The sequence below is a fragment of the Nuphar pumila genome, chromosome 5, assembly GCF_984573655.1.
Source record: "Nuphar pumila chromosome 5, dmNupPumi1.hap1.1, whole genome shotgun sequence".
Taxonomy (NCBI): domain Eukaryota; kingdom Viridiplantae; phylum Streptophyta; class Magnoliopsida; order Nymphaeales; family Nymphaeaceae; genus Nuphar; species Nuphar pumila.
In genome coordinates this window covers 10,190,577-10,262,665 of record NC_143253.1, presented here as the reverse complement: position 1 = coordinate 10,262,665, position 72,089 = coordinate 10,190,577, and the positions used below count along the sequence as shown (strand labels likewise).

The 72,089-nt window shown below is 37.2% G+C and overlaps 2 protein-coding genes and 1 pseudogene across 2 annotated transcripts; 2 read left to right on the top strand and 1 right to left on the bottom strand.

Moving 5' to 3' along the window:
• Window positions 1–5,140: 5,140 nt before the first annotated feature.
• LOC149836736 (hexokinase-3-like) lies at window positions 5,141–13,134 on the bottom strand. The gene is made up of 9 exons (XM_090007100.1): window positions 12,863–13,134; window positions 12,096–12,246; window positions 11,685–11,864; window positions 10,893–10,967; window positions 8,837–8,992; window positions 8,600–8,698; window positions 8,383–8,510; window positions 5,704–5,785; window positions 5,141–5,601 (listed from the first exon to the last, which is right to left on the bottom strand). Exons 1-9 carry the CDS (start codon window positions 13,132–13,134, stop codon window positions 5,230–5,232), a joined length of 1,515 nt encoding a protein of 504 aa, XP_089863226.1. The 3' UTR covers window positions 5,141–5,229.
• A 23,094-nt stretch (window positions 13,135–36,228) lies between these two features.
• Window positions 36,229–58,548, top strand: LOC149836735 (protein IQ-DOMAIN 3-like). The gene is made up of 6 exons (XM_090005553.1): window positions 36,229–36,364; window positions 36,513–36,744; window positions 36,857–37,183; window positions 37,461–37,661; window positions 57,329–57,430; window positions 57,527–58,548. Exons 2-6 carry the CDS (start codon window positions 36,667–36,669, stop codon window positions 58,190–58,192), a joined length of 1,374 nt encoding a protein of 457 aa, XP_089861679.1. The 5' UTR covers window positions 36,229–36,364; window positions 36,513–36,666; the 3' UTR covers window positions 58,193–58,548.
• A 2,105-nt stretch (window positions 58,549–60,653) lies between these two features.
• On the top strand, window positions 60,654–66,480 carry LOC149836734 (acyl carrier protein 2, mitochondrial-like; annotated as a pseudogene).
• Window positions 66,481–72,089: the final 5,609 nt, after the last annotated feature.

Here is a 72,089-nt window from a genome sequence, read left to right as displayed (position 1 = left end):
GGGGGGAACTTCCAGAGTTAAAAGGTACACATCTAAACCTGTGTGTTCATTGCTTAGCTGGTAAGCAACATAAAGTATCTTTTGTTAGAAATGCCTTCCATAAAAAATCTCACATTCTGGAGTGAGTTTATACTGATGTTTCTGGTCCTCTAAAAATAAAAACTGTTAATGGTTTTACTGATGTGAAAACTTTCAGTGGTGCACTTTATTTTTGTTACTTTTATGGATGACTTCTCCAGAAAGGTTTGGGCATACCCTCTAAAAACCAAGGATCAGGTTCTTGATGTATTCAAGCAATTTCATACTATGGTTGAGAGAAAAATAGGAAAACAACTGAAATGCATCAGGTCAGATAATGGTGGTGAGTACACAGGTTCATTCCATGAATATTGTAAAATTCACGAAATTCGCCATGAGTTGACAGTTTCAGGTACCCCACAACACAATGCAGTTGCAGAAAGGATGAACCGTATAATTGCAGAAAGAATCAGGTGTATGCTTGCATAGTCCAAGCTACCAAAGAAATTCTGGGGTGAGACTTTAAGAACAACAGTTGATGTGATCAACTTGTCTCCTGCTCATGCCTTAGCAAATGATGTTGCAGATAGGGTGTGGTCAGGAAAGGATGTGTCCTATAAGCACCTGAGGGTATTTGGATGCAGGGCATTTGCACATATCCCCAAGGAGGAGAGGTCCAAGCTTGATGATAAGGTGAGGCAATGCATTTTTCTATGATATAGTGATGTTGAATTCGGCTACAGGCTATGGGATCTAGAGAAACAAAAGGTATTCAGATCCAAAGGCGTGATATTCTTTGAAGATAATACACTTGAAGATATCAAGAAAAAGGTGTAAATTCAGACTTCTGCAGGTGGATCTATCCACTTAGATCGAGTTACTTCTCCAGTGGCATAAGTTGAAGAAAGAGCAGTGCAGGAAGATGATGCAGAGGCTGATGTTGATTTACCTGCATACCATGTTGAGCAGAAAAAAGTTGCAGAGCAACCTCCTCCAGAACTCCAGCTGAGAAGATCTTCCAGAGAGTCACAACCTTCCAGGAGGTATTCTTCACATGAGTATTGATGTTTACTGATGCAGGTGAACCAGAGAGTTACCAAGAAGCACAGGAGTGTGAGCAGAAAGAGCAATGGCTAATAGCTATGCATTATGAGATGGATGCATTGCATAAGAACTACACTTATGACTTGGTGGAACTACGAGAAGGCAGAAAGGCCTTGAAGAATAAGTGGATTTTCAGGTTGAAGACTCAAGAACAAAGTTCTCAACCAAAGTACAAAGCCAAATTGATTGTGAAAGGCTTTGGTCAAAAGCAAGGTATTGACTTTGAAGAGATTTTCTCTCATGTTGTTAAAATGTCTTCTATTCGTGTTGCTTTAGGTATTGCTGCTAGCCTGGACTTGGAGATTGAGCAGTTAGATATGAAGACTGCTTTCCTCCATGGTGATTTGGAGGAGGAGATATACATAGAGCAACCAAAAGGCTTCAAAGTCAAAGGTAAAGAAAATTTTGTATGCAGGTTGAAAAAGAGCTTGTATGGGCTGAAGCAAGCTCCAAGACAGTGGTACAAGAAATTTGATTCATTTATGGCTGAAAATGGATACAAAAGATCAGGTTCAGATCATTGTGTCTATATAAAATGGTTCAGTGAGAATTTTGTTATTCTCTTGTTATATGTTGATGATATGCTTATCCTTGGAAAATATATGTCTATAATTGACAGGCTCAAGAAGGAACTGAGTAAGACCTTTGCAATGAAGGACATGGGGGCAGCAAAGGAAATATTGGGCATGCAGATCTCTCGTGATAAAAAAACCAAAAAGATATGGTTATCACAGGAGAAGTATATCGAGAAGGTATTGAACAGGTTCAGTATGAACAATGCAAAGCCAGTTGGTTCTCCTTTTGCAGCTCACTTTAAGCTGAACTCAGAGCAAAGTCCATCAAATGACGAGGGGAAGGAGAAAATGAAGAAAATTCCTTATGCTTTAGTAGTCGGAAGCTTGATGTATGCGATGGTATGTACGAGATCAGATATCGCATATGCAGTAGGTGTTGCTAGCAGATTTCTTGCAAATCCAGGAAAAGAGCATTGGGCAGCAGTAAAGTGGATCTTTAGATATCTTAGAGGGAGCTCCAAAGTTTGTTTAAGCTTTGGGGGTGGACCACCTGTCTTAACAGGTTACACAGATACAGATATGGCTGGAGATATTGATACAAGGAAGTCCACATTAGGTTTTGTACTCACTTTTGCAGGGGGAGTTGTATCATGACAGTCAAAATTGCAAAGGTGTATTGCTTTGTCTACTACAGAGGCAGAGTACATTGCTCTTACAGAAGCTTGCAAAGAGATGCTATGGATGAAAAGATTCTTGAAGGAGTTGGGTTTAGAGCAAGACAAGTACTTGGTATACTACGACAGACAGAGTACCATTCATCTCGCCAAGAATCTAAGTTTTCACTCAAAGTCAAAGCATATAGATATCAGGTACCATTGGATCCGAGATGTGTTTGAGAAAATTTTACTTCATCTTGCAAAGATCTTCATAAATGATAATGGTGCAGATATGCTGACAAAGGCCTTATCGATGGAGAAACAAAATACATGTCGGCAGTTGGCCGACATGGACTCCAGTTGATTAGTTGAATTGGAGTATCCCCTTGGGCTGGAGGGGGAAATTGTTGGGTCCAGCCCTATCCCTCATTAATGGTGTAGGGAAGTGGAATATCCATTCACTGCTTTCCATTAATGCAAAAGAAGTTGAATGGCCAACCTTATCCATTCATTAATGATGTGGGGAAGTGGAATAGCCATCCACTTCCCATTAATGCAAGAAGTTGAAGGGTCAAAACCCCTTCGGTTTCTCGAATGAGTCTAGACGACTCACATCTATAAGGTTCACACCTAGAAGGCTCTATGCCATCTATAAATAGGGGTGCAGAGGCTATGTGCTGGTGGGAGAAGAGCATAGTGTTGTGAGCAGAGTGGCTGTGTGTAGCGTGTAGAGAGAAAAGAAGTAAGAAAGAGAGAGAGAGAGGAGAGAAGAAGAGGAAGGAAGAAGGTTCATCACTACGCATTGATCCTCTGAGAGAGGTGTTGGTTGTGGTGTGGGTTTTGACTCGGGTTGTGCACCCGAGAGGTAATCTTGTATTCATCTCTTCTTGGGATTTCTTTGTTGTTATTTTCTTTAGTTTTAGGCAAGCTATTGGACGTTGTACTCTCTACATTGTACTCTCTACTCTTATTATAGTGGATTATTCTCTCTGTGCCCCGTAGATGTAGGTCGTGTTGACCGAACCACGTAAACCCTTGTGTTGTAATTTGATTGTGCCTTTATTAGATCCTATATTGTTTTCGCATGAATTTTTGTTGCCCCAATTTCTCATTACTCAGAAGGCAACGTAGGAAGTTACCATCTTCTCATCATCATGAAACACATTGGTGTCCAACCAAGCATCTCCGTTCTCCAAAAAAATGGAAGTGCCTGCATCACAGTCAGGTTTTAGAGGTACAGCAAAGATAGAGCAGACATTCTGGCAAATAACCTGAGAGGGAGACCAAGTTCTTTAAGGATGGAGATGATGGTTTTGTTGAGATGATACTGACCAAACACAGTTTGGTTGAGACTTTTTCCGGGTACCCACCAATGGGGCAGCACTTGCTGCATACTTTTGAGTGTATGTGAAGGTCTTTTAGAGGAACCCAATGTGCTGGGGAGCAGAGATAAGGCAAGACCATGGAAGTCTTGGTCATGGCCATCTTAAAACCAAAGGTTTAGTCATTTGACTTTAACTAACTCATGGTTAAAAATAATCACCTGGTTTAACCGGACTGGATCTGGCTACTTAATCAAAATGTTGGGATTTTATTTTCGAGGGTTAAGTTTAAACATGAAAACCTTATGATGATTCAATCTAACAATCAAAATCTAATAAACTTTGAATTAATCCTTAAATGATAACCCACAACTGATGCATATTTTTTCCTTTATTTTTGGAGAGGAACAACTAATGTACTAAATGGATTTCCATGCATCAAAGAAATCGTAAATGAGAATTGTGTTAAAACTTTCTATAAAAATTTAAACTTAAAAAATAAAACCTAAACTATCGAAGTTATAAATATGATTAAGCGATCCAAAGACCTCACAAATGTTCCTCACGGAGCATGCTGCATCTGTCTCCTTATATAACACATGCTCCTTGTTTGCATTGGTTGTATGTGCGTGCGTGCACACGTGCATAAAACTCTTCCCAAGAGCTTAAAAATGCACTCAGTCCGAACCAATCCAGTCACTAAAAACAATGACCCAATTGAAAGATCAATTTTTTTTTGTTTTCTTAGATAACAGGAAAATATGCATCATATGAACTGTTGGGATGAGTGGCCATTATCCGCTCATCTCGGCATATTCACAAACATGGGCCCGCTCGTGAATATGCATGAGCAGTTATAAAAACAAGTTTCAAAAGACTTTTTATAAAACCGTTTTCAAATGCCGGTTCCAATAATCTCGCTGAACCTATCTACATAGCTGAGCCAAAAAAGAAATCCGAGAAATGAAAAATTATAAATCATGCTCAGCACTTGATGTGTGAAAAACACAGCACAAGTCTAAAGTCTCTCGAAGCAAACCTTTTGTTCACCAGCTGCTTTGATCGTCTGCTGCGCACTCTATCCATCATGAACTCATTGGTGTCAGTCCCCTTGTCTGGCCTCGGGGGCAGGGGTCCTAGCCTCAGAGTTTTATGTTGCCAGCACAACCCTAAGTATGGCAGGGCAAACAGGTCTTCCTCCCAAGTGCGGTTTCTTAGGGTTATAAATTCAAAAAAAAAAAGTCCTTGTCCATCAGGAAGCACACCTGTGGGTTTCAAACTTGTGACTCCCTTCAACTTGGTGACATTCACAAGTTGCAGTTACCAGATCAGCTAAGCCCTCATGGACAATCAAAAGACCATATCAGGCAGCCTAAGTTTTAAAGCTTTGCTTCTCATGGCCCGATTGTGAATTGCATTAGGAATTGCAGAGAGAACAAAAGCTTCCAATAAATATACACGATTATTTACACTTAAAAAAATGTGTAAGCAATTAAAGAAATCAAAACATTAAAGGAAGGCGCCCTTTTCTCAATACCAGACACACACACTCATTCACTCACTCTATATAAACATAATAATATCTACATCTACACGAGAGAGTTACAATTAACACTATTGACTACCAACATGGGAGGAAGAATGAGACGCAGCAGTAAGTGCAGCCCCAATGCCTGCCCCATCATGCGTTTGCCTGAGAATAACATGTTGAGCCACCTCCTCCCCTAACAATTCTTCTACTGCTTCATGCAAGTAATCTCTAAATTTAGAGTAGCTTTCATACAGGTCACCCTCTATTGCAACCACTGTTCTCTTTACTTTACCATATCCATCGCCCTTTGATCTACCAACACCACTGCTACCATCTCTGCCTATCTTCTTCAGGATTCCTACAATTCCAGCTGCCACCAATCGTGCAGCTCTACTGGTCACTATATCACATACTCGCACCAAGAGTCTTCGAACCTTCAGAGGGACATCAGAAACCTGAACCAAAACAACAAAACAAACACATGAAATCGAACAATCTCAAAAAGCTTTATCTGCAAACGCTACCGAGAATGGGAGCGAGAGTTGATTTCTTATTACCCCAAGGTTTTCCTTCATGATTCTTGCAACTTCTCTCAAGTCTGGAGAATCATCCTCATGCATTGCAGACATCGATGGTGTCCTAGAAACAGGGAGTAAAATTCAATCAATTTACAATGCATGCAGCAACATTTAATTAGCATATTCAACAGAACACCTCACAACGTCTAGGTTCGCCGTGGTTGCACCAGGATGTAGTTAAAATCATACCATATATTAGACATGTGATGCGAACCAATATTCAAACAGACATCAGACCATGCAGTCTTAAGCTGAATGATTTAGAGTTGAAAATCTTATCCAAGAGAGAATGGGAAAATGGTACCGGAATGCGTACTTTGGGAAGAAAAAAAAGCAAGTGCCATGACTAAATGTATGACATTTGTTTTTCCCAATATTTAATCTTCCTATTTGCTAATTCTGAAAACACCTTGCACACTTGGAAGCAAGACTGTTGGAATGAGTTTTAGATGATATATGAAGTGAACTTTATCACCATTCCCAAGCACTTTCCAGAGAGGCCATAACATTACAAAATTTTAAGCATAAGTCACAAATATCAGCTATATCTCGAAAATATCATGGTGTAAAAACAATACCTTCAAAAGTTGATACTAGTCTGAAATAAGTGATACTTTCAAAATATCATGAGATTATCATGATACTAACACTTTCTGAATTTTTTATGCCTTTTATATTTCTCTGTATCGGTGTTGTTAAAAACGTGCCTCAAGGTGAAAAAGGCATGTCTCGCCACAAGGCGAAGCCCCTTATGCCTTGAGGCACTGTAAAATAGCGTAAACGTCCTGAGGTGTACACCTTAGGGCGAGGTGCCCTCAAACATTTTTCGGGTCCCATTTGACCCAATTTAAGGGAGGCAGGTTGAGGGAGACATAATCTCCCTCTCTCATCTCTCGACCTCCCTCTCCCTCTTGCAGTCACTCAGCCTCCCTCTCTCTCTCTCTGCCTCTCCCTCTCGCAGTCTCTCTGCTTCTCTCTCTCTCGACCTCCCTCTCTCAATCTCTGCCTCCCCCTCTCGCAGTCACTCTCTACCTCCCTCTCTCTCTGCCTCTCAGTCTCTCGTCTTTTGTTGTTCCTCTTTCCAAGAAGAAGAAGAAAGTGTTTTGCCAGGTACTCTCTCTCTCTCTCTCTCTCTCTCTCTCTCTCTCTCTCTCTCTCTCTCTCTCTCTCTCTCTCTCTCTCTCTCTCTCTCTCTCTCTCTCTCTCTCTCTCTCTCTCTCTCTCTCTCTGGCTATTTTTTGGGATTATGTGTGTTTTAAATATTAAATGGTTGTAGACAGTTTGAAATTTGATCTTTAGTTTTCCGATTTTTGCTTCAATTATTTCTGATCTTTAGTACCAAACATATGTTTATATTTGAATAATTTGATATCAGTAGGATCCTTTTTCAGTTATGTTTTTTTTATTGTGGTATTGCTACTTCTCTATTCTCTTTTGCCTATGCTCTCACATAGGAAGGTGGTATTTGTTTAATGGGGTTTCAATATTTTCCATGGAAAGAAAAAACACTTTGAACTTGAAAAGAAATCCTGAAACTGAAAGTAAGATATAAAAAAGGGTCTATTCATAATATGAACTTATCCTTTTTTATTCATATATTCATATTTTTACAAGTTAATCTCATATTTTTGGTATTTATTCGAGATTTTCTATTTCTTATTGGTTGTTGTTTCATCAATAAATCATTTCTTTTATTTATTTGTATTTTTAGATATTTTTTAAAGTTTTAAAAAAAAATTAAGGCTTACACTTTACGCCTCGTTTCAGTTTTTTGTGGAGCACTTCGCTATGCCTCGACGCTTTTCACAACATTGCTCTGTATACTTTTATATATTTTTCTATAATCTTTCAAGTTTATATTTCCAAGAGTTTCAAAAAGACAATTTCTTTTTAATTTATGGTGAGATCCCCCCCCCCCTCAAGAAAATATCCTGATACTGATATTTGTGACATTGATTTGAAGAGACCAGTCCTTAATTGCATGCACAAGCTAGCCAACACCAACAGATCTTTACAAAGAGGCTGAACTGACAATGATGTTGAAAACAAATGCTTTTAGCAATGCACCATTGTACATGACTTTAGCAACAAGTCCTCAAAATGTCAATGAGGCGTAAATCATGTGAACATAAAAACTTATGGTAAAAAAGGATGAATTAAATGATGGAGAGATCATGGAATCAGAAGGAAATAGAGAAAAGAGCTAGAAAACAGGATCAGTTTAGATGATGTAGACAGAAGATGATGTCAACAATAAAATAAGGAGAGATGCTTAAACTAAAGGAAGAATGCAGCAGGAGGTTTGTTTGACCAAGCCGGACCTGGTCAACTTGAACAATGGTTCTGACATCATGACATCAGCAATGACAATACCAGCAGTGAATGAAACTACTCCACAAGACCAGATGTGGACCTAGATAAACACAAATTTCTAAGATGGGTCACAAACTCAATCACCACTAAAATGAACAATGGTTTTTGTACGTCATAGAGAAGGCATAGGGCACATCGCATGCATCAGTCAATCTCTACAAGTAGCTTTTATATAACTAAGGATTTTCTTGATCCCTTTTAAATTAGTAATCCTTGGAGAATGCATGAACCGTGAGGTTGATTAAATGCAAAAACTATATAAGAAAAAACGCAATTGATACAAACCTCAAAGAAAAAGGCTCCTGTAGCCTGGAACCAATCTCACCAAAGAGTTCGCACTCCTGAGCCATTCTTAAAACAACCCCTCTTACAATTTCGCCTAAGTACATACCAGAAATCATCTTCTCAAATCCCTGACGAACCAACATACAGAAAATAAAACATGCATTTATGGAGAAGATAATAACAATAGCAAGTGTTTCATGCAGCTAAAGAGGCTTACTTGTTCTGATGAGTTTGGGCTTTCATCATCTAAAGCTTTATCATATGGAGTTCTTGGAAGATGAGATGACCAAAAATTACCCCATTCAATATTGACAACCTGATCAACAAGCACAGTTTTTGTCCAAAATCACATGATGACAAAACTGGAAAATTTTGACACAATCATAGACTAGAAGGATTGTTGCATTAGTTCCTGTGAATTTTCCCCCAGAAGTTCACTATGATGAAAACATACCATGCCTCCAGCATTCGCAAGAAGCCCCTGGCACTTTGTAATTGCATCTGCACGCTCAACATAACATGCATTGGTCCCAGTTCCAATGATAACTGCTGCAATAGTATCTTCATCATGATAGTGCCCAACAGCCAGTGTTCCAACAGTATCATTTACCTAATATTTGGATAGATATTTAGACCATAGGAAAGGCAAACAAAATGCCATAGAATGATGGCTACATTATGCTAATAATTCTAGATATGATCACAATAAAGCACAAAAAATGTCAACTACTGATCAACCAGACTACAATTCAGACATAAGAAACCATCCGATCACAAAAAACTTGTTTTAAGATGGCATCAATTCATAACCTTATTAAGGGAAAGGCAGTAGAGAATCTAGAGATCCCCACAGCAGCAGCTTAAACATAAACTAGCAATATCAAAGAACACAATGACTTCAAACATGATACCACCACCATCCGATCAATAAAATAGCAGCATCAGCAAAAGAACATGAATTATATGCTACTAACCATCGAGCATCAGACACCCGAATAATATTCTACATGGACATGGAAGATGCAACACCAACACATTGAGGATCCATCTGTGACCCATTTATTGGTGAGACATTTTAATCCAGTCAGTTCACACTGGTTTAATATTGTGTGTTGTTACTTGGAGACACTCTTGTAGGTAGTTGGCTTACTAGTTGCCAATGGCATAAGTTCAGTTCAAGTCCTTTGACGGTTTCAGGTTATCAAATATTCTATTTTAAATAATCTAAAACAGTTTATGTTGGCTGTTCATTCTTAGAAAAAAAAACAGTTTATGTTTGCTGTTATGAACTTATGATCATAATGACATATTCTTGCTAACAACCTATTACTACTTACTTTTCATTAATAAGACTCACGATGAAGGGTGATTGGATAGGGTGCCTTCAACATTCAAAAACCTTTTCACATCCTATGTCATTCAAATTACTGGAACATGGAACTCTCACTGGAGTACTTATGGATAATACCATTACACTACTTCAGCGGAAAGAAAATTCAATTCCCAACAATCACACTATTCAATTCGCCAACATCCCAGACATCAATTTCATATCAGTACTCTTCACTATTATGGAATATGGGATTCATGGTCAATTTTCTAAATAAATTTTGAGAAGGGAACAGTCCAGTGTCAGTCCAAAAAATCAAGTTCTTGATGAATGATAATTCATTTAGCCAACTCATAACACATAAAATTGGTCATTTAAATCAAGCTAAATAGGTTTAACCTTCTTTCATGACAAGCTGTCAGAATGCCTACAGCCTATGTCACATGGATACGGCTGTGGATACGGGGATACAGCCATTTTTATGAAGTTTCCAGTATGACTTGTATATAAAGGGATATGGAACGGCAGTCAAAATGGAGTACCCATGCGACATAGCCTACAGCAGAACTCAATCAAATTCTTAACTTTTAATAACTTCTTTTCATAAAAGTAAAGAAGGCTGAGCCTAAAACTAGAGCAACAAAATATTAGGTACATAAGCTTGCTAGCCAATACCTGTTTACTTAATTAAAAGACATTTCTCTGAATACTACTGGCTGTTTTCAGTGATAGATATGAGATCTCTGCAAAATATTGGATTCTTTTTAACCAGTCTTAGCTGTTTCTAGTGGTAGACCTGGCATCACCAGCCAAACATGGAGGCCCTTTTTTGGAAATTATGAACATCAAATTAGTCATAAACACAAAGAAGAAACAAGATGTCACATGGTCCAAACCAAGGATTTATATATTTAACCCAATATTCTGTTGTTAAGATCCTAGAACATCCCAAGGCCAGGCAATCTTTTGACCTTAAATCATCTACCAAAAGTTAGCTACAAAGGTTTGATGAATCATACCAACAAAAAGGAAAAACAATGAGCTTAACATGCATGTCATATTTGTCCTAATTTGACAACATAGCAAGACATAATAGTTCATGCTATCTAAAAAGCATTTCTGGAAGAAGCCACACAAACATACAAAAAGTAAAGCCACAAACAACAACACCCAATCATACCAGTGCAGCAATACGCATATCCAGTCCTACTCTGGTCATAGATTGTCGTAAGCATTCTGCAATATTTTTTCCATACTGCAAAGCAGAGAAGAAATAAGAAAGCCATCATTCACTTATGATATAAAAAATGGTTAATAACTAACATATAAAATCTCGAATCAACATGAAGTGAGAAAGTCTGCTGATCAAATGCAGGCTAGTGTATCCTGAAATTTAGATAAATATGGCTCCTAAATCCAAATAACATATATTATACCAATTTAAGATCCATTTCATGAAGACGGAAAATGGACTCAAACTAGAAAAAATTGTGCATCTCCAATGACTGATAAACCAAAGCAAAGCACCATGCCAATACCAAAACCATTGGAAAATAACGAGCAGTAGACAAGTAGCCTGGGGTAGGACTTTCTTGGATTATGTATTTCCAATATCAAAGGTAATTCTGAAGTTTGAATTAGTTTTCTCTAAAAGGAGTATGGGTCACTTGTGACACCCACTTTTTTCCCAGTTTTAATTGAAGAAATCCATACAAACCATAAACTGAAAGAACCACCACTATCAAAATGCACAGGAAAAGAGACAAGAGGGTGAAAGAGAAACAATTCTGTGGGGCCATATAATGTGCCTTTGGGCTCTTCAGTATGTACAATCCTTGCAATCATCAAATAAAAATAACCAAGAGGAGCATGCATGTTAAGAAACAGAGGGATCAAATGTCAAAAGTGCTCCAGATCAATATAAAATTGCCTAATTACTATTGTAAGTTAGGATGTGAAAGCATACACTAACCATGTCTTCAATTGCAAAACCTTTCGCCCATTTCACAAGCACACCTGAAGAAACAGAAGTTTGCCTCGTGGGAAATGAGAATGTAAAGCCAAGCTCCCTCGTGCCAGGATGAAGCCTATGGTCACTATTCTCCTTCTCAACAAAATGCTTCAAACTAGATGCAATGTAATCAAAAAGAGCCTGCAATCATTCAAGTAGAAATAAAAATATGACCGAAAATAATTCCAACTGATAATCAAAATAAACCAACCAAACCATGTTAAAAGAACAAATTCAAAATCACTATAACTATTTAAGCACACGGCAATCTGAACTCTATAAAAACACAACAATAATCACATCCAGTAATTCACCAGAAAGAAGAAGAAGAACAAGAGATAGGGTTGTCAAAACAAAGAACCATCAAGCTACCTCACTTGTACCGTTCCTTAAATGAGGGGGAATTGATTGTTTCTCAACTTGAAGGTCCAGAATTCTTTGCTGCTTACCCTCCAGCTGAACCCTTAGCACCCTGAAATTACTTCCACCCAAATCTAGCACATAATAGATCCCCCTCTCGTCGCTGAAACAAGAACAAACACAAGAGTTATACAAATCAACTGTCAAAACTAGGCATGCTTGAGACAAACAAGACCGCCATCATGCACCTTAACCATAACCATCATCATTTCCGATCCAATAACAGTAAACAATAAACCAAACAGAACCGTTAACCACGTGACCACACAACACCAAAAGACCAAAAAGGAAAAAGAAACGAAACCAACATGCACCATCATGGTAAATTACCAATGCCATTCTACCAACTTCTTAAATACTATTCGATACACATCCTAATGTAGCACATTTCCCAAAAACAATGGTAACAATAACACCATCAACACCAAATAAGAATCACCAAAAACCACTTCCGTTGGGAAAAAAGAGCAGCATCTAGAAACCCAAAATCCCAAAAAGAACAAAAACAAAAAGCACCCCAACAAACAAAACACAGTCAAGTAAACGGGGGATTCCTTCTTGCAATCTTAAAACCGATGCAAACCCAGTCATGAAATTCCAATGCCCATCACCATCAAATGGAAAAAGGAGAAAGATGAGTCAATTAGAGAGAAAAAAACAGTTTTTTCCCTCTTTAACGAACGAGAACGAGAGAAAGAGAGAGTTTTGGGTAGACCCACCCAGTGGGGAGCTTGTCGACGAAGGTGAGCAACATCTTGAGCTTGCTGCCACCCTCGGAGGCCAAGCCGGCGTGCATCTCGACGGCCATGGCGTCGACCACCTGCCTCAACCGGCCAATGGGCGTCGAGCACTCCTCTTCGAACTCCCTGAGTACGGCCAACGCCCTGTTCCATTTGGCCCTGCTCTTGAGCTGCCGGCTCACGAGGATCGCGGCCAACGTGCAGGACACCACAGCGCACCCCACCGCCAACCCAAGGCCCACCTTCCCCATCAACCCCAACCCACCCTGAGAGCAACAAGAGACAAGGAAGTTTAGCTACACCTCGACCCACCAACATCCACCAGCACCTCCACCTCCACACAACCCACCACCACCACCCATCAGTCTCCAAGAAAAGCAAGCAAGCGCGACTCGTACAGGCAGACGAAGGGGCTCAGGCCCGTCAAAAGGCGGTGGTCGACTCGACAGATGGCGCGAGCAAACTGTTTGACGAAATGCCGCAACGAAACAGAAGCCACCGCGCTGGCAAGCCACACACAGAGAGTCTCCCTCTCGTCTCTTCCGTTTACAGAAAGGGAGAGAGAAAGAAAGAGGTTGTACATATGCAACGCTTTCTTACGTGTTTCACTATTTCATTTCTTACCAAAGTGTCCCTCACATTTTGGTTTGGTGATTATTTGACTTAACAAGAGATTAGCGATAATTTCATCTTTTCTTTGTTAGGGCATAGAAAAAAAAATCCCATTGCCGATTGCACATTACAGTGTTATCAGTATCATTACTAATTCATATCATATCGGCCCAAAATGGATTCGCAACAAACTGATTAGGCTTTTTTTTGCTTAATATTTTTAAACAAAAAAAGTATTTTAATATTTTATTCATCTGGTTAAAAATTGCTTGATTTAGCTCGACTTGGTTTCAAGCTTTGAATCGGCTGATTTTTTGAATTGTTTTGAAAATCGATTCAAACCCAATACTGATTCAGACAACATTGCCTTTGAAACCTCTCTACTTTCAAGGAGAGTAGACCCGACTTCAACCTCGAGTCAAACTGATAATGTTCACAAGTCACTCCTACCAGATGAGCAAAGCCCTTGTGGGCTAACCAATGGAAGCTGGGCTTGTTTGATAGGAGCAGCTAATACACGTCACCTTGTGTTGGGAGGTTGCAAGTTCAAATCCCAATGATATCATTGTATAACTGGTAGGGGTCTCCCTAACCCCAGCTTGAGTGGGCTGCTAATTCATCATACCAAGCATACACTACTTATCTTCTTCAACTTGTAACAAATTTAGTCTATCTACACCAATGTTGTCAGTATTGGTGAGTATCGGCTTATATCCTTGCATACATATTGTATTGGTAGAAAATTGATACACTTCACCCCTGAATTGGGTTATTTTTTGATAAATATAAAAATACTTAAAATCATTTCTTTAGCAGATTCAGAAAGATTCACTTGAGTACCGGTAACGCGATTCACTTGAATCGTTGGCTAAACAATACCGAGCCGATACCGATACCGACAACATTGATCTAGGCATCCGCTTTTCTTAATTAGCTTTGAGCTTGTCTTTTAATGAGAAATCATAACTCAATCACCAACATTATGTAATTGTGATAACGATGATAAGGTGTATGTTTTTACTCTAACAAAACTAACTCCACCTGATAAGTTTTCACCAACTTATATAGACCATATATAGTGACAAATATAGTGAGATTTATGAAAAATCTGGCGATAATATAATGAGAAATTGCCTGAAAGTTTAAAATGGCAATTTCTTGTGAGATTTTTAAAATATCGCAAGATTTATGAAAAAAACATAAATACCATGATTTAAATGCCATATTTACGTTTTAAACGGCTATTTATTGCAAAAAGATTGTGTATTTTTATTTTTAAATAATTTTTATTAATATTTTCATATAAAAATAAATTTTATATTTTTTTATTTCCAAGATTTTGCCAAAAAATTTGCAAGATTTATGAAATTTTTTCAATTTCTAGCAAGTTTTTGAAAAACAAGAAATTGCTCATAAAAACTTTTGTCACTATGATATAGACTAATAAGAACATATATTTTAACCGTGTAAACATTTCTTTTTTGTTCTATACCAAGACATCCAATAAAACTTGACTAAAAAACAAAAAAAAATTAAATACCATAGCCAATTAAATTTGACTTAACATAAAAAAAAATGCTTGTTTTGCACTTGCAAATGATAATGTTTGCACTTATCGATTATTATATTTCGTTAACCATGATAGCCAGCGCCAAAAAAGGAACGGGGCTACCACGTTCATTTCGTTAAAATCAAAGGGTGTTTCAGTAATTTTTATCTACCCCACGTCTGCACGTTTCGACATCCATCGACCCAAACGGCGACGGCAGCTGCGTACCAGCATCGCGGGGAGTACGGTGCCAGCTGTACAGTGGTTGATGCCAGCTAAGCTAGAGTGGGGTCGTACGGTTAGATCCAGCGGGAGAAAAATAGGTAAAAAAGAGAGAGGTTTTTCCTTTTTATTTCTTTTTTATTTTTGGCTTTTGGTTTTTTAGTTTTTCGGTGATTTTCATTGGAATGTTTCGTGCGTGGGCTCGAGCCCACCTCCTAATCTGGGTTCGAACCTACTTTACCGTTCAAACTATCTTGGCTGGTCAAACCATGTAGAGAAACCACCTCAGCCACCGGATCTGGATACTAATAAATGCACCTCGTTTGAGATCAGATGATTCTAATTTCGTGCCTCTCATGCCGTTCATCTATGTGATAAACTCAATCCAACCACAATTTTTTTTTTACTATTTTTTAAATATTTATATGAAGAAACCACTCTCAGGATCAGAGACCCAATCCAACCACACTTATTTTCACTTTGTGAGGTGGGGATTGAAACTAAGCAATGGTTCAATTGTTGATTATAAATATCAGCCGTTGATTATCCCGATATCAGCAAGCAGGCAATTGATCCGACGGTAGAGGAGATTAGCAGTGGTCAATTCAAAAAATGAACATGAGATCTTGAGATGATTTGTAGGACCACCAATCCCATTCAACTTCTGTTTTCCTTCTTTTTGGGCTGTGAAGTCAAGTAGCATCATGGCTTGGTTCTTTCCTCTATGGAGCCCACTCAACCTTGGGTTGACCAGGACCAGCAACGTGGGTTGCATCAACTGGGTGTGTGGACGCACACACTTATTCAAAAAGACATTTTCTAAATGTTCATGATAACTTGGTGCACCCAAACACCCTATCAACAAATGGGTACCAAAGTATGTTGAGATCATAGAGAAAACAGTTTTAAGCGGCAAAGTTTATCAAAATTACTCGTAATTTTATCAGCTGAAATAAGTAATTATAAATATAGAAAATTGTATGTAAAAAAAAATAAAATGATATAATAAAAGAAAGATTTTTTATGATATTAACTGATTGAAATTTAAATAATGTGACAAAATCATGAAATCTTAGCCGTTTAAAATGGATAATTACAGGTATATTTATGTATAACCGCTTAATTATTAAGAAAGGAAAAGTACCATGGCTTGGACATATTCTATGATGACCAAATAAGACTAGTATGTCAATTGTACAAAGCCAACCTAGTCTTATATTGGACTGATTTTGAGTTATGGGGTTTTTTTGTGAGTTGATTATTGTCAATAATAAACAAGGAGGTGCACTTGAACGTGGGTAGGGGTGTCAACAGGCCTGGTCGGCCCGAACCAAATCCTATAGGGTCCAGGTATGGTGATAAATAAGAAGACCCAGGTTCGGACCCGAAGGTCCGATTAATACAGGGACCCGGGTATAGTTTGTAAAATTTTATACCCGACCCGAGTTCTGATTAAGATCGGCAATTTTTCAATGTAAAAATAAAAAAAAATATTGTTCTGCCGGGCTTCAGTCATGTAGTTCTTATCGGTCCATGTATGGTTTTTCTTATAGTAGGCCCGATTAGACCCATAACCGGACCCGATACCATAGCCAAAAATCTGGTCCAAATATGGTTCCACCTGGGTCCGAACCAAACCCGACCGGTTGAGAACGTGGAGAAAAAACTTAAGAAAAAAAAATGATGGGCCCAATTTTGGTCAACGAAGAAAATACAATTTTATTTAGGAACTCGTGAGGCCAAAATAGAAAATGAATGACTGGTAGGTGCGCACTGTTTGAATAGACAAAAAAGTTTATCTTATTTAAATTTGACCCCAGAGATGTGCTTAACATGGTTCGTTTGATAGGAATCACAACTTGGGTCATGTTTTCTAAAGTAAAATCATAAAATTTTCTCTAAAAAACCATAATTCTTTGATTTGTAAAAATTGGTTCTCTGCAGCAGGACACTGATTTTTGCAGCCATTGAAAATCATTCATACTTTTCTTGCTAATCAAATCATACATATTATATCTATGAAGTTGTTTGACCATCCAATATAATCCAATTGAATGGTCCAATGTGAGTGCACGCAAGTGCACACCTACTAATTTTTTTTATAAATGAAAATAGACATATTTGTCAATTTATATAAAAAACCTTTTCACAATTTTTTCCATTTTTTTTAGATCTAGATAGTTTCTTTAGCAGAAAATAGGTTTTGGGTCATGCTTTTGCAATAAGTAAGTTTTCTAAGAGCTTAAAAAATCAATGGCCCATAATGTAATTAACAAAATTCATGAATAAAAAATCATATGTAAAAAAATATGCATAGTGCAATTCCTAGCAAACAAACCACTCTAAAGTCTAAACACATCCAACTAGATTGAGTGAATACAACTTGCCCCTATGATTTTCAACTAGATTGTACATAGAGAAGACAATAACAGATATATATATATATATATATATATATATATATATATATATATATATATATATATATATATATATATATATATATATATATATATATATATCTCACTCCAAAGGCTTTTTAGTAGTAAATGAGTTCAAAATATTGCAGAAAACTCTATGGCCCTTTACATGCTAAAGGGAATTTCGGTAATATTTAAATAAAGATGGTCCTATACGTAAATACACATGCCAAATTTCAAATATATTTTAGGGCTGTTTGTTGGGGTCATTTTAGAAAGCCATTCATATGGATTACTATAAGTTATCTTTAGCGTGGACCTCTATCATTTCCATATTATGTTACTGAAGCACTACTATAGCATTCTCCTGTGGACTTGATAATGGCAGTCAGATACAATCTCAATCAGTTAGTTATTGAAAGCCATTAAAAAAACAACATGATGTTTAGATTGTTCTATGATTGCAAGAGCTTTGTTGCTTCTTTATAATTAATATATCAACAGTGAATACATGGATTTTTAAATAAGAAGGCCGTGATATATAGTGAGACCCACAGTTTTTTTTTCTTTTTTGACAACTAAATTTTATTTTTTAATGCAACAAGGAAAACTACTCGTGCATGGTAGTTGGAGATGGACAGTCTGAGAGTGATGGGAGGAAAGCTCATAAGATCTCATTGTTGAGCATTGCCACTCTCCTTTTATGGCTAGGGCTGGGAAATGGGAGATGAGATGAGCCGCTCATGGCTCTGCTGATAAAGAGCTCATTCAAACTCGTGAAATAGGCTCAGCAAGCTCGAACCTGAACAACCAATGTTCGGCTCGACTAAGTTCATATAGGATTGTAAATTGATAATAAATATATTTTACATATATCTTATATCATAGGGTGAAGATAGTTGAAGTGTTTGGCTTGCAAGCAATTAGTTTACAGTTCAAATCCTGTTGCTTATAAGTTTGAAACAATTATTTATTTTATGAATGAGCTAGTTTGAGCTTGGCTTAGTAGGTTTAGGGTCCAAATTCTATTTTTTTTCAATTCTAAAAAAAAATGTTCTTTTGTAAATGAGCTAGCTCGTGCTCAGCTCATTAAGCTCAGGATTTTCATGAGTTCAAGCTCTACTCTGCTTGACACAAAAAACAAGCCAAACTTGAACACCCTAAGTTCGATTTGTTTGGCTCGTTTACCAGCCCTACTTGGAGACCTCAACTGTCCTTTCGCCAACTGTCTCTTGTAGATACAAAGCTTCTAGGTATTCACCGCGAGCAGGTTGTATGTTCCTCCCGCGAACACGGGGCCGCATGTTCGGGGGGTCCGAATGAGTGCCACGTTGGCACTCATTCGGGAGTTATGTACGGAGGAATATCTTGGGATCCGCAATATTCCTTCGTACACACCCATACTGACGAATGAGTGCCAACGTGGCACTCATTCGGACCCCCGAACACGGGGCCCCATGTTCCACGGGGAACATACACCACCCTCTCGTATTCACCCGTCTACTTGAAGCATCGATCTTCCATTTGTTTTAACCTTGCGGCAAAGGATACACACCTCGAGTATCGAACGGCATCCTTCAACTTGGAACAGATTGAGCTGACTCACCTAGATGCTATGTGCCTGCCAAACCACATGGGTGGTGACATCCATAGCTAGCGAGGGCTTTTTAAAATCTGAAAAGCTCTCTTCAAAAGCCCAAAACAATGTGTTTGCTTCATGCTTTTGAAGCTTTATAAGAAGCATGCTTTCAAAAAATGGAATGTTTGTTCTCATTATGAAAATGAACTTCATTCACATTAGGAAATGCCTTTGTTTCATGTTAAAAAAATAAATTTTTTAAATGCATGTTTATATCTTAGAAACACATATCCAATAGATATTTTTCTTAAAAAAAGTTTAAAATTTTCATTGAGTAAAGAAAAAGTCATTAAATTTTTGCAACACCATTTATTATTTGTATTAATTTTCAGTTGATACTTGCTTCTTTTGTGCTTCCTAAACACAATGAAGCATTTCTTGGTCACTTCTCGCTTCACGCTTCATGCATCGCTTCTCACACTTGCTTCCTACTATGGTATTTGACAACTACGTTCGCACATTAGAAGTTAAGTATGTTGCTACTTGAACCATAGATCATCAAGATCAACGGTACTAATTAAAGTAAATAAACATTAATTGATTATGAAAACAATTTTTGTTTGGAATTCAAAGAATCCACTTGTAGTCACAAGTGGCTCTGCCATTACAACTCAAGCCTACACATTATTATTGTTTTTGTTCTTGCTGCTGTTTTATGCATTAATAAAGGGGATATATCTAAAACTACCATGGAATTGGAATTTTATAGTGACCAAGAAGCAAATATTTTCCTGTAAAAACCCAAAAGAGGAGTAATAGGTCGGTGCTAAACCCATTTGGTACTAAACAGCGTGCTAAATGGGTTTTTCGAGCTTTTTCATTTTATTTTAAAATTCTCAACGTACAGATGTGATCTATGTACTTGATTTTATAGGGATCAGCTCTTGAAGTGTTTGATTCAGCACATGAGTGGGTCTTTATAAAGTTCAAAAAATCAACGGTCCAAAATCTTTGTAAATTTTTGAGGCTCCAAACTTCATTTTTTATGATCTTTTTTGAATTGGGGCATTTTGAAGTTTCTTTTATTTAATCTAACTTTTATATACATTTAAATAAATCGATTCAAGTTAGAATGAGGGTGGCTTTGATCAATTCTTCCTATTAGGTAAAAAAAGCTGGCCCCTGATTCATTTTATTAAGAGGCCAATTTGATTTCGATAACACATTTTCTATCATGAAGAAAAAAAAAATCACTTCCTCTTCTATAAAGTTGGTGCACTTGGCCCAAAAAGGACTTCACTCATTCTATAGAGACGACTTGAGGATCCAAACAAGTTGTCAGGCATCACCAGTTCGAAGCCCATATGGGGTGTTTTTTGCTCCAAGGTTGAAGTTGTGTGTACTTGGTGAGCAGAGGACCTCAAAGGTTTTGAGCAAGGTTGAAGTTGTGTGTACTTCTTGGTGAGCAGAGAGGATCTCAAGGTAGCTAGAAGCAGAGAGGATCTCAAGGATATCACCAACCACATCATTACACGTGTCAGTTTTTTTTTTATTAAGAAACCAACCTAATCCCTCTCTAGGCTCTCTTTAAAAATCTTGGTGCATTCTTTTGCATACTTGGTTACGGACCAATGCGTGGGACCCACGTACAAGCTGTCCATGTGGCCCATACGGTATCGCATGGGGCCAGCTGGCATGAGGTCCAGGCTCGCACTGAGTCCGGATCGGGTGCAATGTGATTGCACAAATATTTGGGCATTAAGCATCCCAATCCCATCACCCTCCATCAGGTCTTTGGTCCCTCACCTAACAGGCCCTGTCCCCATCATGGAGGGATTGGGATGGTTAATGCACAAATATTTGTGCAATCATATTGCACCTGATCTTTTCACTCCTGCACCTAAATTAAGATCTAATATATTTTATATGTAAGCAAATGTTTCTCCATATTAATATATAAAGCAGAGTTGGCACCAATAATGACCTTTATTTTTTTTTTCCTGATGTTTTCTGTTGATTGGTGTTATGACAATATGACTATCACTGTAGCGGTCGCCCCCTCATGGTCAGCAGGCTGGTTGTAAGGGTGCTAAGATGAATTTGTTGGATCAAACCCTGCTGGTGCACAAGGGACCTTAGCTTTGAGAGGTGGGTCACGTAAGACAAGGTGGTCGTCTTATTTCAAACTTTTGCGAGTCCAATACTCAAAAGTTCTTCCATTTATATGAGTTTGTTATCTTGGTTGTTATTGATGAACCTTTTTTTTTTCAATTTTTAAGGGAAAGTTTCATTTGGAGGCAAACATAATGCCCCTAATACAAAAGTGGAATTCATTTTTATGAATTTCCTGATATGGGTCACAGATTTGTGAAAACTGCCAAATAGAAACCTCAAGTCACATCCAACGTCACTTTAGGCTGTGTTTAGACTGAATCAAATGTGATTTGAAGTCATCATATTCCCTTTCTTATTTGCATGAGATTCCAATGTTTGGTTAGTTGTTATTATTACTCTTTAGAGTAGAAAAATACTTATTTACCCTCATAGAGAAGAGCAGAGGAGGAGATATTTTGGTCATTTGAAGGTGTTATTATTATAATTGTTGTTTGGCTCAATTTAAATGAGCTTTAACTTGAGTTAGTAGTCAAAGGCTCAATGGTAAGAGTAGGTCTTTGTTTGATAATTTAAAAAAAAATCACCCATATCAAACAATTTAGGGACACAAGGTCCTTGTTTTGGCTCATAAATAGTTTTTTTTTTTTAACAAAAAAAGCTGCCCACTCAATGAGTTCATTAGAACTTCAAGTCTTTCTTGCTCAACAAGGAGCACACCCATCTTATGCCTCATGGCAAAGGTCTTCATGTTATCATCTTGAGGCTAAAGCAAAAAGGGTAGACCTAAAATCTAATTCTATATTTCCTAGCTTCTATATGGTCATCTTGGCCTACTCTACAAGAACTAGGCTTATATAAATAGTTTTTTTTTTTTTTGCACATGCTTTAGGCTATAGAATCCGGCCAAAAGAATGATTCTAGGAACATGAGCTAACAAAGCACCTATCCTTGTAGAGTAAAGGATGCAGACATGGGTGAGTATTGAACTCATGACATCCTACTAACTTGAATGCCTTTAGCAACCGCCTGGCCAGGCATGTGAAACCTTTGTGTGGGGGGCTATATTAAACATTTAAAACAGCTAGAAATATCCCTTTTCATTTTCATAACAGATGTGATTAGTCAAGATCCAGCTTAGAACCTTAGATTAATGGCACCAGGCTCGATCTAGTTAATTTCTAAGAGTGGTTATAAATCTAATCATGGCCCCTAGATCAATGAGATCATGGTCTAACCCATTGAGAGCCATAATTAAATGGTCTATATTAGCCATGGAGCTTTCCAAAAACATAGCAATTGTTTTGAGAAGTTCAAAACCCTAGCATTTCCTTGTCTCCTATTAAAGAGGGATCCATCTTTTTTTTTTATTAGGAGAAACAGCACCCAGGCGCAGAGACCTAGCTGCATAAGCTGGCTCAGCCTGCCATGCTACAGTCTCTGTTCATGTTGGCGTAAAACTATGAGTGCTACCCCTCGACCCCAGGGAGTCGCCAAGCTTTGGCTTACACAGGGAGGTGACACCCATGGGATTTGAACCTAGACTGCCCGGTCTAGGCCCCATCCCACTACACCAAAACCCTTGGGATCTATCTTTTCTCAGTCAGAAGTTTTGTTCAGTACAGCCACCAAAATGGGTCTGGCAAACCTAATGGAATCATAGTAATAAATTTCTTTATCGGGATTTTTCGGAAAAGGAAATTCTTGTGATAAATTAAAAAAAAATATTTTGTCGAGAAATTCTTGGGAAATTATCAGTATGTTTAAATTTTAAAGATATAAGTAAATATAAGAAAATATTAAAATTTTAAAAATATAAATATCACATTGATAGCATGATATTATCACAATAAAAACAAGATATTTTCAAAATAAGAGACATTTTGAAACTATCACATTTTGTCAGGATTATATAGTTTTCTAAATCTCAAAATAGACTACGAATGGAATATGCGTAAAACATCCAGGGTTTTAGTTCGGACTGCGCAAAAGACTTCTGTAGGATACCAATGGTTCCGGGTTTCAGTTCGGGTCTTGGAAGAATAAGTGAATCCAATCTAATTGAATAAGCATTTCTGGTCAGCAGTCAGAGTGAGGCTCAGGTTGGAAGATTAGTACTCAGATCTAACCATGCAAAAGCCTAACCTAGTCCTGATAGGGTGTGGTTGATTGCTTCGGTTCCTAGGATTTCCAATACATGGATCTTTGACCCGACTTTCCCATCATGCCCGAGACCATTTATTTTGAGGGTCTTTGAGTTATCTCAAATCCTCGGATATGAAATCCCCCTTTGCAAAAATGGGGACTTGGAGATATCTTAGTTGCGAGGCAATCAAATGGGCCCTTGTGGATTCAAAAATTTCAAGGTTTTTACAGGTTTGGATTCAGTAGATCTTTACTGGATGAGTCTAATTATCCAAACCAAAAATTCTATGGCAAATCGAGAGCTTTGCAGGAAGTATGAAAATCATATTCTCAATTTGAAAAGGATTCACCCCAGCAAGGGGGGTGTAACTGGGTCGAGTATACCCGACCAAACCCGATGTCCCGAATCGATAATGGTGGACTCAGTCCACTGAAAATGGGTCGGGTCTTGGGTATTGTAAAAGATGACCCCAACTAGAATCCCGATTATGAATGGTTCTCCATATTTTACAACTGAACTGACCTAAACCCGACCTGATTATATGTACCCGAACCCACTTTGTAACCAAACCGATTATACACCCGAACCCGAATCGACCTGTACCCAAACCAACTATATACCCAATCTATCATAACGTTTCTAACTGGTAAATATTATATATTCAATTAAATATTTAAAGATGTTGATAAACTTAGAATTAATATGCATTGCATTTTAGTAATCTAAACTTTAGTAGTTCATTTTTTCATATACTTGCTATTGCCCTTTTGTTGTGAAAAATGTTGGATTGAAGTGATCCCCTAATAATACTTGAGAACTAATTGAATTTCATACATTTTGAATATGATATATCGTTGTCTTTTTTTCAACTTAAAATGCTTGGTTGGGTAGATATATTCTTTTCATATTCATATGTTGAGATTATTTAGAATAGTTATTAAGCTTATATTTTGTTAGCATATAATTTTCTTAATCATCATTTGATTCCATTCATTTACATGTTTTTTATTGGAGGGTAATTAAATCTAGAATACCGATCATATCAAGACCCGAGGTGAAACCCGAACCTATTAATCTATATGGGTTTAGTACTTTTTTTCAGCAACATCCAGACTCTAACCCGACTTAAATCAAAACGGGTCTACTAAAGACCCGACCGGATTATAACCAACCCAATATATACTTGAACTCATTAACACATATGGGTCCACAGTTTCTACCTGAATCCGAACCTAAACCTGAACTAGATTGAATCAGGTTTGGGTCTTACTTTAGACCCGATTCAGAATCGGGTCTGATAAGACCCAACCCAAACCTGACCAGATTACACCCCTAACTACAGCTCATTCAAACAGGACCAAAAGACCCGAGTAAAAAGACAAAAATTCACTGTTCCCTCATCGAATTGGATGACCCGTGCTTCACACACACACACACACACACACACACACACACACACATATATATATATATATATAGAGAGAGAGAGAGAGAGAGAGAGAGAGATGTACTATCCAACTAAAAAGGTTCAAAGTTTACAACCAATAATGATCACACGACCCTCCTATTTCATTGTTTAGTAATAGGGTGCTCCGGGAGTATCTACTCCCAGCTGATAGAAGCTTCAAATTTTTAATATTTGAGTGTTTTTTTCATTGATCAGACCCTATAGATATGATTTACAATCATTATTTAGTGAAAAACAAGTTTTGGATAATGTGATTATGATATACATTTAGGGTTTTTAAGATCTTCAAAAACCATTGGTTTACAATATACCAAAATTTCATGACTTAAAAAAAACCTATTTTAATGTCCAAAAACATGATCCAAACATGATTCCTATCAAATAAATTGTGTTAAGTACACCTACAAGGTCTGATTCAGAAGCTGCAACCCACAACTATGATTTCTAGTAGGTGCTCCCGGAGCACCAGAGCATTATATATATATTTATGAGTCACAAGAATATGTTCACTGGAATATGAACCAATTTTTTTGTGGGTTTTTTGTTATTTTTTTTCTTAAATCTCACCCTACGAATGCAATGCTCAGTTTCATGGGGACCAGCTCTCGGATCAGCCAATTACGATGCATGAGAGAGATGTTTACTTTAGTAACGGCTAATGAGAAGAAAAGTCAAACCAATATTTAATAGGATTAATTAATAAAAAAATATTTGTTAGGATTGAACAGCATAGATGCTGTGTATACGTGATTTTCTATCCCACGACCTTTTATTCTCCATCAACAGTTAGCACCATTTACTTGGTGAAATTAATGCATCTACCTCTTCAAAGTTGGTGCAAGTATTTTTCTTCTCTTTTTTCCATCGTTTCCTGATATTATATTTAATCCCCATAACTAACTACAAGAAATATAGGTTTTACTGGCGAGCGGTAGCGCCATTGTAAAATCCCTATTACTGTCGCAGAAAAGAGTTGGGCTAGGAAAACAAGTTTTTTCTGGCGCATCTCCGCTCTGTCCAGTGTCCAATGTGGTTATACACTATGGTTGTTTATGTTTGTAATCAGGAGTGGAGGCCTTTTCCTGTCCTATTTACTTAGATCAAACTTTATGACGCTAAATTTTGAAGGAACAGTTAATTATGAGCTGAGAAGCATGAACATGCTTTCTCTGTCTCCAGTCATATGAGGAAAATGAATTCTTACATGCATTACTATTATATCATGTATATTTCTATCATATTTTTCAATGTTGTTAAGTTCCTGCACCTTGAAAATGAATTCTTACATGCATTACTATCATATCATGTATATTTCTATCATATTTTTCAATGTTGTTAAGTACCTGCACCTGAGGCACAAGGCTAGCCTTCATGCCTCAAGGCGCAGTGGTGGGGCGCACATGTGTAGGTGAGACCCATGCTTTAAGTGGTGGGACGCACGGCTCGCTCCGAGATGCACTTCTATGCCAATTTTCAAGTAAAAGTTTTAATAAAATAACTTTCCAATTTAATACATAACAGGTTATAATCTGAGTCAATAAATATTATATTAAATGAATAAGTAACTGGTTACCTAGTCAATAAAAATATTATTATAAAATTAAAAAGATAAAGTAACCATTGTGTTTGCCTTTTCGTGTTCCTCTTGTTAGGTTTTGCTGGAGACTCGTTAATTCAAGAAGGAATGGTGGAGGTCTGCTGCTATCGGCAAGTTTCTCTCTTTCTCTGATGCAAGAGGTCTGCTGAGTTGTGATATATGTGGTAGTATGATATTGATGTTTGTTTCATATACACATGAGGTTAGTTGTAAGCTAATATGGTTAATGTTTGCATGATAATCATGCACATGCTTAATTATATTTATTTTCATGCATTTATACATATTTGGCTTTGATGATTTTAGTTATCGTCTCTCATTGCCAAACATTTGTTAGCTTGAGTTTGTCATATGGTTTGCTCTGTTGAAGTGAACTGAGTATGCCTTTTTTTACTTTTTGATTCTATAAGTGAACTTGACGGTTCACTTTGATCCATCTTGTTCTCTTATTGCTGTGGCCTTGTTGATATGCCTGTAGATGAGATGTCAAAAACTTGTTACTATTGTACATAGCTTCCCATCTTTTCAGTATTTGAGTTAGCTTGTTAGTAACGGGTTTTCCTCTGCTCTTTATCTTTTATTGTCTCACTTGTGTACTTGCAAACTCAATGTAACTAAGCTATTGAAAATCTTTAAACATGTGGATGACTGTAGTTTATGATGTAAGAAAAACTTTGACAGTTTGCTTATTTTTCTTTGTCATGAAACGCTCACTGATCAAAGCAGTGACTAAAAGTCAGACGGTTTTGAAGTTTTTTAATTCATGGATCAACATTTTGAAGTTCATGAAATTATGAATCAATGGTGCTTTTGATCTTGTGAATGAAACATCGGCTTGAATGTGAATGTGATCCCTTTTTACATAAAAAAATTATATGTTCTCATAGGTTATTGTTGGTAAAATACATAATTATTTATTTATTTTTTAGTTTATTATATAGTTGTATGTTTTATTATCTTACGCTATTCATTGTTGTGATACTTGTGCTTCAACACTTTGATACTTAAGCCTCACTTTATCGATACCGTAACGCTTCACCTCACCTCGACGCTTTTAACAACCTTGATATTTTTTGTTGGGTCCTTACGCTTCAATACCTTATGTTTTGATTTCTACCTCAGTGTCAGAATACTGCATCATGCTGCAGGTTAAGCAGGACCAGATGGTGTCTGCTACACTAAGGTTTTGCCTTTACTTGCTTTTGGAAATTCCTATTATTATCTTTGATTTTCTGGAAAGTAGCTGAGGTATATAAGTCGAGAAATGTTAGTTATGATGATGCACTATGACTAAATGTAGTCTTGGACATCAAACTGCAAATCTTGATGGTGTAACAAATTTGAAGATAAGAAAAGCACTTGAAAGAACATGGGACTACCTGCTTCGTGAGAGAGCAGCTGAGTTTAAAAGTAGTGCAGATTATATTTTTTATGCTACTCATGTTACTGCTGATCGATCGATTTGTTTAATTGTTGTTCTGTATTGTGTTGTCTTATTGTCATTTCTGAAGCTGAAAAACTGAAGTAATATGTCGGTAATATAGCTATTTAGTCACTGGCGCAATTTTTTTTCCAGTGAAAACACTTTAAAGAGTTTTCCACCAATGGGGGCCTCACCTGTCTGGTAGGAGCAGCCAGTGCACGTTACCTTGTGTTGGATCGTTGCAAGTTCAAAACCCAATGGTATAGTTGTACAACTGGTAGGGGTATGCCTAACCCCAGCTTGCCTTTAAAAAAAATAAAAGAGATGCACCCCCACCCTGAATTTGCGACTTTACTTAAACTTGAACGTATTAAGCTAACCCACCTAACCAGCTATGCGAAGCCCATGTAGCCAAACCCAACTTGAATGTAGTTGTTTTGCATAGACTAACTGGTTAAGCAATAAAGCTCGACTCCAACACTTTGAAAGGATCCACTCAACGACCAAGTAAATCTATCATAAAAAGCTCAACTGCTCTTATTCATATGTACATTAGGTAGGGTTGCAAACGGGTCGGGTTAAGGAAGCTATTTTTTCAAATTTTGACTGTTCCAGACCGACCTGACTCCCCAATGTATTTTGGGATCCAAAATCTGACCAGTTTGCATTCCTAACATTAGGTACGGGTTCAGTGGGTCAGATCCAGGCTAGACCTAGGTATATTTATATTCAACGAACAGATGCATGCCAGGAACTTCCGGATCCTAATGAGGAACTAAAGATGAGTGCCAAGCCTGCCTAAATATATGGATTCTCATATACAACTTGATCCCAAACTCGATTACCCAGTCTGGATTAAAACAAGAACAACATGAACCTATTAACAATATCTATTACCAATCCTGGCCTATTAAGATCCATCTAAAAACATCGGGTTCAAGTCGGTCCAAATTGGTCAGAGCATAATGAACTACAGTTACATGAAATAATCTAGAGGAAAAAAACAACATAAAAAGCTGTAGATAATGGCTACTTGAACATGCAAGATCCAATGGGTTTTATTTCTTAATTGATATGCAAAATTAAATTGCCAACAGTAATCCACATAAGATATACAGACAATGTAGTACGTAGATGGTAACATGTGAATTGTGGTTGTCAGGCACTACAAAAAAATAGTTGATTAGCGACGGAATTTAGCGACGGAGTTATATCGTCGCTACTTAGCGACAGATTAACGAGAGAAATGAATCCATCGCTATATTTGTAGAATTTTACGAAACTAGCGACAGATTTTATTCCCTCGCAAAATCCGTCGCTAAGTAGCGACGGATTTTGCGAGAGAATGTTTTGTCGCAATAAATACGACAGTTAGCGACGGAATTGCGACGGCTAAGATTCCGTCGCAACATAGCGACGGCCTAGGCGACGAAATATTTTCTGTCGCCTTTTTTGTTTTTTGAATTACGATGGCTTAGCGACGGAATTAATCCGTCGCTAAGCCGTCGCTATATGTCGCATTACCCCTAATCCCAGCCCTCTTTTTCCTTTCTCCTTTCGCTGCTCCCGCCCGCCGCCCTCTCCCTCCTGCCGCCCTCTTCCTTCCGTCAACCTTCCGCTGCCGCCGTCGCTGCCCGGAGCAACCGCAGGTACGTAAATGGATTGGAGGTCGACCCCCTGCTTTTTCCGGCAGGGGGTCGACTCTGCCAGGCGGTCGACCCCCTGCGTTTTCCGGCAGGGGGTCGACTCTGCCAGGCGGTCGACCCCGGTAGGTGGTCGACCCTCTGCCGTGTCCGGCCGGGGGTCAACCCTGGTAGGGGGTCGACCCCCTGCCGTGTCCGGCCGGGGGGGGGGGGGGGTCGACCCCCCGCCATGTCCGGCCGGGGGTCAACCCCGGCAGGGGGTCAACCCCTTTTGATGTCCGGCAGGGGGTCAACCCCCTGCCTTGTCCGGCCGGGGTCGACCCCCTTGCCGTCTCCGGCCAGGGGTCAACCCCCTGCCTTGTCCGGCAGGGGGTCAACCCCCTGCCTTGTCCGGCCGGGGTCGACCCCCTTGCCGTCTCCGGCCAGGGGTCAACCCCCTGCCTTGTCCGGCAGGGGGTCAACCCCTTTTGATGTCCGGCCGGGGGTCGACCCCCTGGTTTCTTGCTCTTTTTTTTCTTTTTTCAGAAATTAGGGTTTTTATTTTAATTTTATTGTTTAGTTTTCTTTGATTTTCATTGATTAGGATTTTTTATTTTGATTTTCATTTATTAAGCAATTGAATCAAATTTCTTAAATTAAGGCTATTTGTAGTTAATTTAATTAGGGTTTTTTATTTGATTTTGTTTTATTAGGGCTTTGAATCAAAATTTAAAAATTAGGGCATTTTATAGTTAATTTGATTAGGGTTTTCTTGGATTTGATTAGAGCTTTTATTTTTATTTTCTATGATTAGGGATTTGAATCATAATTTTTTTAATTAAGGATTTTTAGTTAATTTGGTTAGGACTTTAAATCAAAATTTTTTAATTAAGGCTTTTATAGTTAATTTGATTAGGTTTTTTTTATTTATTTAGAGTTTTTATTTTTATTTTCTATAATTAGGGATTTAAATCACATTTTTTTAATTAATACTTTTTAGTTAATTTGATTAAGGATTTTTTTGTATTTGATTTGGGCAGGTTTTTTCCTTGTTTGATTAAGGTTTAAATTGTGGCTTTTTTATTTAATTTTATGGTTTATTTTTCTTATAGTTTATGATGTTTTGGTTTATTTATAATTTATTTTCTTGTATTTTAAGGTTTTATGATTTAATATGGTCGAATAATTTCATGGTGACTTCATTTTAAAACATTATTTTTTTTTGCAGATTTCTCAACAGAACTTGCTTGTGCCCCGCCACCCGTGGTAAGTAAGTGACAAAAACAATGCAAATCGGGTAAATACCCGTGGTGAGTAAGTGATGCAAGCGCATCACATGTTATTTAATTTATTGAATATAACACTTTATTGTTCACACACTCACTTAGTTGTTGATATCTATGACTACTTTGTTGGAGTTCGGAGATCATGCTGAGCATGATTTTAATGTATGAATATGGAAGTGTTCTTATTTTTGGAGTACGGAGTCCATGCTATGCATGGTAGTAGTTAGTGGGATATTGAAGTGTGTTTGCTGCAGGTACATGTTTGATATTTGTTTGATATGAATTATTTCGATGTATTGCAATGTTTGATGTGATTGTATCCATGCTTACATGTAGTTACTTTCAATTTGATTATGTCTTCCATGTGAAATTGTATACTGAAAGCATGCTTCAAATGAATGTATCGTGTCATGAATAGTTTGCACATGAAAATATTAAGTTATCAATGCATGCATCATAATTCTTGTGATTGTATGACATCATATATTGCATGATAAATTTGATATTTTCTTCATCATAGTATTCTGATGGTTCTCTTTTAACTGGTTAGGATACTATTCGTAACATCATACGACAGAATGACTGCAAACCGTGAATGGATGTACCGTAGGATAGTAGACAATGAGTTATCGCATGAATATATGGATGGTGTCGACAGTTTTATTGAATTTGCAACGGCAAGTGTCAGTACGGTAGATCCCACAGGTCGGATTAGGTGTCCCTGCAAGATTTGTAAGAATAATCGATTTGTAGAACCTCATGGCGTTAGACATCACCTATACAGGAAGGGTTTTGTGAGTGATTATCAGAACTGGACGTTTCATGGAGAAGAATTTAGAAACGATTTTGATGCATGGGTGAATGTGGTGCACGATAATCCATATACGAATTTGATATTTGATGCTGCAGGAACAGAACTGGGTGACTGCAGCAGGTGAAGACGCTACTCAGCATCCATCATTTGATCCTACAGCATGGGTGACTGCAGCAGGTGAACCCAAAAAAGGTCGCGTGTTCGGGTTTGGGAGTAATATGAACACTTCACCAGTTATTGGTTCTTCCAGTTACGGCTCACCAACTTCTTGCGCCGACATAAGCTCCAAGCAGCCGACTATTCTTTCCGGTGATGATGTACGCGAGATCATTAATGAATCACTGAATAACTACTTCCAATACACCGTCGCCCCCTTTCTCCGAAATGAGATCAAGGCCGCTGTTCAGGATAGGGGATCTTCGATTCTAGGTCCCTCTCAGGTATAATCACATATATAGTTTTTTTGACTATCTTAAAGCACATCTGAGCATGGTAGAATCACATATAGAGTTTTTCTAGATGCCTTAGAACACATATGAACATGCTATAATCACATATTCAATTTTTTTACTGCCTTAGCACACATATGAGCATGATAGAATCACATATATATATATTTAACTTTTTGTCTGTCTTAGAGCACATATGAGCATGATAGAATCACATATAAAGTTTTTTTGATTGCATTAGAACACATAAGCATGCTATAATCACATATTCAGTTTTTTTACTTCCTAAGAACACATATGAGCATATTATAATCACATATTCTGTTTTTTGACTGCCTTAGCACACATATGAACATGCTATAATAACATATAGAGTTTTTTAACTGCCTTAGAACACATATGAACATGTTATATATCATTTATGATAGAATCACATATAAAATTTTTGGCTTTGCCTGCCTTAGAGCACATATGAGCATGCTATATTCACATATTCAATTTTTTTACTGCCTTAGCACACATACGAGCATGATCGAATCACATATATAGTTTTTTGCTTGCCTTAAAGCACATCTGAGCATGGTAGAATCACATATAGAGTTTTTTTATATGCCTTAGAACACATATGAACATGCTATAATCACATATTCAATTTTTTGACTGCCTTAGCACACATATGAGCATGATAGAATCACATATAGAGTTTTTTTATTGCCTTAGATCACACATGAGCACATGATAGAATCACATATAGTGTGTAATTTATTTCATTATATTTTGTTTATCAATACTGACTGTTCTTTTCTTGTGTAGGCTGCTAGCGATAATCAGGGTAGTGGAGCTGAAGGGACAGATAAAGACAATGAACAAGAAGACGCACAAAATCTTGGCGATGATTAGAGGACTGTGTTGAAGAAGTTCTATTTTTTTTATTTTTCCTAATTGTAATTGTTGAATTGTAAATAATTAAACTTCTTAGTTTTAAGGTGGAACGATTAATTATTATAGATACTTGTTATATGAATTTTTTTGTGTGGTTTGTTTTTTATTTACAGGAAATATAAATTGTACAGGAAATATAAATTGTACAGTTCTCCGTAATTAATTTTTAAATAAATTTTTTTTGATTTTTTTTCGTTTTTGCGACGGATGATTCCGTCGCTATTCATATTAATCTAGCGACGGCTTAGCGACGGAATTAAATCCGTCGCCACGCCGTGGTCGCCGTTTAGTACCGGCGGATTGGCGACGGAATATAGCGCTCGTTATTCCGTCGCAATTAGCGACGGACTTGGCGACGGAATAATTCCGTCGCCAGTTAGCGTCGAAATATTCGCGACGTAAGCATACTGTCGCCGCGTTGTCGCTAATCCGTCGCTAACATGGTTAGCGACGGATTAGCGACGAAAGGTGGTCGTCGCTAATCTACTGCTCTGTTGTAGTGAGGTGGAGGCCATAGCTAGGGGTGTCAACGGTTCAAGTTTGGTTCAGACTAATGTGAAACCAGACCTAGACCGGATTTGAGATGCTGGTACCAGACTTGGGTCCAATCAAACCCACCATAAGAAAAATCATACCCGAATCCTATATGGATTACATGAACCAAATGCGGACCATACTCGGAAAAACAATATATATATTTTTTATCTTTTTTACATTGAAAATTTGTGGATCTTAGTCAAAACTCGGGTCAGGCACGGGTGTGGTATGAAATTTCACAAACCATACCAGGCTCCGTATATTAATCAGACCCTTTGAGTACGACCCAAATTCTAACCAAACCTTCTTGTTTATCACCAAACCTTGATCCTATAGGGTTTGGTATGGGCAGGGTGAGGGTCAAACCCGGCCCATTGACACAAGCCTATTTACATATAGGCACTCAACATATGACAATTTTATGTCTAACCATCTTGGGTTTCAAATATTTAAGATAGATACATAACCTTTCAAGAAATTATTCAAATGTTCTTTTGAATTGCCTTTTTCTCTAAAATTACTTACCTACCTTAAGTATAGCTACAGAAGTAGTGCCGTTAGTATAGCCTTATTGATGAAAATGGTACTGTTGGAGTACAAGATAATAAATAAATATTAATTGGGTCAATAAAAGCATGACAGCCATTACACATATATATATATATATATATATATATATATATATAGAGAGAGAGAGAGAGAGAGAGAGAGAAGTCATAATTAAAGGGTAGTTATGTGAAAGAATTTACTCCTGTCCTGCTCAAAAATTGAACTGAAACTGTCACAAAAATTTCTTGTCCAATCAGAGTGATGTCTTTGTCCAAGGACAAAGCCAGGCTGCTATACCTTCATTCGGGGATTTTTTATTTTACCTTTGCTCTTTATCCTGGAAGCACTAAAATAGCCAGAATTATCATTAACTTGTCCTTGTGAAGAGATGCAATGAGCAAAGGGAAGAAGTTAGCCTGTGTTATGATTTGTAGAACTTTGAGAGCATTTGCCTCCGGCCTATTTTTTGTTTTAAGGTAGGCCATACTAGTGTTTGATTTCATAAGGATAGGCCTTTAAATGGTTCAATTTTGACACGTGGATAGGGATGGCAGTGGACTTGGGGAAACTGTGATCCTTCCCAACCCATTCCTTTTGGGGCAGGGATCTAGAACATGAAAATCAAAACCAGTGCGGAGATGGAGGCAAGGATGAACTTACTCTTGCTTTGGTTATAAAGTTCTTACTTAACTATAAAAACATGTCTCATTTTTCTAATGGCTTTAAGAAGGACCATTTAAATCTTGTACGGGAATGGAATGGACAGAGCCGGACCTGTCAAGAGGCCAATGAGACTTGGGCCTCAGGGCTCCTGGGCCAAAAAAAAAATTTAAGGGCCCATTTTTAATAGGGATTTCATTTTGAATAGGGACCCCAAAAAAAATTGGAGGCGCTGCCCTCGAACTCTTACTATTAATAGGGGGCTCAAAAAATTTCGAGGCGCTGCCCCCGAACTCCTACTATTATTAGGGGGCCTATTTTTAGGGAGCTCATTTTTAATAGGGGCTCAAAAAATTTCGAAGCCCGGTCCCCGCACTCCTACTATTAATAAGGGGCCCATTTTTTCCCTCCGCCTGAGGCCCCGTAAAACACAGGTACAGCCCTGGGAATGGAGGACATTAAATGAGGAATAGACTAGAAATGAAGGTGAAAATCAAAACATACCATGGGAATGAATGGGGAATGGAGGAAAAAATATTAAAACGGGGTGGGAGTGGCCCCCTGCCCCAATCCACTGCCATCCCTACACGTGGATTGGTTTCTTTAGGTTTTGACAATCAACAATTCAAAATTTTTATAGTTCAAAAATCTCTTTTTTTTTTCATGATTCGGGCATCGATTCATAGCAAATTGATTATGCCTAATATATCTACAGGGTGGTCCAATTTGTAAAAATGTTTAAAAACCCATTTCACAGGTTTTCTTTTGCTTATTCTCATCGCCCCTTTATAAGGTATCCATAAACTTATCACAGCTAATGGGCTTGTGACTTCTTGAGGCCCATCAAAATATTATTGGCAGTGACCATTGTTTCCCACTCTAAACTTCTCTTTAGGGAATCCTTTTTCTTCTTGCAAAAGTACTCTCCCTTCCAAAACACCATTCTTGCCAGGAAAATGCAGCCTAAAAGGTGCTAAAAAAAGTTGAGAAAAGGAAGCAAATAATTAATAAGTACCATTGATAGTCTCCAATTAAACAAACCAAACAAGTACCACCGAATCATAGTTTGTGTTATCATAATTGGAGACCGTTACGATCTTTTCTGATCAAGTGCAAAGACTTAATAAAATGGCAGGTTACCTAAGTAGTTGGCTAACGACCTTATCAGAAACGGAGAATCCAAACTCCAAAGTGGTGAACAATTGGAAACATCCAAGAAGCTACTTTTGTCATTTGACAAAGCAAAATATATCCCTCCAAGGGCATACACGTAAGTCCCCATCTCTAGAAGATGGCCTTTTTTTTTGTAAATATGCAGAAGGATGAGGGTAAAGGTAGGGGAAGCCACCCACATGGTTGATTGCTATCCACTATTCCAAGCTCCGAAGAATACTTCCAGTTTGTGTTCCAGATCGAGAGAGAATCTTTGCGCTCAAATTTCCATTTTTTCCTTTCCCTCTAGCATTTCTTGTCACTCTGCCCACATTTGCTGAGGTATGTACAATGGTGTTTCTGTTTTCTGATCTCTCTTTCATAAAAACCTAAAATTGCCATCTTCTGTTCCCTAACATTCTTTGTGGATTTTGGTAGCTCCTCTCTCGTCTTCTTCATTCTAATTTTGTCTTCTTGCTACTGACTGAAGCTGAAGCTGAAGCTGAAGCTGAAGCTGAAGCTGTAACTCATGGGGATCCATGTTTTTACTTCCAGGCAACATGTTTGTGATTTCCTTTTTTGTTGGTATGAATAGAAGGTTGGTTGTTCTCAGATTCACATAAACTGTTGGGGTAGATTCATCAATGGGAAAGAAGAAGAATTGCTTCAATCTATTGAAGAGAAAGTTGTTTTGTTCAGGTGCAAAGTTGAAGCCAGAAAATGTGAGATTGTTTGCTTTCTTTTACTCTTCGTTGTATCCGTAGCAAGCCATTTCTATTTCTTTTTGAGCTGTTCCATTAACGATGTTTATTTGATTGATTTTCTGTGGTTCAGAAATGTGGAAAGGAGGAGGAGAAGAGGGAATGGGTGCATCAAAGGCCCAAATCCAGCTACCAACCTTCAAGGGTAGGCCTAAAGGTACCAGCTCCTTCACCCCCATTGCTAGGGAAGACATTGAGTGAAGCAGAAGAAGAACATAGCAAGTATGCTATGGCTGTTGCCATAGCAACAGCTGCTGCTGCTGAGGCTGCTGTTGCTGCCGCTCAGGCGGCCGCCGGGGTTGTTCGCCTAACTGGGAAGGGGGGACCTTATCAACAGTTGGAGCTCGCAAGAAGAGAATCAGCTGCAATCAGAATTCAATCTGCATTCAGGGGATACTTGGTATTTTTCGATCACCTTGTTTTATTTAGTCTTTCTTTTACTTCATCTTTGAGGCTAAGGCATCCCAACTTACAAGTGGTGTATAATTTGAGTGTATGATTATATATAGGATTTCCTTCAAATCATGAGTTTAGTGGTGATTCATTTTCACAACATTTCTGGAACGATGATGGTTATTGGAACTAGGGAGTTTTATAGTTTTTTCTTCTTTGTTGTTCTGAGTTCTGAATCAGCATATTGTTGAGACTCCTCATTTTACATTTGATTGTAAAATCAGGCGAGGAAGGCGTTGCATGCATTAAAGGGCTTGGTGAAGCTACAAGCACTTATTCGTGGTCATATGGTCCGCCGCCAAGCGGAAAATGCTTTTAGGAGTATGCAAGCTCTTCAGAGGATCCAATCAAAAGTATGTTCCAGGAGAGTGAAAATGACTAAAGAGAAGAAGATCTGCGAGCAGAAACTTGAGGTAGTGAAAGAGGTGAAATGACTAACCTAGGAGTTAGAACATGGCTAATAATTTTATCATACAGTAAATTTTAGTGTGGAATACACTTCCGAATGACCATCTGTCAGTTTTCTCTCAAACTTTTGGACCTGTCTTATTGTATATCTTAGCTATGTGGAGTGTATATGCAGAACATGTCGTGGTATATTCCCTTCTTGCACAAGTATTTGCGTGCTCATGTGTTTGTTTGCAAAGATGATGTACTCTTGGCGCCAGTCCATATCTTTCTTTCCTGTTGTTTTTTATAGAGCCAGTACCATAGAAAATTTCATGCCTGCAGGGTACGGGTTTCGGCTTTTCTCAGCATTTCAAATGGTTCAACTTAAGAGATGAAGAATGATATGGTACTATTTCTATGAGACCAGTGCTTCGGATTTCACTGGCTTGAGCCATTTGGAAGGACATCTATTATGTCTTCATGATGAGAGGTCTAAAATGTTGAAGAGAGATTTCTGTGGTTATGGTCTCCTCCACGGTCATTATCTTCGTTTAAATTCAAGATTAATATGAGTGTGCATGTTTCTGTAACATATGAAGTAGATATTTTTTGTATTAGGGAATTATGTCTTAAGGGATCAAACTATGTCACTAAATTTCTGGTTAGGTATAACTCAGGTCTTCCTAGTCAGCTGGATTTCTTTGGTCGACTAGTCCACCAATTTGGTAACCTAGTTTACTTGCAACCCAATGTTGACAGTAAAGGCATAGTTGCATATGTTGTTGGAGGAGTGTGGAGCCTGTTGCATATATGTATTATATATTTTGATCCATTTCTGGGTGATAAACATTTTAGGTCATTATTTTAGACTCAAACATCTACTTAACTCATATTTTTATACACTTAATTTAACCATTTTATTTGTACTGGTTTATGTTGTTACTCAGTCAGCCATTATAAGTTGTGAATTTGTGGAACCTTGATTGATTTCAAGTTGTTAGATGTGGTTTTAAGAATTTTAGCTTTTCGCTATTGTGTTTTATGATAGTATGCATTTGGATGTCAATTATATCTCATTGCTCTGTTTTCTCTTATATATGGAAAATGCTGAAAAAAGTAAAGAACATGTGTTTTAATTGGGCATGCCTAGTCCATACCTCCCTGTAGGGCCCTCAGTCACTAGGCCCTAATTCTTGCTTTTCAGTCTTATAGGAATGTGGGATTGTGAGGTGTGACTTTTGGATCAAAGATGTTAGTTCCTAATTTGTAAATTGCAGCAATGTCCTTGATTAATCCTGTAATACAGTGCCTATTTACGCAAAATAGATGATTGCAACATATTTTTTATTTCAATATCCTGTTGTATCTGGATTTGTTTTATGTGTTTGTATGCGTGTCGGTGAGAGTTCTGCAGTAGATTTTTTTATACTATTCTTTGGCTGAAGCTTGGGATTCCTTTAGACTTTGGATATCATCCAAGGATTGTTGATGTATTTGGGTTAGTTTTTGTTTCTGGAAACTGCATCGGAAGCTTGAATATTTTCAAGTTTGTTGTGTTGGGTTTTGATCATCCTGAAACTATTGGCTTTCCTGATTCCAGTTTAGGATGTTGTGTAGGCTTGGTAAAATTTGGAGAATACTTGATTAGATGGTCTCTAGGTGATGGATGAATTTTGAAGTTTATAATCTCTTTCAATGTTATTTGTTTCAACTTGTTGAGGGCATGTTGCTTGTTGCTGTCATGTTTTAGACAAGGTAGCAGCCTATGTTTGCATTTTTAGAATGTAGAGTAAATGAATAATGCTTATTGGTACAAAACCAAATATAAACACGATGGTTTTTTATGGGAGTGGTATTTCTCAAGTCTGTAGATGCAACCTTTGTTGTTTCTACCCAACAGTTTGAGGTGGTCATTATAGTGTGGGAGCATGGAATATTCACGTCCAGTCCTTGTTGTTCCGAGCAGGTGTATGAATTATTGGAAGGGTGGAAGGGTTTCCATCTGCTGCTTGACAAATAGCAATTTATTGTGCATTATTTTATCTATTGCTTTGTAATTAGTAAATTTGGAGGTGCTACTTGTTGGTGAGTACTTAGCATTTTGAGCTTGTTTGGTTCTCTTCTTTCAGGGTTTCTTACTTAAAATGAATGCTTGGGATCTTGATCACAATTTGATGAGCATTATAATATAAGGTTTGGACATATTACGTGCTTAAAAGGAGATAGCTCCTCATAGACTATTTAGGAGAACGCTGTTGCTTCCACTCCCCACTTATGTGACTAATTGCTTGGTTACGAACTCCTTGTTTAAAAGGAAAGAACAGTGCATTTTCCATCCTAACCATAGTGATTGCCTTATTTCCCAACCATGTGGTTTGCACATGGCCTTTACCTGCCAACCCTGAACAGTTGCTCCATGGTTTTCCCATAGAAATCCATGGATTAAAACCCATTCCTTAATTATTTTTGCATTATCTGAATGTCCAGTCGTCTGGCCAATCAAGGAGAAGACATTTACTTGCATGAAAAAAAGAAGAAAAGAGAGAAGAAAAAGATTCAAAAAAATAACTGAACAAGGAAAGAATACAATGGAAACAAGAAGGAAGAGCGGATGACACTGATGGCATTACCAGGATGGATCAGGTTTCTCTGATACCATTTCAGAAAAACTGCAAAACTTGAAGTGGAGGAAGGTTGCTGCCCAGAACTTCATATTCCACTCTGAACTTTGAACATCCCGTAATTTGGAGTACTTTTTGTCATAGAGGATATAACTTGAATGGCCATTATACCCCTCATTTTAAATAGGTTACAGCATATGGCATGCATATTGTAATGAAATGGACTAAATCCAAAATACATTGCTTATGGACATGCAAGATCACACTTCAATCAAGTAAAACACTTATTGACTAAACCGCACCACCCTCACAAGGGTCAAAAATATCCTTGTTATTGCATAGGAGAACTCTTAGAAGAGTGAAATATACAAAGGCCTTGAAGGCCTATTTATAATACAAGGGGACACAAAGGGGGCAGCTCCAAGTGGCTTTTGGGCTGCACCCAACGGTCACATTTGTGATCGTTGGGGGCAGCTCCAACAGCTAGTTGGAGCTGTCCCATCAAATCTGAAAAAACAAAAAAAGTACAAGAAATAAAGAAAATAAAAAGGACTAAAAGTAAAAGGTGGTCAGCCTCTAATGGGCTGATGCCTATTACAGTGAAAAGACTGAAATACCCCTGATGGGTATTTCGGTTTACATAAGTATGTATATATATATCTTAACACCCCCATTAAACTCATGGTGGAACAACCGAGAGTTTGCCAAGTAGGAAGTAAAATCGTGGTGGCGGGAGCGCTTTAGTGAAGAAGTCCACTAGTTGATATTCCGATGGAACGTAAGGCAATGTGATGGTCTTCCTCAGGAATTCTTCACGAACATAGTGACAATCCATTTCAATATGTTTTGTCCTCTCACAGAATGTATGATTGCTTGCAATGTATACAGTGCTCTTGTTGTCACAACATAATCTGGAGGGTTCTTCGATGTGAATTCCCAAATCCTCTAGTAGTTGTTGCAATCATACTAACTCAGATGTAGTCATTGTCATGGCACAATATTCAGCTTCAGTGGAAGATAGGGACACCTTTTGTTGCTTCTTGCATCACCATAAAATTAAAGAATCACCTACAAAAACACATAAACCAGTGGTTGAACGTCTATCATTTGCATCTCCTCCCTAGTCAGAATCAGAATATGCAATGACTTCCAACAAGGAAGAGGATGATAAGAACAATCTATGATTGATGGAATTCTTAATATATCTAATAATTCTCATTACAACACTCATATGTACTGTAGTGGGAGCATGCTGAAATTGACTAACAGAGTGAATAGCATGAGAAATATCAGGACGAGTAATAGAGAGATAAGACAAAGCTCCAATCATTTGTTTGTATGGAGTTGGATCTTGCAGAGGTTCTCCATCATCTTTCTTCATTTTTGCATTTATGACCTCTGAAGTATCAACCCGTTTTTCATCTGATAGTCCTGATCGTTCAATGATCTCTGTTGTATATGTAGTCTGTGACAAAAAATAACCACGAGATGAGTAAGTCACTTCTATTTCAAGAAAATATTGTAAAAAACCAAGATCTGTCATGTCAAGTTGTCTTTAAGCACATGTTTGATATGATTAACTTCTTGCTTGTCACTTCCTGTGATTATCATATCATCTACATAAAGTAGTAATATTATCATTTCTTCATTAGAAGACTTAACAAATAACGCAGTGTTAGTAAAACAAGATTTAAAATGAAGTTGTGTCATCACAATACTGAACCTATCATACCAAGCTTTGAGAGCTTGTTTTAAACTATACAAGGCTTTTCGTAACCGAAGGGTTTTCCTATGTCTTAAATTCAAACCTGGTGAAGGATCCATGTAAACCTCCTCATCTAGATTACCATTCAAAAAGATATTTTTTACGTCCATTTGAAAGATAGGTCATTTTTTAATTGATGTTATATAAATAAGAGTTCTAACAATGGTCATTCGAATGACTGGAGCAAACGTCTCGTCGCAGTCTATTGCATATTCTTGACTGTATCCCTTGACTACTAGCCTAGCTTTTTATATTTTCAATGTCCTATTCCATTTAGTTTTTATCTTATAAATCCATTTATATCCTATAGTTTTCCTTCCTTTAGGTAATATTTGAATTTTTCAAGTTTTTGCCTTTTCCAAAGCTTCTAATTCATCATTCATCGACACTTAATCCATTCTTGATGATTTTTAGCCTCATGGTAAGATGTCGGTTCTGTATATGAGTGTATGGTCATTAGGCATGCTCTATACCTTGGTTCAAAGGAATCATAGGATACAAATCTATTAGGAGTTTTTGAAATTCTTATAGATTTTCTAATACTAGAAGAATCTAATCTTGATTTTGAAAATATCTTTCTAAAGCACATGGTGGATGGTCTTCGGTACGTCAAGTATAGGTTTGTATGTTATTATGAGACAGGTCTATATTATTAAGACCCTCATTTACATTCTCATTTGCATCATGAGTGTCTTCATTTTCACTTTCATGCACATCATGAATGTTTTCACACCTTTCATGTTCATTGACAAGGTAAAAAATAAAAGAATAATCACAACTCTATTGGATTTTTTTTTTACTAAAACCAATTTCATTTTCAAGAAAAGTAACATTTTGTGAAACATATAATTTGTTTCTTTCAATGTCATAACATCTATATCCCTTTTGATTTTCGGCATAGCCTAAAAAAACACAAGGGATTCCTTTTGGGGAAAGTTTGTCATTCTTATTGGTAAGGACAAAACATTTACATCCAAAGACTTTTAAACTTTTATAATCGGGGGATGCTTTAAATAAATTTTCAATAGGAGAGATATTTTCAATATTTTCTTAAGGCATTCTATTTATTAAATAGACTGCCGTAAGGGCGGCTTCGGCCCAAAAACCTTTTGGAACATTTCTGGACACAAAAAGTGTTCTAGTGGTCTCAATAATATGTCTATGTTTCCTTTCGGCTTGTCAATTTTGTTGAGGAGTGTATGAACAAGATTTTTTGTGAATAATCTCATGTAGACCACAGTAATTTTTGAACTCTTTTGACATAAATTATCCCTCGGAATCGGTTCTAAAAATTTGAATATTGGTTTTAAATGGAGTCTTTATATAGCAATGAAATTTTTTAAAACAATTAAATACTTTTGATTTTTTTTTTAAGAAAAAATATCCAAGAGTGTCTACTATAGTCATCTACAAACACAACATAATAAGATACACCTCCTTTGGATACAACTGGATCCGGTCCCCACACATCCGAATGCACTAACTCAAATGGATTTTTAGATATAAAATGTTTTGGCCCAAAGGGTAAAAACTTCATTTTACCAAGAATGCAATCTTAATAAACAAAATCTCTTTCTTTATAATTTGTAAGAAATGAAAACAAGTGTAATTTTGACACACTAGGATGTCCTAGTCTTTTGTGCCAATTTTTTATATTTTTCTTTTTCATAAAATTACAAAAAATATGTTTTGATAACTCAAGATTGTCCATTACATAGAGATCTTATCTTCTATGGCCTTCCCCAATCGACTTTCCGGACTGAAGATCCTGTATTAAACAATCATTAGATGAAAACAGTACTTTGCATCCATGATCCATAATTTGAGAAACAGTTAAAATATTTAAATTTAATTTTGGTACTATTCTAATATTTGGTATGTGAAAGATTGATTTTTTTTAAAACCCCCAAAACTTTTGATTTTTAAAGATGTTTCGTCGGTGGTTGAAACATGAGAATTATTTGGGTTAGTATGACATTCGGATAATATGTACTCATTTGGAGTCATATGAAAAGGTGCACCAGAATCAAGGATCCAAGAAGTCTTACTAGGGTCACCACTTGTAGATACGGATGCTCCCGAGAAGGAAGAAACTTGAGTTTTGAACATTGGTTGTAGTGCCTCCATTAGTTGAGCTAAAGATAGCGAGCCGATACATTTGGAGTCATCTACATCATTCCTTTCAATCAAAGCAACCCTTTTATCATATCTATGATCTTCTTTCTTTCTTTTGGGACAAAAAGGCTTGATGTGTCCCGGTTTGTAACAATGATATCATATAATTTTGCCATCCTTTTTATTCTATGTCACATGGGTGCGGGTGCGGGGGTGCGGCAGGGGCAAAAATGTAAAATATATATATATATATATATATATATATATATATATATATATATATATATATATATATATATATATATATATATAAAGGGGGGTCTGGGGGTTCCCCCGACGTGGGGGGTTATAGGGGGGCAGCGCCCCCCCCCCCCCCCCAAGATTTTTTTTTTTAAATTCCGCAGCCCATTTCATAGGACAATTTAAAAAAAAAATCCAAAAAATGGACCGAAATGACCCTGGGTGCGGTCAATGCACCCAGGGTCGGGTTGACCACACCCGGTGCCGCACTCGCGTCGAGTCGAGTCGATGCGGGTGCGACACCCTGCTAGCCGAATCCCTGTTACATAGTTTTTATTAGAATATGGATCAGATATGGATCCATATCCGATACAGCTTTTTATACATGTATATGTAATATGTTTTTCTTGTAAAGGGCAATTTTGTACATGTAAAATTGTTTGTAACCCTATTAATGTTAATGAAGGATTAGTGCAACATTTAGAAAATAGTGGTTGCCGATTCCAAGCAAGGACTCGAGTTATCTCCTCTCTCCCTCTCCTTTCCCTTTCTCGATTTCTAAGACAATTTTATCATGGTATAAGAGCAGCGGCAACTCTGGGCATAATAGGGTCTTCCTCTCCTCGTGACAGGCTGAATCTTCCTCCTCGTTGGCTGAATCTTCTTCCTCGTCATTCCTTGTCGTTCCTCAGCTTCACGCGACCCCTTCTGGTCATCCAATCTCGTCAGCTGCTGAGTCTTTCTCCTCGTCCTTCAGCCGAGCTGAGCATCTTCCTCCTCGTTGTTCCTCCGAACCCAAAAGCCGAGTCCATCATGATTCCTTCTTGTTTCACGATTCGAGTTTCCTGTTTTTCCTTCGTACACGATCTCCCAGTTCTTCAATCCTGGTTCCTCTTCAGCCGGGTTGAACCCAAAAGCCGAGTTCTCTTTGAAGGGCTGAGTCTTTCAGTCATGGTCTGTTGCTTCTCTTTTTCCTAGTCGAGTTCTCCTTGATCCACATTTTTCTAGCCTAATACTAGCTGAGTCCTTCCTGTCTGTGAATCTGCTCACGCCTGCTCAAAGTTTGCAAATGGATACTTCAGCCAATCAAGGTCTTTCCTCTAATTTCCTGGGGCAGCTAGTTTCTGAAAAGCTAAACACAAACAATTATTTCACTTGGAAGAGACAAATTACTCCTTTCATTCGCAGTCAAGACCTCTCAGGTCATTTAGATGGCTCCACTCTGCCACCTACAGAATTCATCACACGAGAAACAAAAGAAGACGACGATTTGTGAAACATCATTCACAACTCTGCATTTGTTGGTTGGATGAAGCGCGATCAGGCTCTCGTCGGTACATCACTTCCACATTATCACAAGAAGTATTGATTTCTATTCCTGATGATTGCACAACCAAGGTATTGTGGGAGAGTCTAGCTCAGACCTACTCTCAGATATCAGAAGCTAAGGTGTTATATCTTAAGCGTGAATTTCAACTTTTAAAAAGGGGGACAATGACCATTATTGAATTTTTAAATCAAGTCAAGAGCATCACAAATCAATTAGCCATTGTTGGATATCCAGTGTCAGATAAAGAAAAAGTGCAGTAAACACTGAATGCTTTGGGATCAGAGTATCACGTTCTTGTGACTTCTTTATTGTGCTTGCCGACATTACCTAGTTTTGAAGATTTACGTGCTAAACTGTTCCAGTACGAGATGTTCTTGAAAAGCATCTCTGATGCCCCAGCAGGGCAATCATCCATGTTAAAACATATGTAATAATACCATAATACCCGATAGGGGTATTATGGTCATTTCACAAAGTACCCCATAGGGGTACTTATTTTGTTTCTCTTATTTTACTGTTTTTTATTTTTCTTTTTTATTCTTTAAAATGTATTTTTTGGATACCGAAAAGGGGCCCCACAATGGAGTCGTTGGCCCCCCCAACGGTCACATATGTGACCGTTGGGGGCTCCCAACGACTCTATTGGGAGCCCCTTTGGTCTCCTTTTCTTATAAATAGGGGGAACCCCCCATGTACGTGGTATTGCTCTTGAGAGCTCCTCTTCAATAATAGTGATATTATTTTTCATGTGTGTAGCCTTTTTATAAGGCCCTTTGTATATCCCTTAGTGGATTTCCTCTCTTGTGCTTGTTGCACTTGTCCGTGTGGGACATTGTGAATGCTTTAGCATTCTTGGTTTCTTCCGCTTATTTCATTACATGGTATCAGAGCCATACGATCTTCTAAAGGTAAAATCTTGTCTCTCTCTACTTCCTTTCTTTCTCACATCTTCATTGTGTAGCAATGGAAGTCAAGATCGATCTATCATTCAAACTCAATGGAAAAAATTACATGATGTGGGCATCCGCAATGGAGAATAATCTCAAAGGCAAAAAGCTTTGGGGTTATGTAATGGGAACCGTTCCGGAACCCCAACTTAAGCTCACAAAGATGGAAGGAGATCAATAGAAAGCACTTGAAGGCGATGCTCGTCTCAAGGCCATTGAAGACTATAATCATCAAATGGAAGATTGGGAGAGCAACCATGCAAAAATCCTAGCATGGTTTATGAATAATGTCGAACTCAAGGTATGTGCAAATATTGCAAAATTCCGCCGGGCAAATGAAGTTTGGTTTTTTATGAAAGGTATGTTTACCCAAAAGGATCTTGCAAGAGCCTATTTCTTGCAAGAAAAAGTTAGAACCACAAAACAAGGTGATATGAGCATACAAGATTACTATAGTGCTCTAAATCCTTTGTGGGATGAATTGGCTCTTTTAGAGCCTAAATGGGTATCTATGGAGGATGTGGTTCTAAGACAAAAACAAATGGAACAAGATAGATTGTTTCAATTTTTATTTGGGCTTCGTCCTGAATTTGAACAAGTGAGATCCTCACTTCTCCATAGATCCACGTTTCCTCCCTTAGAAGAGGCTATTGCCGAGATTACTCAAGAAGAGACTAGACATAGCATGGGTAAAAGCATAGAGAAAGTTTTTGCCGTATCTAAACCCGACAATCATGTTAAAACATACAAACCACCTCATTTTGGTAAGCAAGGGAGTGGTGGAAGAAAAATGATTATATGTCACCATTGTTATGAGCCGGGACATATTAAACCCGTTTGCCCAAAGCTAAATGGGGCATTCAAGCCAAAGGTGGCTTCCGTTGAAGAATCCACCACCAAAGAAGATGACGGCAAGAACGGGGATCTCAAAGATACTCTTGGACAAATCTCCTTGGCTCTTCAACAAATTCTAAAGGTCACTTCTTCCACCTCCGGTGCCGCCATTGCCTCGTCATCATCTCCCGGTACGTACTCTTGGATTTTAGATTCCGGAGCCTCTTTTCACATGACTCCTCATGAAAATGCATTAACCAATGTGCACGCCAATTCAAAATTATCTTGTGTCTCTACGGCCGATGGAACTTTTCTCAAAATAAATGGTATTGGAACTCTTGATTCTAAAAATATTCAAAATTTTCTTGTTCCAAAAGTTAGAATAGTTCCTAAATTAAATCTTAACCTCTTTTCCGTTTCTCAAATAGCCGACCATGGATGTGAAATATCTTTCTCATCCCAAGGGTGCTTTGTGCAGGATCTCCGGTCCGGAAAGCGGATTGGGCAAGGCCATAGGAAGGGAGACCTTTATTTTATGGATGACTTAACACTTCCAAATACCTCATTTTGTACTTATGTCCAAGACAAAAATATTGAAACTTGGCATAAAAGACTTGGACATCCAAGTTACTCTAAAATGTATCTTTTTCCTTTTGGAAACAAGTTTTGTAAAGAAAAAGATATCAATTGCAAAGATTGCATTTTTGGAAAAATGAAGTCTACTCCTTTTCCTATTAGAACCTTTGTGACAACAAGACCTTTTGAATTGGTGCATTCCGATGTATGGGGACCATCTCCGGTTTTATCCAAAGGTGGTTATTCGTATTATGTTACGTTTATTGATGATTATACTAGATACGTATGGATTTATTTTCTTAATGCTAAATCAGAAGTTTTTAACTTCTTCAAAGAATTTCATGCAAAAGTTCAAAATCAATTTCAAAGTCAAATATCCATTCTTAGATCCGATTCGGGTGGAGAGTATTTATCAAATGATTTTCAATCATATCTAAAACAACATGGCATTTGTCATCAAAAATCTTGCCCAAGGACTCCTCAACAAAACGGTCTAGCGGAGAGAAAACATAGACATATTTTAGAAACCACTAGATCCTTACTCATTTCTAAAAATATTCCTAAAAATTTTTGGGCCGAAGCCGTATTGACCTCCACCTATTTAATCAATAGGATGCCATCTTCAAAATTGCATAACATCTCCCCTTATAAAAAACTTTTCAATATGACACCCGACTACAATCGTCTTTGTATTTTCGGGTGTAAATGCTTTGTTCCTTTGCATAAAAGAGATAAATTGTCACCTAAAGCAATAGAATGCGTATTTTTAGGATATGGTGAAAATCAAAAGGGCTATAGATGCTTTGACTATAAGAACAATAAATTATTTATTTCCAAAGATGTGACGTTTTTAGAAGAGGAAAATGGATTTGAAAATTTGGAAAAACCAAATGAAATTGATTATATGTTTATCAATGATCTTTTAGAAGACTCAAATGATGATCTTTTGAGTCATCCGGAATCTTTAGAAAATACTCATGATAATGATGTATCACCAACTAATGGTGACAATCTCCAAGTATACACTCGGCGTAAGGAAGCACAACCTATTAGTGCTTTAGAAAAATTCTTGCGGCTTAATGAACCCCTAGAAGAAACCTCTCTTAGGCGTTCCTCTAGAGAATCCATTCCACCAAATAGGTTTGTCTCATATGAAACTCTCTCACCTAAATATAGAGCTTGTCTAATTGCCTTGCATTCTTACTATGAACCTTCCCACTTTAATCAAGCAAAAAATATTCTTCATTGGGTTGACGCAATGAAAGTTGAACTAGATGCTTTAAATAAGGCTAAAACTTGGGAAATAGTTCATCTTCCTCCAAATAAAAAAGTTATAGGATGTCGATGGGTCTACAAAGTCAAAACAAAAAGTGATGGTTCCCTAGAACGTTATAAAGCTAGATTAGTTGCTAAGGGATATTCACAAGAATATGGCATCGATTATGAGGAAACTTTTGCCCTCGTGGCTCGCATGACAAGTGTTAGAACTCTAATAGCAGTAGCATCATCTAAGAAATGGCCTATATTTCAATTAGATGTTAAAAATGCCTTTCTTAATGGTCAGTTGAATAAAGAAGTATATATGGACCCTCCGCCGGGAATTAATGTTAACCAAGGTCAAACTCTTCGGTTATTAAAAGCTTTATATGGTCTTAAACAAGCCCCTAAGGCTTGGTATGATAGATTTAGTGCTATCATGTTAAAATTGGGATTTCGTTCATGTTATACTGACACTGCTCTCTTTGTTAAACGTGCAGATAATAGTATCATCATCCTTCTGCTTTATGTTGATGATATGATCATCACTGGCAATGATGAAAGTGGTATTCTTAATGTTAAAAATATGTTAAAACATAATTTTGATATGTCTGATCTGGGTTTTCTCAGGTACTTTCTTGGTATAGAAGTAGCATACTCTCCTCGAGGGTATATACTGTCACAGATGAAGCTTGCTGCAGACATATGTTCCAAATCTGGGATTTCAGATGACAAAAAGGTGGAGACTCCCGAGGTTATCAATGCTAAACTACGACTGGAGGATGGAGTTCTGCTGGATGATCCTACGCCCTACAGGCAACTCATAGGCTCCCTCACCTATCTGACTATCACCAGGCCGGATATTGCTCATGCTGTGCACTCTGCAAGTCAATTTCAGCATGCTCCTACATCTGTGCATATGAGTGCTGTGCTCCGGATCATTCGATACATCAAAAATACTTTGACTAAAGGGCTATTCCTATCCTCAATCTCTTCCTTAGACTTACTGGCTTATACTGATGCTGACTGGGGAGGAAACCCAAATGATCGAATCTCAACTACTGGCTTTTGTGTTTTTTTAGGAGATTCGCTAATTGCTTGGAGGTGCAAGAAACAACAGAAAGTCTCGTTGTCTTCTACTGAAGCAGAATACAGGGCTATGGCAACCACTACAATGGAGCTTGTGTGACTTCGAAGTCTTCTTCAAGATATGGGAGTCGAAATTACCGAGGCTTCGAAGCTTTGTTGCGACAACAAAAGTGCCATCTATATTGCCAGCAACCACACCTTTCATGAAAGGACTAAACATATTGAGATAGACTGTCATTATGTACGTGATGAATATCTTTGTGGGACAGTCACACTGCCATATGTCACTTCAGAATATCAACTTGCAGATTTCTTTACCAAAGCCCTGCCTGCTCCTCGCTTCTTGTTCTTTCTTGGCAAACTTTCGGTCATTCCCCTGTAAAGTTTGAGGGGGGGTGTTAAAACATATGTAATAATACCATAATACCCGATAGGGGTATTATGGTCATTTCACAAAGTACCCCATAGGGGTACTTATTTTGTTTCTCTTATTTTACTGTTTTTTATTTTTCTTTTTTATTCTTTAAAATGTATTTTTTGGATACCGAAAAGGGGCCCCACAATGGAGTCGTTGGGGCCCCCAACGGTCACATATGTGACCGTTGGGGGCTCCCAACGACTCTATTGGGGGCCCCTTTGGTCTCCTTTTCTTATAAATAGGGGGAACCCCCCATGTATGTGGTATTGCTCTTGAGAGCTCCTCTTCAATAATAGTGATATTATTTTTCATGTGTGTAGCCTTTTTATAAGGCCCTTTGTATATCCCTTAGTGGATTTCCTCTCTTGTGCTTGTTGCACTTGTCCGTGTGGGACATTGTGAATGCTTTAGCATTCTTGGTTTCTTTCGCTTATTTCATTACAATCCATGCATGATGTTCTTGCCACAGGGATAACTGCTGATCGTGCACGATGAGGGTGTGGTAGAGGTAGGGGAGCACAAGTTAAGGGTGGCCGTGGTTTGCTACCTACACCAAATGTCACTCTCAGTCAGTCAAGGAATGTTCCCACATGCTACTAGTGCAACAAATGCGGTCACATCAAGGCCAACTGCTGGTTCAATCCTCAAAATGCTCAAAACCGTAATAGAATACAAAATAATAGAAACGTTGCTACATCAGGATCTGCGGGTACTTTTCAGGTCAGTGATGATGCTAAAGAACTTCTCTTGTCTGCTATGGCCAACCTGAACTTGAAACAGAATGATGATGGAATATGGTATGTAGACTCAGGGACAACAACTCATGTCACTGGCAATGCAGGTAAGTTCTCTACTTTGATCCCTTATTTTGGTAAGTCTAATATTGTAACTGGAGATGGGACTCACCACCCCATTTCAAACGTATGCAACATTCTCATCCCTTTGTCTGAAGCTTCATCCATTCCTCTATCTAATGTTGTTCATGCACCAAATATAAAAAAAAATATTCTCTGTTTCTAAGCTTGTTGATTCTACCAATTCTTTTGTTGAATTCACTTCTTCTGTCTTTGTCAAGGACCTTCAAACGAAGAAGATGTTCGCTAAAGGAGAGCGACGTGGAAACATGTATATCTTCAATGAAGATCCTGCCTCCAATGTTCTGAAGCCTCTCAAGTCCGATTACACTTCTAGAAGTATTCTAAGTATATCCCAATGTAATAAGCCAGAACTTTGGCATTCCCGTCTTGGTCATTGTAGTCAAGTATTTATTGAAAAACTAGTGTACAATGGATTTCTTCCAGAGTTTGTTTCTCCTTCGTTGAAAAATAAAATGTGTTCCAGTTGTCAGGTCTGCAAAAGTCATGTACTTCCTTTTCATCAAATAAATAAAAGAGCCTCCATGTCTTTTGAAATAATATGTTCTGATGTTTGGGGCACAACCCCCAATCCTTCCTCTTCTGGAAGTAAATATTATGTATCCTTTATTGACAATTTTTCTCGCTTTACTTGGATATTTTTTATGAAACACAAATCAAAGGTTTTTCTCATCTTTCGTCGTTTTCATGCCTACGTTAAAACCCAATTCTCTCAAAACATCCAGATTCTCCAATGTGATGAAGGTGGTGAGTATTCCTTTAAAGAATTTTTAGATTTCCTCCAAGATAATGGGATAGATCGTAGGGTTTCTTGCCCGTACACTGCACAACAAAATGGAATTGCTGAACATAAGCAGAGACACATTGTGGAAAGTGCAATGAGCATGATGCATGGTTCTAATGTGCCTATTAGTCTTTGGACAGAAGCCTTTCATACTGCCACTTATGTGATAAATCGTCTTCCTATGCCTATTCTTGAAAATCAGTCTCCCTATTATGTTCTCTTTGGTGACTATCCTGATTATGATGAGTTACGAGTTTTTGGATGCACATGCTATGTTCACATTGATAGATCCATGCGAACTAAATTTCAGAACAAAGCCTCTATATGCTAGTTTGTAGGTTATGCAGATGAACACAAGGGTTACAGGTGCTATGATCCTGCCAATAGAAAGATCAGAATTTTCAGAAATGTTATTTTTGATGAAAATAGTTTTCTGGGAAATAAAGCAGATCACAATCGTGAACATATTGACACCAATGATAATTGGTATGATCCATGGCTCAGTGCTGAACTTATTTCACAAGCTGGGGTTTATACTACTTTGACTTCTGAAAGCACCAATGATGAGACAGTTTCAGATGAGGCATCGAAGACAGAATGTCTGAGATACAAACGAAATGTCTATACCAGGAGACTCAAAGAGCGAACAGATATGCCTACTGGAGAACACGTGGCATTTTCCAATGACAGAGAGGCACTAAGAAGATCAGGCAGGATAAGGCATCCCATTGAAAAGTGAGTGAGTTATGATAATTTTTCAATGGATTTTCAGATTTTCTATCCAAGATTAAGAAACACGAAGAACCACTTATTTTTTGCCAAGCCATTCACTTTAAGAAATGGATTGAAGCAATGAATAAGGAAATCGAGGCACTCCATGAGTGCCAAACATGGGAGATAGTTGGACGTCCTCCAGATAAAAATGTTGTTGGCTTAAAATCGGTTTATAAGATTAAATATAAGTCGGATGGTAGCATCGAACGTTACAAAGCATGTCTTGTTGCCAAAGGTTTTACTCAAGAATACGGTCAAGATTATGATGAGACTTTTAGCCCAATGGTGAAAATGAGAACTATTCGTATCATTCTTGGCCTGAAAATTGAACATGGGTGGACCCTTAGTCAGCTTGATGTTAAAAATGCATTCCTGCATGGGGATTTAAAGAAAGAGGTCTACATGGAGCAACCTCAAGGTTATGCAGAGGGAGATCCAAAGAAATATGTATGCAAATTAACCAGAGCATTGTATGGCTTAAAGCAAGCCTCCAGATTATGGTTTGAAAGTTTCTCCTTAGAAATTCAGAACCACGGTTTCATCTGTTTCCAACTAGATCATTCTCTATTCATATATAAGGATGATACCACTATGGTTTTCTTACTTATATATGTTGATGATATTGTGATCACCGACAATGCTCCAGACCACATTCAGCGAATTAAGGTGCTTCTAAGTATATGGTTCAAGATGAAAGACCTTGGGGAACTGAGATATTTCCTTGGTGTAGAGGTGGACAGGCAAGATGAAAAAATGTCATTAACCCAACACAAATACACTCTTGATCTTCTAGCCAAAGCAGGAATGACAGATTGCAAACCTCTGCCTACACCCAGTGTTGTCAATCAAAAGCTCAACATTTGTGATGGAGAGTTGTACCATGATACAAGCAAGTACCGCAGTATAGTAGGCTTGTTACAGTACCTCACTTTTACCAGACCAGACATCGTATACTCTGTAAATCAAGTATCTCAGTTCATGCATGAACCGAAAACTGGTCACATGGATGTCGTCAAACGTATTCTTCGTTATCTAAAAGGCACGGTAGGCGATGGACTCGCATATGTTCAGTCTTCATGGGGGACACCAAAACATGATATATTGGCATACACAGATGCAGACTGGGCAGGGGACCCAGATGAAAGGAGATCTGTTTCAGGTTACTGTGTTTTTATTGGAAAAAATCTTGTCTCATGGAGCAGCAAAAAACAGAAGGCTGTAGCAAGATCTAGCACCGAGACAGAGTATAGCTCTATGGCAGCTGCCACAACTGAAGTGACCTGGATTAGACATCTACTTATAGAAATGGGAGAGAATGTCTCAAGTTCAACTCTTATGTGTGATAATAGAAGTGCCATACAAATTGAGATCAATCCTGTTCATCACAGTCGAACTAAGCATATTGAGATCGACCAACATTTCATCAGACAAAAGATAGCAGACAAAGAGATTGAACCAGTTTATGTATCGTCAAAAGACCAAGTCGCTGATGCGTTCACAAAAGGTCTCACAAGTAACCGTTTTTGGTATCTGAAGAACAAGTTGCACATGGTTTACTGCCATGCACAACTTGAGGGAGGGTATTAGAATATGGATCGGATATGGATCCAATAGAGATCCATATCCAATACAGCTTCTTATACATGTATATGTAATATGTTTTTCTTGTAAAGGGCAATTTTGTACATGTAAAATTGTTTGTAACCCTATTAATGTTAATGAAGGATTAGTGCAACATTTAGAAAATAGTGGCTGCCGATTCCAAGCAAGGACTCGAGTTCTCTCCTCTCTCCCTCTCCTTTCCCTTTCTCGATTTCTAAGACAGTTTTATCACTTTTTGTATTCATGATCACCTCTTTTGTCGCTTCTTTCATAGTTATTGGAGTTTCTTCCATTCTCATTTTTCACAAAGTGAGGAGGTTTATAACTCCTAGTGTGATTACGGGGCTTTGACATAGCAAGCACGGATTCTTCATCTTTTGAGACAGATGGTTTCTTCAATTTATTTTTTTCATAGTTAACTCCTCAAGAGTTTTGACTATGTTGGTACACCTTCTCTACGAAGGAGAGCCGACTTGGTTCCTTCAAATTGGGTCTAAGCTCGTTAATGAATTGGTAGAAATGCTCCATTTTAATTTAGTTTTCATGGAGTTTTACATCTTGGGGCAATGTCATTTTGACTCTAGAAGAGTCAATTCATCCCAAATGAGAGAGAGTGTATTGTAATATTCCTTAACGCTCATCTCTCCTTGAATCATAGTCTTTACTTTGTTTTGAACATTGCATATGTGAGCAATATCTTTAAGATTATATATGTCTTTAAAATATTTTCATGCATCACTAGCGAAATCAAATTTTGCTAAGGTAGAACACTTGTGGATGTCTACACTATTGATGAGCCATCCAATTATCTTGGAATGTTCCATTCTTTTCATTTCTTTTCATAATCGAAAACGACTTTAGACATTTCTTCTCCTTGAAAAACAACTTACTTTCTATTCTCAATTTTGGTAAGAATGAGTTTAGACTTTTTTTCGGTACCATCAACCAAATCCCATAGACCATTTTTCCATATTTTGTGCTTCATTATGGATGCCCACATCACATAGTTTGTGTCATTGAGTCGTATGGGAATGAAGACAATTACTTCCCTTTCATTTTTCATGTCTTTACAATAGGGAGAAAGGAGAGTGAGAGAAAGGCAATACAAGATTTGTTTGAGAGATAGTGCGCTTCCCGATGCAACGATCCACGATTTGTTGTTTCACCAAGCTCACGATCCTCCTCTTGATGCTATCACAATCCTTTTCTTGATACTATTGGAATAATACTTCAAGAGCACCAAAGCTCTGATACCATGTAATGAAATGGACTAAATCCAAAATACATTGCTTATGTAAGAACACACTTCAATCAAGTAAAACACTTCATTGACTAAACCGCAGCACCCTCACAAGGGTCAAAAATATCTTTGTTATTGTATAGGAGAGCTCTTAGAAGAGTGAAATATACAAAGGCCTATTTATAATACAAGGGGACACAAAGGGAGCAGCTCCAAGTGGCTTTTGGGCTGCACCCAACGGTCACATTTGTGACCGTTGGGGGCAGCTCCAACAGCTAATTGGAGCTGTCCCATCAAATCTGAAAAAACAGAAAAAGTACAAGAAATAAAGAAAATAAAAAGGACTAAAAATAAAAGGTGGTCAGCCCCTAATGGGCTGACGCCTATTACAGTGAAAAGACTGAAATACCCCTGATGGGTATTTCGGGTTTTTATATATGTATATATATATATATATATATATATATATATATATATATCTTAACACATATTACAAAGCTCTAGACAATACACAGAACAACATGCCAAGCATAGGCAAACATATCTGCATATATGACGTCTGCCACAACTATGAAGACGCAATGATCCCCTGCTCATGTCTAGCACATTATACAAGAATAAATGGGAGTTTCTTTCTATTTGTATGGAACTGCAGATTCAAATTATATTTAGTCTAATGTAATAAGCCTCATTTACATGAGCTTCTACCTAGCAAAATATTCTGGAATTCTTGCAGAACTTTTTGATTTTTTATATGGGTACACACATAAATATGATGAATTTGTGTTAGAAATGATGAAAATTGTCCAGGCTTACACCATATTTTTTCATACTTGAGTTTCAATAAAACTATCTGTATTGAAAGAAATCATGCACTTGCACTACAAATTACTATAGTTTATTCAAAACTGTATTTGGCTTGACTTCCACAAAGTGTGTCTTTAAGGACCATTTGAATAAACAATCGAAATCAACATTTGGAGGTAGCATTGTCACATATATTTTATTCATGCAAAACTTGCTGTGATTTTTGTCCATATAATAGAAGTTGATTGTTCTGCTGAATTTTTTGCTATTGGTATCATTTGTCCTGATTTTATGACAGTTATGCATTCTCTACTATTATGCCTGCTTGAATATAACGAATGTTAAATGTGCAGTTCTCTATAGCAAAAGATAGAATGTTTGGCAGGAATTCTGGCATGTAGGTTTCTTACTTCACCTTCTGTGTGTAGATCGATAGAAGCAGTAAAAAAATATTGGATGGCAGCCTACTATCAAAGGAACAAACTGAAATGCTCTTGAGCAGACAAGCTACATTTAATCGAGATCATCGAGTAATAAATGTTCGGAATCTTTTCTGGTTTTACTATTTTCTCATATGTTGTTTCACATCTATTTATCTTTCCCATCTGTCTTCTTTATATGTCTAGGACAAAAAAGTTGTTCGAAAACCAACATCTTCAACTTCTGCTGTTAAACAATGCAATTCAAACAATGAAAATGTTGAATGGAACCGGATAGAACGCTGGATAGATACTCACTCGTATAGGAGAGCGTCAGAGAGTTCATCAGCATCGAGTATTGACCAAAACTCACTTTCTGAGAAGCAGATTGCAGAAGCAAAAGCCTGTTTTGATACATTATTTAAAGAACAAGAAGTACAAAGCAGACTCAATGCAAGAGAATTACAGCAAAAAAGAAGATTGATGAGATCCCAATCTCCAATATCAAATGTAAGAACATCGACTCAGAGAATTATGATCAGAGATGATGAATCATATGCAAGCTCAACAGCATCCCTTCCAAGCTACATGGTCTATACAGAGTCTGCAAAGGCAAAAGCCAGATCAAGTAGCACACCAAGACAGAGGATGAGTACATTGTCAATCGACAAGAACACTTCTTTTCCTTTTCTTATTAGTGATGCAAGTACCACAGTGCTTAGAAGGTCCCCTGGCTCTCAACAAAAATCACCAGGTTTGAAGGGTCTACCTGGTCCTGTAAAGTCAGACAGGACTTTCAGTTCTATAAAAGATCTTAGCTTAGATTCCGATCGTTCTTTCCTGAATTGGGACCATCAAAGAGTTTTCAGGTGATCTAACAAGATAAATGAAAAAGAAAAAAATCCTCTTCCTGGATTTTACAAGTTGATTATGGATTTCTCAGACACTCAGTGGTGCTTAGTATTTGGAAATTGCACTTGGTGACTGGGATGCTGATGAAGAGGTTCTGTAACTGGTTGCAGGGAGTCTGAGTTTCCTTGTTTTTTATTCAATAACCCATTGTTCTGTTCATCCCATTAACATGTTTGGTTTGTTTCTGTGAAATGTCTGGTGGTCTTGTTTGGCTCAGAGTCCAGTTTGTAGTTTGGAATGCAATACAATACATAATATGTCTTGTTTTTCTACTGATCAGAATATTCATTAACTGGTAAGAAGTCGTTTTGGAAATCAATTGGACCTGACTCCTATTTCATTTCTGTTGACATTTGGAAAGAAAAATGGCATCATTATTATAACCATGTCATTTTCACCTAGATTTCCTAGTATTATGAATTTGATAAACATTAATGGATTAATACTTAATTAGATATGTTATTTCAGCTCTTAAGCATCATTTTGAAAATTTACATTAAAACATTATTTTTGTAGCCGCGTATTAGTTCTTGAGAAATCATTTCGATGTTTTATATAAATTCCAATAAAAATGTTTTAAATACCATATATGAATTTCAAGAATGTGCTTGGGAATTTTGAACCTTTCTGTATTAGTACCAATACTTGCACCAATCTTGGCCTGATTTACTGGGTTTGGTTTTACCCCAACCAGATCCGATATCGGTGTGATACCATTAGGGTCAGGGCTCACTAAAGTAGGCTTGCTTAGCTAATTGGGTCAGACCCACTGAACCCAAATAGTGGACGAAGGCATTCACATTTGGAAGTTTATTGATCACACCGAGTCATACTGTGATACTGGTCTGCTTTTACTACCCGGACCTGAACCAGCTTTGGATCTACATAATCCAGGTCTGATTAGATTACTGTTCCTCAAAGTTGAATCACGGATGGACCAGAATGGATGCAAATATTTTCAGACTTGATTTGGATAAAGGCATTGCCAAGTCTGACCTAATTGGACCCATTGTAATTGGATCTGAACTCGGACAGAAATCCTCTAAAACTGAATCTGATTCTGACTAGCTTAAAATCTGACGTATACACGTGTTCCAATTTGGATTTACCCGAATTACAACTCAGATTATGATGCAAAACTTGATACGAGTCTGAATCTGATTATGGTTACAGTCCAACTAAATGGATTTGAATTTGGTCAGATATCTGATCTGAATCTGAAGCGTTTACTTTCCCAGCCATCATCTCCAATCAGAGCCTGATCCGGCCCAACATGATATTGGCCCATTCTACATGAATGGACCCCGATTTAGAGCTGGTAAAAGAACCGAGCAGCTCGTGGCTCGGCTCAGTTCGTGGCAGCTCGTTTAGGTTAAACAAGTCAAGCCTGGACAGAGGGTCTTCAGGTTGGCTTTGCTCGGAAGAGCTCGTATATTTAAAAAATACATAAAAATATATACAAAGAGAAGGATGCATGAAAAATATATACATAAAACATGAATTATTAAGTAAAATATATATTTTAAGTATAATATGTAAAAAAAAAATATATTTCATGTATAAATAACATGGAACAAGAGCCAGCTCGTGTTCGGCTCGTCTCATTGAAAGACGGGCTAATCTCAAGCTCGGCTCGAGCTCAGTCTACTGGTAGACAAGCTGAGACCAAGCAAGCTCTGTTGGGTTCATTTGGCCCATTTACTGGCCGGATTGGAAAAGCTGCTTCAACTCGGACCCATAGTCACGGATCTGGTTATCGACATTTTCTTCACAAAAAAATTCCTGTGATAAAGTAAAATATGTTTTTTGAAGAAAAATGATGAGAAAATATTGGTACATTTAAATATTATAAATATATACAATATATAAAAATATAAGAATAAAATTGAACATATAAACATATGAATATCTCGTTAATAAAGTGTTTCTATCATGATAAAAACTGATATTTTTGGGTGCTTGTTGCTCCCCGGACCCGAGATCCTGTATCCTTAGAGACTGGATCGAAGGGCGACTTATGAGCCGCAAAAAATTGATGATATTTGTCACTATGCTTATGTCACACCGACACGCCACTTTGGCAGCACGTCCCTGGCAGTGTGACTGAACGTGCACGGACACGTGGACACGAACACTGGACGTTTACAGTCGGATATTGCTTTATTAATCTTTTTAATATTATCTCAGTAAAAATGCATTTTGCATTTCTTTTTTTTCTATTGATTAAATGATTTCCAGATATTGTTTTGAACTCGTGAGTCAAAACACGGGACGTACTCGTGTCCGCGTGTCTTTGTGACATAGGCACAGAGTCTACCTGGTTTCACTGGATCCGATCCAAGCACGAACCGGTTGCGGCTTAGTGGCAACCCGCTCTCTGTCTTTCTCTCAGACTCAGAGAGAGACAGAGAGAGGGTGGGCAATGGCGGCCGTGAGAAACACTCTCCTGAAGCACCTGAGGGTGAGATCGAACGCTTCTTCTTCTTCTTTTTCTTCTTCTTTTTCTTGGTCGTCGTCATGTCCTCTGCTGGTGCGTTTGGTTCGGTTTTACTAGGAGGAGGTGAGGGGTTCCTTCCTCGACAAGTCCCAAGTCACCAATCGCATCGTCTCCGTCGTCAAGAACTTCCAGAAGGTTGACCCTTCCAAGGTACCATCCACCAACCAACTCTCTTTCTCTCTATCTCTCTCTAGTTTCGTTCCAAAAAGATTATGTTTTTGCTCCTGATAGTACAAACTGGGTGGTTTCTGATTTTGCAAATGTTTTGTGTTTTTTAAACTTTTTTGGTGGTTATGTAATGGCTACTCTGATTAATGTAGATGATATATACATTTTCTATTAATTGATTCAGTTGCGTGGTAATTGGGGTTCAGTTATTCGAGCTAATTATTTTATAGTTCTTGCTAGTTAGTCCAGGGTCGATGGGATCTATGGCGATTCGTAAACGGTGAAATGTGGAGAGATTCTTATGCAAACTTGTGGGTGACTGCCACTGGAAGTTAAGTGTTGGTGTCTATTGATACTGTGGATTTTGGGTTTCGACAGCGTGAATGGTTGAAGGAGATTTCTGAAGGCTGTTAGGGGCTGCGGTTTGATTATATGGTTAGGTTTGCCGATGGATTTTTAAGGGCCAGAGAACTAAATGGACATGAATAACGGCCATCGAATAGAACGCTGAGATCGTGAGACTGAGATCAAGAATGTTAGACCGAATAGTACCCCATTTGATACACTTAGTATTTCTGAAGTTAACGCAACAGCTGGATTTCCCTAATCATTCCATCCATGGAAAGCTGCCCCATAAGCTGTCCTTTCATATATACACTAATACAAAACCCGTGCATTTGATCGGGAAAAGATAAAAGAAGATAAAGAAAATCAGATTGGATCCTAATTATTCATTGGTTGGAGTTGTAGAGCGATACAAGTATGCCAATCTCTTGCAGAGACAGTTTAAGGGCACTTAATTAGATAACCAAATGATGCAAGTTTCTGCGATCATTCTTCATAACAAGAGAAACTCGATGAAGCTGAATATAGTGCATGTCTTGGAATGATATCTCTGAAGTAGACAATGATGGGAGGCTTTGTGTAGGCTAACCATTTCAATATGGCATTGGCTTAGCAACTTCAAGCTAAAGTATGATTAGATAAGGATACGTTGAGAAGTATGTAACAGCCGATTTCCCTTATTAATGATCTGAAGAAATATAAAATCAAAAGGGCCTAACCCTATGCTTGAAGAGCACCAAAGACAACATTCAAGATATAATGCCACAATTTTTTTCATTTCATGAAATCTAAATGTTTAAATAGCTCGTACGCAATAAAAAATGCCTATAGAAGGAGATGAATATAGTAGTGCCTGTTTCCACAACTCAAATGCCCTCATGTCAAATAAATACAAGGAAACACATTTGAAGAACTTGACAAATTCTTCATTAGGAAAGGGCATCTCTTAAGTTGAAAAAGAAACTGTCAATATTGATTATTTATCAAAATCATCCAATAAATTATTGGAAACAAGCCATTGCAAATGTGAACGACTGCACTAGCAAAACTTCAAAGCCCACAATATGCAAAAGATAAAAACAGCTGTAACAAGCCTCTAATTCCAACTCATTTCATAAGCTATCAAAAGATACCCAACATAACTGTTGCATCTAAAAGATAAGAAGTTTTTTCACTAAAAATTATATACAATAATAAAAAGAAGAATTAGAGTTGCAAGGTTGGACTTTTGCATTTTATGAAGCTGCATTGGCTCTTCTATAGACTGTCGAGGATCTCCAACACCCTACCTTGTGCAACGGTCTGATTATACATGTCTCATTGGCTGGCTGAACTCATGTGTTACATAGAAAAAATCATAGAGAGAGAGAGAGAGTCAGAGTTGGGAGGAGAGGTCATGGATGGTGCTTATAATAAAGGAGAGAAGGTGGAGGGTTTCCCACTATTCTATATTATTCCAGAGAGAGAGAGGGTTCAGAATCCAAAGAGATGCAACCCAAGGGATTAATGAAGGAAGGGAGAAGTAATTGTGAAAGTGCAATATGGGGTTCATGAGAGAGAGAAAGAGGGGGGGGGGGAGGATCTTTGAGAAGAGGAAGGGACATAGTGTGAGGAGAAAGAAAGGCACGTACATTGAGAAGTTGGGGGGCATTAGTTAATGAGATGGAGTGTGTCTGCTGTTTTTCATGAGAGAGAGAGAGAGAGAGATTGGAACGTACTTTTCGCGTGAGTAAATGAGAGAGAGGAGGGTATTGAAAAAGAGGAAGCAATTATGTATGAAATTTTCATTGTTTGAACTGAAGACCCATTGAATATCAGAGATAAATAAATATTAGAAAATGAGAGAGAGATAACATCTAGAAACCGCTTTTGAGGTGAGTAAATATGAGAGAGAGAAAGAAGGCACTGAAAAAGATGAAGGGATTATGTGTAAAGTTATAATTGGTTGACATGAAAGCTCACTAAATATGAGAGAGAAATAAATATTAGAAAGGTGAAAGGTGGGGTTTTTTGTAAGGCTATAGAGAGGGGTAAAAAGGAGAAAAAGAGAAAAACATACTCTAGAATTATTAATGGAGAAAGAGTGAAGCATTAAATGAATGAGGATAGAACAATGTGAAATAAATAAAAACAATAATAATCAATTTTCTTATTGGCTCCAAAAAGGGCTTCAGTCACTTTGATTTTAGTGTTCAACTCCAAAAGATTCAGACTTATATATATATATATATATATATATATAAAACATGATCTAAGGGTTGTGTCCCTCTAAATCAAGCTTGCTAAACACATCTACATGGTTACACTGGGTCAAAACAACTTGCATCATGAGATTTCAACTAAATTGTACCTACAATCATTTCTATTAAATATAAAACTTATATATATATATATATATATATATATATATATATATATATATATATATATATATATATATATATATATATATATATATATATATATATATATATATATACTAATTTGTTGGAGTTGAACACTAAAATCGAAGTGATCAAAGCCCTCTTTGGAGCCAATAAGGAAAAAGAATATTACTGTTTTTTATTTATTTCACATTTTTATATCCCCCTTCATTTAATGCTTCATTCTTTCTCCATTAATCATTTTATAACTTTCCCTTTTCTTTTTATCCTTTTTACCTCTTTCTATGGCCCTATGAAACCCCCACCTTTCATCTTTCTAATGTTTATTTCTCTCTCATTTTTCATGAGCCTTCATGTCAACAAATTATAACTTCACGCATAAACTTTTCATCTTTTTCAATGCCCTCTTCCTCTCTCTCATATATACTCACCTCAAAAACGGTTTCTTGATGCTCTCTCTCTCTCTGGATTTTCTAATATTTATTTCTCTCTGATATTTAATGGGCCTTCAGCCTAAGTAACCAATGAAAATTTCACATGTAACTGCTTCATATTTTTCAATACCCTCCTCTCATTTACTCTCATGAAAATTTTACACATAACTGCTTCATCTTTCACATATGTATATCCTAAACCTCTTTGAATCCATAAAATGCTTTATTTTCGAAAAAAAATGCATAAAATGCTTAATAATCTTGTAATTAAGGGCATGTTCGGTTCCATCTCATGTGATTTTAAATTACATATTCCACCTTGTGTTTTGAAATTACATGAGATTCACTCCAAATGTGATTTCAAATCACATTCAGTTTGTCATTTTCATATTCTGATGTTTGGTTAGTTGTGCAAATGAGATTTATTCTCTCATTTGCATGTGATTCTGAATCTCGTGAGAGGTTACCAAACATGCCCTAAATTGGTACGAGGCCCAAAACACCACATAATTTTAGGATTAAATGTAGACTTTTATTTTTTCTCAAATTTGGTTACAACAGCATTCAAAGTCTTGTGAAAGGTTATTTTTATGTTTTTTCTGTGTGCATATGTGAGCCCGACTGATTGGGTGATGTTAGAAATGCATGTTCACTAATGGTGGTGTTAGACAATAGCCTAAGCGAAAAAAACTACAAGGAAAAAAAAGCTAAAAATTGAAGATTTTAGATATAAAAGATTTGTGTGTTGATTGGCAAATATTTGTTATAAATTTAGATGTTCAAGATTTAAATCTCAATACCAATTCATGAATTTTAGGTAATGTAGATACAAATGTCAAGTACTATAGCAACAACTGTCAGTGTGGTCATATACTAGCACATATGTTCAACAGGGCGACACTTTGTGCGCTAAATTTAAGAGTTATGTCTATCCAGTGAACTGATACCATCTAAACACTAAAAAATAATGAGTTATCACATTCATTTGAAAGTTTCTGGCTTACCAACCATGCAGCATCCAGTTCAACTTGAAGAATACTATAAGGCATGAAGCAATAAATATAGTTGCAAAGAATCACTATTTGAGATTGAAATGACAAATGCATGGCATATTTTGGTAACTTTCATAGTTCCCCACAATGATAAAGGGTCACAATCAATGAACTTGAGAGAAAAGAAAACCAAGTGGTCTGTTTGTGAAATTATCCTAAAAGGAGATTGCAGATATTTCAATCAGATTGACATATGCACTGATTTTGGTTTGATGCCTAAGCTTTGGATTGTCAAATGATTCAATCCAATAAAAAACACATTGTACTTGAGTAATGATTCACCTGAGCAGCAGAATTCCATTGAAGTCTGGATCTTAACATGTGATCTCGATATTAAATTCTATTATGGACATCTGTCTTGTCTATCCACATTCATAATATCATTCAGGATAAGGTTTTCTTCACTCATCACAGCGTTGAATGCTGAAAGTATGTCATTTTAGTACAGTTTGTTTTTTAATTTGCAATGCTAGCTTTCATGTATGTGGTGCGCTCATATATTCTGCCTTGCTAGAGTAAAAGTTCTAAGCTGGTGCGTGCTCTCATTTACAGCCATCTCCTTTAAAGTGGAAGCATTAATTTAGTCTTTGTAGCTTTTCATGCCTTGTCGAAAGAGCAAAACGATTTGGTAAAGCAGTCATGGGCTTATCTGCTGCATCTGTTGATGCATATCATGTTGGCTCTGTTGTAATAATTTCTTTTCCTTTTTTTTTCCTTTATCAAGAACTGGAAGCAATTTCAATGTGCAAAGAAAGAGAAAGGTTTACAAAACAATTAAATGCTACTGCAGACTCAGTTTGAGTATCTATTTGTTCCATATTTGAGATACCATAATTTCTGCTTAAAACATACCCTGGAGTATGAGGGGTACCTTGGGAAGGTGTGAGTGCTCTTCTCATTCTATGTTGCACAAATCCGAGCACCCTTTTTACCCACACTGAATGTGCACAATCAGAGCACATCTCATGAGAGGCTAAGAAGGTACTTGCAGTCCTCATCTAGGTCTGTCTAGGCATGATAAGTGTTGTAACTGCTGGTATATTGCCATCTCATTAGTGTGTTTACTCTTTCATGCATGAATAATGATTCTTGTTGTCGTCGGAATGGTTATTTGCGAACATTTCTGTAGTGTGACCTTTAGATCTGCATTTTAATACTTGCAAAAGTGATACTGAACTTGCTTTCTGAGCAGGTAACTCCAACATCCAATTTCCAGAATGACCTTGGCCTTGACAGCTTGGATAATGTGGAAATTGTCATGGCACTAGAAGAAGAATTCGGTTTTGAAATTCCAGACAGTGAAGCTGATAAGATTGATTCCATCAATTTTGCAGTGGACTTCTTAGCTTCTCATCCTCGAGCAAAATGAGTTGATGGAGAATGTCTTGTTTTTCTTAAACTCTATTTGTTTGCTGCTCTTTTTAATTCTGGTTGAGAAAAGATCTTGCTAGGTAGGCACCTAAACGAGTTTGTAAAGCCTCTTGTTTGTCTGCATGATGGTGAAAATAAATGCTCATGAACTCATGAGTCGAAGGATGTTTTGACATTGACTCAAGACGCCCATGTTTTTCTCCTTTTCACACTCTTTTCTTTCTAGCAGCAATTACACTTGCAGATTCATGAAATAACTTAGTTATATGGGAAGTCTGATGCCTGTATTTTTTTTTTCAGTTTTTGATAGGCAAGCTGGGATAACCCTTGTGGGATTTGAACCCGAGACCTTTTGGTTATAATAGTGCGACCTTAGCATCCAGCTATCTCATTCGACCCGTGATTCCTGTATTTAACGATAGGAGGAATTCAGTAGCTTCAAGCCTTCCACAGTGGTAACAAATACCTTGATATGTTTATAAGTATGGAAGATATATTCTGCAACTTTTTTGAAGGCTTAATTGATCATGATATTTTGAAATATCACAATGTTATCAACTAAATTAATATATTACAATTTGGCCATGAAATTCATGTTCTTTTATCAGTAAAAATCTCGGAAGGGTATCTTTTATTTTGTTTCACAACTTTTTTAAAGGCTTAATTTATCATGGTATTTTGAAATATCACAATGTTATCAATTAAATTAATATATTGAAATTTGACCATGAAATTTATGTGTTTTTATCAGTAAAAAAACTCAGAAGAGTATCTTTTATTTTGTTTCACATCTTCAATTTCTATTTTTTCTATGTTTTAATATTTTAAACGTCTATCTTGGCTGAGATTTTCTCAGTAAGAACTTGAAATTTTTAAATTTTGAGAATTTCACAAGAAGCTCCCAACTTCATGATTGTCGTTTTAAACTGTTGTCGCTGCCTTTGCAATCTAGACTTAGCTCAAATCTGAACTATAAGCACATGTGCACCAATTGAGGATAAAGTTGGTTCAAGTTTCAGCCATGTTTGATTCTTTGAATAGTATGAGACCTATATTTAGGCTTGAGTTATTTGTATGTAGCCTCAAACCTGCCAAGTCCATCAAGCAAGTTCCCCAAGTTGGATCCAAACTTTCAATGCAGTTACCTGGTTTAGAGTCCTGGACCAGGAACCATGTGGAGGTGACTCTTCCTGTTCTTAGGCTTTTACCTTGACTTTGACCTTTGTCATAAACGAAGGTGATTCTTGTTACGATGGCATTTGTGTTTGCACAGTTTGGGGTCCATTCTACATTTTGTTTTTTTTTTCAAAATCATCCCTACCTTATAGGTTATTCTCAAAATCATCTCTGCCTTATTCCTATTGCCAAAATCACCCTTCCCTTTTCACCCTTAGGATAAATTCATCCTTCCATTAACGTGAAATTGAATTAACCATGGTTAAGTAGCACCCTCTTCGGTTGCCCCCCCTCTCAAAATGAAGGAGGCATCTCCCTTACAGCCGTAGGTGCAATCTCTCTCTTGAATACTTTGTTTTCTATGACTCTCCTGGTCGCTAGGTGCGAGATTATTCCCCTTTTAAGAGTTTTATTCATCGTGTAGCTTCTTGTTTAGGCTTTCTTCTCAATTTCTATGGTGATCTTTTTTTTTTCATATTTACACAGAGAAACCACCCTCAGCATCAGAGACCTAGTCATGCTGGCTCTGCTTCCTGTACTTACGATCATTGTCCTGGCAGTGTAAAACTCTATGGGCTTCAGCTATGTGATTTGATCAAGGAACACCTTTCTCTTCGATTGGATGACTTTTTTTAGCCTTCCCTTTTGTCATGATTTTAGAGCAATGCCCACAAATTTAGGAGACCATGAATTTCTTGGGCAGACACAGGTAGGTGATGTTTGTTTTGGTTTTGGTTTTTGAGTAGAAGACAAAATATTATGATCTTTTAGGGCTTTTTCTCCCTTTTCTTTGGGATGATAAGCAAAGTGGGCTACAACAAATGCCGGAAATGTTTGTGGGAGAGCAAGTTTTGGCATGATTTGGGCTTCAGCTGGCAAGTAGTTATTGAAGATGCTGTGATGGATAGTGCTATCCATGTTTTTTCATGTTGGATACTAGTAAAAGATCAAGTAGTTTGTGCTAGATTTTGTCCAAGAATTTAGATATCAAAACTTCAACCTTGCATCTAAAGAGCCTTGGAGATCAAGCTGGAATTAGATCCTGAAAACCCATTTTCTTTTTATGATCTCCTTGATGGTATATCTAAATGCCCCCTTTTCATGGATATGTTTATTCACCTTGTGCTGCTAGAATTCAAGCAAACGTTGTAATGCATATGTAAGGGCAAATGTGTCAGTTTTTTAGGGATAAACGGTTTCCGTCAACTTTTACGGCAGTTAATCCCAAGGGTGCATTTGGAACAGCCAAGGCAGGGGGTGATTATGAGAATGTCAATAAGGTGGGGGTGATTTTGAGAATGGCCCATTAGGCAAGGATGGTTTTGGAAAAAGCCCTACATTTTGTGATCAGAAGATGCATTTGCTTATGATTCGTCTGTGTTTTGGAAATCTCAGAAATCTTCAGTGTTTTGAGTGTATGATTTTAAGATGAAGAGCCAAATATTGAGAGATGCCTTAGGATTTTCCCATGTGTCACGTTCTCTCTCCCCCCCCAACACAAACGTGGCTAACAACGTGACACCATTAACTTTTGATTAAAAAAAGAAAGAAAATTAGGGAAACATGAAAGGCCTTTAGGTTTAGTGTTTTCCTTTTTTCTTTACTCTCTCTCTGTAAAACCTGTAATTTTTTTATATTATAAATAAATAAAAAGATTAACTTTATTTTTTGAGTTATAAATGTGTTTCTATCTTTTAAATATCAATTATGGGCATTTTATATGTTGAATTATTCATTTTTGACCAATAAGAGTAAAATAGTTATTTCAAACAAAATATTATTAAAATATTTAAATTATCATAAAAAACTATTTATTTTAGTGAGTCACATACTCATCTAGGTGTTTGCAAAGTGTTTTAAACTTAATTAGATGTATTTTGTTGATTTTCAAAAAAAATTATAATGAAAGGTATTTTAGTCATAAAATAATTTATGAAAAATATTTTAATCAAATAAATTATTATTTTGGAAAGTATCAAAACTATGAACTAGTTAGAGTTAGTATAGTTAAATTATGTTAGTAGTGAAAAGAAATAAATTTTAGAAAAAGAATTTAGGGTTTTTAGAATGGACCCAAATGGATCGACCCAAACTTGAGTTTTTAAGGGGTTTTTAAATTAGTAAATACATTATATTTAATTATATTGTGACTCAAGATAGTATTTTGGATAAAAAATAATCTTAGTTAGGTTAGTTTTGATTTTTAATGAAACTTAGAATCTAATTTAGGGTTTTGGGCTTATTTGGACCCAAAATAGATCCAAATAGGATCTGTTTGGGAATGGCACCTATTGAGAAATGTGTGGAGCCCACTAAGGCACCCAACACACCCTAATCTCTTTTTTTTTTCTAACCTAGAGGGTCAACACTCTCTTCTCTTTCACTCCTCATATTGGGTTTTTGGAGAAACCCTCTTTTTCTTCCTCTTTTTTGTATTTTTTTTTTAACATTTGACCCTAGTTGTTTGGCCTAATTAGGGTTCTTTTGTATTATTTGTGCACTTTCCATTTGCATTGGGATTCATGCCCTCAGATATGGGATGTTTTCATCCCACCAGCGTTTTAGGTATGTAATCCTTATCGCTATAGTATTTTTCTTTTTCGAATCGAAGCACTTCTCGCTAATTTTTTATTGATTTTAGTTTTCTTGTTTTGTGAGTCCGATTCTCAGCATTAGGAATCGTGCCCTATAGCTGACGCCACCGCCTCTATCATAAACTTGGGATCGTGAATTCGTTCTTCCAATCGTTGCATTGCAGGGTTGAATCACTCAGAAAGAACCAGTTAAACCATATAAGAACAAATAAAATACATAAAATAATAAATACTCTTATGATTATTTCTGGAATACTATACTCGCTTTTGTACTTGATAAGTCCGAATAATCAAGAAAAATAATATATTAGATTTTAAAATCACTGTTATCATATGCATAAATATATAGATCTAAACATTTAGAGATCATGTGATAGACCTGTTGATGCAAGTCACAGACTTATTTGATGCACGTAAGGTGCTTGTGTGTGTGAGGTAGATGAGAAAAGTCGAGTTAGTGTTTGTTCTTTATATATCTTGTAATGCAAAAGTGCATTAATGTTTTGAGAATGGACTTAAGAATTTGATAATTGAAAGAATTCATATCATAATCATGAGCATGCTCTTTTGAGAAAAAAAGAATGTAAATATTTATATTTTTATAGACAGTTATGTTTTATTGCACTTGAAAGCATGCATGTATCTAGTACGCTAAGATGGTTGAATAAGTTTATGTGAATAAATGCCATAATGAATGAATGTAATATATAAATGTCATAGATGTGAATGAATGCGATTCTGAATGTCATGGATGTGAATTACACAATTATGAATGTTATGGAATGAATGATTATAAATATGAATGAATGTTATGTGAATACTTAGATGTGAATTTCCTTGACCCTCATTTTATAAATGATAAAAATTACATTTTGGTTGTATAATTACAATTTTGATATGTATTCTTCAAGTTTAGTTTTGGGTTTTCTATAAAAAAGTGGTTGATGCCTTATAACATTACAAATACCCTCATGGAGGACTGAGATGAATTGCGGGTTGGTGCGCACTGAAGGCTCTACTCTTACCTATTACGATCCCTAACGGAATCCAAATATTATTGACAGTTATGAAATAGTAAACAATTAAACTTTGTTCTTTATGAATCTTTATAATTAAGGACTTGTAATATTTTGAAATGAAAATCCTTATGAATTCTGTCTTTCTATTTATGTGATGGTTGCGCATATGATTTTAAAATCTTAGATATTTACGTAACTCCTCAATTGTGTTAAATTTTAAATGAATTTCATCTTTCGTATTTTTTTATGTGTGAAGATCTTTAGAGTAATAACCTCAACCGAGTTGTGTCTATAGATGATTTCGTACTGAATCTGATACTGAAAGACTAATATGCGCTTATTTTTGCGCTCAATCGTCTAGTATTAAAAATTATTGGAATGTGTCCACAGATGAACTCGTTGATACTGCTCTCGAAAATCATATGAACGTATTAAAAAAAATTATAAATTTTTCTCAAAAATTGGGCTTGAGAAAGTTTTAAAAATATTAAATTTTTGTGGGACATTAGACTCTCCCTCTCTACTATTGCAGCCATTAACATCCTCAAAGTTCTTTTTGTTGCAGCGTCCATTAATAGCCTCCTGCTCTTATTACGGTGGGCATTAATATATTTCAAGTCCTTTGCTCTTGTTGTTCCGGCTATTGACATCCTTCAAGTCCTCCTACTCTTTCTGCGGACATTAACATCGTCAGCGCTGTTGTGCCATAACCCTCCCAACTCTTTGCTGCACCATTACTCTCAACCTCAAGCCTACTGCAGACAGGGTAACTTCTCTCTCTCTCTCTCTCTCTCTCTCTCTCTCTCTCTCTCTCTCTC

Excerpts from the sequence above, each read along its gene's own strand:
- LOC149836736 (XM_090007100.1), bottom strand. The coding sequence starts at position 13,134 with ATGGGGAAGGTGGGCCTTGGGTTGGCGGTGGGGTGCGCTGTGGTGTCC. Across the intron at positions 11,865-12,095 it reads TAAGGAACGGTACAAGTGAG|GCTCTTTTTGATTACATTGC; the intron begins GTAGCTTGATGG and ends GAATGATTGCAG. Across the intron at positions 8,699-8,836 it reads TTGCGAATGCTGGAGGCATG|GTTGTCAATATTGAATGGGG; the intron begins GTATGTTTTCAT and ends CTTGTTGATCAG.
- LOC149836735 (XM_090005553.1), top strand. The coding sequence starts at position 36,667 with ATGGGAAAGAAGAAGAATTGCTTCAATCTATTGAAGAGAAAGTTGTTT. Across the intron at positions 36,745-36,856 it reads CAAAGTTGAAGCCAGAAAAT|AAATGTGGAAAGGAGGAGGA; the intron begins GTGAGATTGTTT and ends TCTGTGGTTCAG. Across the intron at positions 37,662-57,328 it reads AACTTGAGGTAGTGAAAGAG|ATCGATAGAAGCAGTAAAAA; the intron begins GTGAAATGACTA and ends TTCTGTGTGTAG.